The sequence below is a fragment of the Toxotes jaculatrix genome, chromosome 6, assembly GCF_017976425.1.
Source record: "Toxotes jaculatrix isolate fToxJac2 chromosome 6, fToxJac2.pri, whole genome shotgun sequence".
Taxonomy (NCBI): domain Eukaryota; kingdom Metazoa; phylum Chordata; class Actinopteri; family Toxotidae; genus Toxotes; species Toxotes jaculatrix.
This window is the reverse complement of record NC_054399.1, coordinates 20,657,114-20,729,202: the sequence shown is the minus strand read 5'-3', so window position 1 is coordinate 20,729,202 and position 72,089 is coordinate 20,657,114. Positions and strand designations below refer to the sequence as shown.

The 72,089-nt window shown below is 40.7% G+C and overlaps 1 protein-coding gene and 1 long non-coding RNA gene across 3 annotated transcripts; both read left to right on the top strand.

Moving 5' to 3' along the window:
• Positions 1–20,082: 20,082 nt before the first annotated feature.
• On the top strand, positions 20,083–67,286 carry LOC121183685. Of its 2 annotated transcripts, XR_005894220.1 has the most exons (4): positions 23,915–24,188; positions 26,484–26,573; positions 51,385–51,457; positions 63,268–67,286. It is a non-coding gene; the product is annotated as an uncharacterized LOC121183685 (long non-coding RNA). The 2 variants fall into 2 exon arrangements; XR_005894221.1 differs by lacking the exons at positions 23,915–24,188; positions 26,484–26,573 and adding an exon at positions 20,083–20,330.
• sox2 (SRY-box transcription factor 2) lies at positions 24,182–26,185 on the top strand. Its single transcript, XM_041040855.1, has one exon. It carries the CDS (start codon positions 24,302–24,304, stop codon positions 25,268–25,270), a length of 969 nt encoding a protein of 322 aa, XP_040896789.1. The 5' UTR covers positions 24,182–24,301; the 3' UTR covers positions 25,271–26,185.
• Positions 67,287–72,089: the final 4,803 nt, after the last annotated feature.

The window sequence follows — 72,089 nt, the reverse complement described above, 5'->3', positions numbered from 1 at the left end:
AGAGCAAAAGCAATAGATGCAAAAATCCCTTTGTACCTCCATGTATGCTGTCACATTCTTTGAGCGTCAAAGTTTATTCTTGACCTTGGAAATCAAAAATAAAAATCTTCCCAGCTTTTCTCAAAGCTCTCAGTCCATCTCACATTCTTCTGCATGGCACGGCACACATTATGCCCATGAAGGATTATTAAATAAAAACAATGCTGTTATTATATTATGTTACTACACATTTTCTTCCTGTATCTAGGTTTCTTTATGATAGTTGCTGGGGTTTTTTTTGTAATCATCGGTGTGATAATGTGGACTGACCACCAATAAATGATTTTATCATATTTATCTGTTATGATGATATATAAAGTGGCAGATGTTAATTATTGAATTTATTTTTTTAAAACTTTCTTGCTGCTGTATCCCTGTCAGCCATTGTGTGGCCTGTAAGGTTCAGATGCTGAGACTCAATAGAAACCTTGGACTAGAGAAACCTGCGGCTTCTCTAGGCTGCTGGGTGGTTAATGTTTAGATTAATGACTTTCCGACAGCGGAGTCTTCTACACTGACAGGGATGACAGCGCCGTCAGGCCACATCCCGTCACTTCCCGCATGTTAGATACCGAGGCTACCCCGCAGAAACGTTTCTCCTGTTGTTTACACTCTCTGATGATTCTCTTAATCCTTCAGATCCCTCTGTCTCTCTTCAGCTCCATGTATGTGCTGTCTGTTGTATGAAACCTTGGTGTCTCATCTGAGGGATTTCAGAAACAGAGTAATTAGTTAGCGATAGAGGAGCCGTTGGTGTGAAAATGTAGCTGCCACCGCCCTCCACCCCCACCCCAAGAGGGAGACAAATCAATCAATAACCTGCTGATTTATTTCACGTCCTTATCGTCTAATTTAATTGCTGGGTCTTTTGTATCTTTGGAGTCGTGGGGGAGGATGTGGTGGTGCTGAGGGGGAGATAAATAAGGCGAGGGTGGAGGGATGTTGCGGAGTTGAAGAAGGGAAGGAGCGGCAAGTTTTTGTGTTGTTTGTTTTGTGTTCGTGATGTTTTTTTCGTCCATGCGTGGCGGCGTTTTGCGGGGAGGCGTTTCGAGACAGAGCTCTGTTCGACAGCCTCTGCAGTGTGTTTGAGTGTGTTTACCGCTGCAACACTGCCTCCGTTGGTTCATAACTCCAGAAGAAGCAAACACACACACACACATACGAGGGGAGAGAGAGAGACACGGAGGGAAGAGCAATCCTTCCACAAATTATCAGAAAGAAAAAATTTAATTAGCAATATAAATGCCAGGCGGAGTACATTATGTGCAATTGTCTTGCTATCTTTCCAGAAATTAGTCTTTTAAAATGAATTTGCTGTATTAATCATCTCCTGAAATATTTTTTGATCACTGAATTAATAGTTTTGCGTTGGGGGGCTGTGTTTTTTTTTTAGGTATTCATTGACATAGGTGATTGCCTCTTAATTATGACAGCGTCCTCCTCCTATCCGCGCCTATTAATTCCTGTGTTGTGGCGTCGCTGCAGCCCGCTGCCGGGCCCTGTATCTACTAATTACTTCTCTAATTGAATTTGCTCTCTGTTGCCAGGCTGTTTTTTAAGTGGCTGTTTGTTGCCGGGCCTCATTGTGTCTTTGTGTGACAGCTAGCTGCTCGCTGCCACGCTGACGGGAACAGGATGCTCTCTCTCTCTCTCTCTCTCTCTCTCTCTCTCTCTCTCTCTCTCCCCCCTCTGTCTCTCGCTCTCTCTTTCTGTATTCATGTCTCTCCCTTTGTATCATTACCTATACCTCCCAGACCTATGTAGTGTTTCCAGTATAAATGAAGGAGGGAAATTAATTAATGAGAGCCGGTGAAACAATTACACGCCCCCCTCTCCTCACCCGCCGCTGCCCGCCATCCTGCTGTCATTGGTTCAAGCCTCTGTAGGATTGTTGTGACTAAGAGCCCACCACTCCTCAACCACCAATTCAAGATGGCAAGTCTTTGACAGGATGATAAATAGCATACAGGCGAGTTATTTAGCTCCTTTTCCATCAAAACACAGCTCCTCTGCGTGACTTAAAGTTGAATCTTCTGTCAGTCAGTTGGTTTTTGTACCATGATATTTTAGTCTGTTCTCTGCAACAGACTGATCTTAACAATTCAGAAATGTAGCCTAAAATCTTGCTTTTAGCAACACAAATGGAAAATCCTGCTCTACTGTATAGATAACTGACTCGATACAAACTCATTGTTGGAACTCAATTTCATTCGACCATTCAACTTTTTTAGAAAAGAAATAATATTTAAAATCTTGAATATGACTAGATTGGTTTTTGTTGTTGTTTATTTTGTGCTGTTGGTAAACTAAATAGTGTTCATTTTCCTCCTCGGTTGTGTCTTCAATTTCATGATCAGCCTTTACAATATCAGAAAGTGTTTGCTGTTGTCAAATAAATTGCATCTGTCTTTGCGCTGCCTGCCCCTGCACAGCCAGCATCCATGAACTCATATCAACTGAACTCAACTTTCAGCACTTTGCACACAACACAGCTGACCCCAAAAACTTTACCACACACAGAGAGAAACAGAATAAAAAGAAAGGAGACAAACATTAGAAAACAAAGCGTAAAACAGAGTAAAAATAATACACTTGAATCTGTGCTGATTTGACTGGAAAAAGATTTAATATTAAATGGTCTGGTTGGTGTTTTAAAGGCAGTTCTAACATGTCAAAATGCAAATTTGGGGAAGAAATGACATGTTGTACATACAGCTTTAATTAATGGTAACCCTAAAGTCACTAGAGTTGACAGTGAGATTAGTCTTGTCTTGTTTGGACTGTGAATTCACTGCTTGGGTGTTTGGGATGTAAACATGAATAGTAGACAATAACCAACTCTCACCGCTTCGGTCTTCTCCGAGTCTCAGGTACAGACAAAAAAACACTGTGTGTGTGCGTCCTTTGTAAGACAGTGAAGGCTGTTTTTTTCTGTACTGTCCTTGAAGGAGGTCTGGTGAGTTAATGGAGAGAGGAGTTTTGGTGTTTTTTTGTTTTTTTTTACAGAAATATCCGAGCCTGCTGTTTCACCACACACAGCTTAGATATGCCTCGCTTTGCTCACTGTGAACGTTTTGTTTGGTTTAGCATAAATTGTAAGGTTACTTCGGGTCAGGATTAGGCCGCCTGCATGGTTTAAAATTTAAAGAAATAATGCTATCTTGGATTTGTTAATTGAGAGAAACATTGCATCAGATATATGCATCAAAACAAATAACATCCATAAAAAATATTAACATTATTAAGAATTACCTCAGGAAAGTCAGACACATTCAAAAGTTGTAAGCTGCTGCACAGAGTAGCAACAGTCTCTCTGAGTGTTATTGATATTTATTTCTGCTTTAGCTAAATTTAATTAGAGCTTAAATTTATGTTTCATTTCTCCTATTTACAAACTCTCTACCTTCATCTTGATATTTTTGACTTGTCAGTGTCAAACATTACAATTACTGGTTTACCATTACACCCGCTGTAACACTGGTACTAGAGGCTCCCAGTGTTTGCTCCCAGTGTGAATGAAGCTTTGCACAGCTTGTAGCTGCCTTGCGGTACAGTGTGGTAGTTCTCTATTTTGTTGTTCATGTTACTGAATGAGTTGTGTGGTAGGAGAGCAGAGTGTCTGGTTGCCAATCCATCACGACGCCTCTCATACAGACTATTTAGCACCTTATAGACTGGTTAAGACCCACACATGATTTACTTCTAAGAAATGTGTCGTTTGTGTCTCTCATCAGTAAAAATACTCAGAATAACTTTTGGCTGCAGCAGGATGTATTGCAGCATCACTCTCACTATCGACCTGTTTCAATCCTTCATCTTACCTGCATCCCAACTCTCAGCATCCTCCCTCACATCCTCACCCTTTTGGTTGTCTTTGTGAAAACTTTCTTTCGTCCTGTCTCTCTTGATATTGATCCTGTCTCTCCCTCTTCATCCATCCGTTTCTCTCTCACCCCTCCTCTCTCGCTCTATTGATCCCTCCTTCCCTCCCTCCCTGCCTCTCTCTCTCTCAGCTTGCTGCTATCTGGCTCGGCCTTTGTCTTCTTATCGAGGTTTCAGGGTTTATTCTGGCTGCTGTTATTGACAGGCCTCTCGCTCCACGGCCAACTAATGCATCCCTAATCCCACCTTTGTTACTCTGGAATGTTCTGTCTCTCTCACATACACACACACGCACATCCATACATAGGTTATGCCACCATATGAATGTGTGTAAGTTAAAAAAGGGCCACGAGGATGTTGATCCGAGCATTTTGTTTGTTGGGAAAGCCATCTATCAATCAAAAAGGGCCTGCTGTCTGTGTGTTTTTGTATATATATATGTGTGTGTGAGTGTGCGTGTGTACATGCACAAATGTGCATGTGGGTCTTGAGTGACAGGCCGAATCGTGGCTGAGGACGTTTGATAAGCTTGTATTGTCGGTCGTTGGTACCCCCCCCCCCCCCCCCCCCCCCCCCCTCACTCCCCAGCTCCCTCCACACCTCCACCCCGATAAGAAATACATTCGACTAGAGCTGATAACGGTGTCAGGAGTAGCAAAGCCCCACTCTAAAGAAACACACACTCACACACACACACAGACACTACGCCATGGGAGAGGTGTCTTTCTTCAAACACCTTGGCTGTAAATGATACTCTCAACAAACAGGGACGACAACACCACTCAGGAAAAAAAGATTCAGATATCGTGTGCGTGCGTGTGTGTGTGTGTGTGTGTGTGTGTGTGTGTGTGTGTGTGTGTGTGTGTGTGTGTGAGAGAGAGAGAGAGAGAGAGACAGAGGGTGTGTTTATAGGGAGAATGATGTGTGATATGGCTGGAGGATATGCTAGGCTTATTGAATAAGGTCTTACTGATAGCGCCACTATGCGTGTGTGTCTGTTTGTGTGTGTGTGTGTGTTGTGAACAGCAGAGAAAGAATACAGTAATAGGCTTAGAGCAGCTGAGGCAGAGTATCAGACTTAACAAACAACACACTGCTTTCAAAGACTGACTGACAGCTGTCTGTGTGTTGTTGGGATGTATGTGTGAGCAGACACTTTCTGTGTATACATGAATGTTGAATCTTCAGATTCAGGTCCAAGTTGAACACGTGTGGTTTTATGTCTTTGTTCCAGTTTACAACAGCTTTTACAGTAAGATTTAGATCTTTCTAAACACTGTCACCACTGTTTGAAACGCTCCGTTCTAAGGTTAAAAAGGTCATCACCCAGCCTCAAATCTCCCTGCATGTTAAACTGCAAGCCAAAAAGTGTTTTAATAAAGTATAGAGCAATTACCTTAGACACATGACCGGGTAAAGGAATGGCCTCGCTCCGAGTAGAAATTTCATCACTCTGGTGAGAAACATCCTCGCCGAGGCTAGAAAGGTCATCGCTGCAAGCAGAGGCACCATCACTGACAAAAATGTCACCACCCTGACGGGAAACATCACCAACAGTGACAAAAAACGGGAACACACTGGCATGATCAGCAATGTTTGCTGTTCAGTGTAAATTGTAAATGCAACCTCTATTTTCAAAATTGAGCCTATGACTTGGTAAAAACCTGAAGATCTGATCTGAAGTCTGCTTTAACAACACTATTGTTTGAACTGCGTTCTAGTTTCAGTTCTCTGTACTTCTGACACGTCAAATGTACTGTACTACAACGATTACTGCAGTCAATAGAGAAAATTAATCGCTAACTACTTTGATAAACAATTAATCATTTCAAGCAAAAAAAAAAAAAAATCTGATTTCGCTGCTGTTCTTCATTTTACATTACAGCATTCAGCTAGATTTGGGGTTTTACACTGCTGGTTGAACAAAACCAGATATTTGATGAGATTGACCGAACACAGCTGAAGGGCTGTTTGTTTTTTCTTATCTTCTCTATATGTAGTAAATTCTGAGTTCTGACTTGTATCTAAATGCATGGTCAGTTTTATTGTTTCATGTTAGGTATACAGCTTTCATGCTTTTGATTACATAAACTTTGGTGATACCAGTGAATTATCAGGATAACTCTAACTGCTTCCAACCTGAGAAATGTAACCAGTCAATGTAACTCAGGACACCTGTGTGTCTGGCTCCATTACTTCCATGAGATGCATGTGTCAATTTAAACAGTGATGAGGACAACAACTGTAGCTTAACATTTTTCTGAATGATTCATAATTTTTGTGATTGCTAAGGAAAATGGCAAAACAAGACGGTTTTACAAACTGGCAGTTTGAGTAAAAACTTGTTCAGGCATTTGTTTAGTGATCTAACACTGCTACAAGTCAGTGCCAAACTATTACAAAATAAGTTCACATCATCAGCCATACAATGCTAGCTTCAAATTTTCGTGTTGACATAATGGTAAACCTTCACGGGGAGAGAAGAATGTGAACGTTATCAGATAAAATGCTTCAGATGATGAATTGAGATTAAGAAATCTAAGAAATAAAAACCCCTAATTATCATTTTATGCCAAAGCTTGATAAAATGTGATGGTATACAGTGAAAATAATCTTAAATAAAATATTACTTATATGAACAAACGTGTTGAGAAATGGGAGGTTGACCACATCAATATGTGGGATATGCACTTCAGAAGAAGAAAAGAGGTAGAGATGGGAAAGAAAACAGGTTGGGTGCACACACAACATTTGCACAGGTCGTCCATTACTGCAGTGAAAGAACAGTGACCTGTGAAGAGATTTCAGGAATAGGGCCGGTGCACGAAGCAAGGGGAGGACGAAGGAGATAAAGGAGGAAAGAGAGAGAAAGCGAAAAAGATAAAGAAAGAGTGAAATTACCAGAGGGCAGGAGAAAAGAGGGTTATTGTGCATGTGCATTAACAGGGTGTATGATGAAGTTAGTTTTTTTGTGTTGTGTGCAGTGACTAGGGGCTAAGGAGTCAGGAAGAGAGAGGGAGGAGGGGGAGAAATCAATGGCAAATTACACGCGCTCGGCTGGCCCATTGTACAGTATGGCTGCTATATTCAAAAGAAGGCACTTCCAAGATGATGCAGCCAAATGGTGGATGGACTCCAAGATCATTTTTATTGATTTTGAGGAGCCGTCAATAGAAGAGAAGGGAGGAGGAGGAGGAGGTGGACGCGAGCTTGTGTGTCGAGGCTGGGATGTGTGTCACAGGGTCAATACAATACCCATGGACCCCAGCTTTTTGTCCCTGTCCACGAATTAACAAGATACCCTGTCCCCACTGCTTTTCATATACATTAGCGCCTGGATGGGCGAGCGTAGGCCACAGACACACACACACACAGTTTTCCATTAAAGAATTGGTGTGGCAGCAGATGTGGGCATTGTTTGGGTTCGGGAGCCCAGAAATATTTGGTATTGGGTCTGATGATGTGAACATCAGTGAAGTCATCTAGTTTTCCACATCACAGCTAATAGGTGTAAAGCTGTTATGAAGATTGGATTTGTGGTTGTCTGTGTGTCTGTGTGAAAGAGGGAGAGCAGAATTATTTTTAGGTAATTTGAACTGATTGAAGTTTCCAGCCCCAGAACAGTCCAGGTGTGTCGACGTCTGAAACCCTTAAATTGACCAGAGTCAGAGTAAACAGATTCACTACAGTGATACAGAGATTTTGGCAAATGAGACTTTAAGTGTGCGCATCTGGACTCACACAAAAAACTTAAATAAGAAATTTGCATATGATGCCAAAAATAGATAAATTAGGAAGTGAACAACATATAGTTGGCAGTGGACAATATCTATAATTTTGTAAAAGTGCCATCGATATTCACTGATGTTTTTAATAGAATTAGAATATGTTAATTTCACATAGACTTTGACAGTCCTTTAATGTTTCATATTTGAATATTGTATGTTCATGATAGGTTTCAGTGGTTAAAAAAAAAAAAAAACAAACCCTAGCAACTGGTTGGTACAGTGGCTGACAGAATAATGAGCTTGTGTGTGTGTGTGTTACATGATAAACCGTGGCAGCGTGTGATCATTTAATTCTATTAGATGGTGTGTGTATCACAGAGCGACATGGCAGTGCTAAATGCAGCAGATGTTAACCGTAGGAGGCTAAAACATGACAGCTTGGAGTCTTTTGGTAGAGGGCAAACACACACACACACACACACTCTTTAACACCCATACTTGATGATAATCAGTGGAATGTAGTCATGGAATAATACAAGCAAACACAGACGTATAAACATATTCTGGTATTATAATACTGTATGTATCCACTGGTGAATCACACATACACGTACTGCACACACACACACACACACACACAAATACACACATTTACACAGCATAGAGAGACGTTGCCATCTGTTTCATGTACCAGAAAGTGTGTTTGTATCAGTGATTGAAGAAACACTCGAATCATTTGCATATATAATAGCAGCAGAAGCGCTAACAGAAAAATACTCCTTTATGAGTCAAAGTCGTTTCATTGATACTTATGTAAGAGGACAGTTAACTGCAAGATGCACTGAAGTATCAAAGTATAAGAACTTGGCCACTTTCAGAGTGATAAAATGCTGATGCACTAAACTGTAAACAGTGTTTGCATGTAGCTGGTTGTGGTGGTGAAAATTATACTTGCTTTTTTGTGCAGCTGGGAGAATTTGTGTGACATAAAAATGTCTGCGAGAGTTGTGCACCATCCACATCCCAGAATTTCTGATGGTGCACTTTACCTCTATGTTTGCTTGCATCCATTTTGCACTGTATCTTGTGCTTGAGTCTTAATCCTTGTATTCTAATGGATGTTTTAATTTACAGTAATGGATAATATTTTGATACTTAATGTTTTGTGTGCAAAGTTATGATGTGGAAAGCATTTTAGTAAGTATACTTAGTTTCTCTTAAACCTCTAGTTTTCACCCAAAAGTGATGCAGACTTTAAGCAAATTTCCAAATTGCTGGCAAAAGCCAATGGGTCAAATCGTGCAATTCAAAAATTCTCAACAGAGTGTCTAAAGGTAACAAAACAGAACTTTTTTCACAGCAGATATTTGTCATAGCAACTCAGCATAGCAAGCTCAGGTGTTACTAATACCATTAACAGTGGCTCCGTTCCGTTTATGTGTCTCAATTGGCCACGGAAGTGTGACAGTGAGCATGAAACTGAAGCAGTCAATTGGAATTCAACTGTCATTAATTTTATTATTTACACCAGTGATTTTCCTGCTGTGACATGTCAAAATGTCTCCTGTGGAAAAGTCCTACTAAGACATCACTTGTAACTAAGCAGAATCTTATTGCTATAATAAATTAAAATTTCATGTTTCTGAGCCGCCCTCGATTTTCTTTCATTTGTGTGTTAAATTGAGGGATGTAGTAACATGTGATGCTACTTCCACAGTAGCAGAAGTGAAAGCACAGGCTGCAGTGTCATTACTTGGCAGAAATGTATTCACCTTTAATCACATCTACTCTTTGTCTATAAACAACTTTTCCATCTCAGACAACCAATAAAAAATGTTTTTGTGATGTTTAGACATTTCTTCAAGAATTTCTGGCCTCTGTGTTTACACAGACTTTCTTCTTACTGACTGTGCTGTTTTAATGGCATCTCTTGCAAAAAGGCACATGAAATTTTCTAATGCAACCATGACATTATGTTTGGAATGAATACTCTTATGGGAGTTGAAACTCTCTTTACTTTTCACACAAACATACACACAAACACACAGAGTTAGGCAAACAGCCTTGATTTATTTTCTCGTGGATCTCAACGCATTTCTGCGTCCTTTATGAGCTGGTTGTGAAATTCAACAGGTGCTGTTTAAATAGGATGGAGACGGGAGTGTGTGTGTGGGTCTGTGTGTGCGTGTGTTGAAGGAGTGTTAAGTCACGACTTGCTCTGACCACAGTGTTTGAGTCCGTCCTGAAACACAGACACATTATCAGTGAGGTGCTAGGTTTCTCAGCCTGAAGATAAACACTGAACATTTATGACTTCTTCACTTTACAGCTTGTTGACTCTGTGATTCTGACTGTTAGACGTTCTGTCGGCCTGACCGAGACACTGTAGGATGAAATGACTGTGTGTGTGTGTGTGTGTGTGTGTGTGTGTGTGTGTGTGTGTGTGTGTGTGTGTGTGTGTGTGTGTGTGTGTGTGTGTGTGTGTGTGTGTGTGTGTGTGTGAGAGAGTAGTAGTAGGTGTTGCAAAAAAAGCAAATATGCCCTCTCAATCAGGAACTTTGTGTGTTGGAATTTTGCGTTTACATAAGTGTTTTGAGTCATTAAGGGAAAAGTTAGACCTTTTTTGTTTTTTTCTTAACAAGCTGGTGCTTAGTATCAATCATAACCTTATTATAAGAGACAGAAATGGGCTCTGATGGATCCAGTTTTAAAATGTAGTCGAGTTGGACTGAGGAAATACGAGCATGTGACAGTTCAAGTAGTGTCTGAACTTGCTTATCAAAAGCAGGTATTTGAAGGCCAGAATGTGGGTGAATTTTAGATGTTATTGTCCAAATAGCCCATTGTGACTGCTTGTCTTGTATCAGACTGAAAATAGGATCCTTTGACCTTCATCATATGATAAAATAGTGAAAGTAAAAGGATAAATAGGGAGAGACTTTTTTAAAAAATGGTTTCTAGATGAGCTAGTGCAGTTCAGAAGAACTGCTGTAGTGTTTTACATATTTAAAATTAATTTGGGGAGGAATATGTGTATTTTTCTCATCTTGCAGATATTCTGTCTGTGCAGTCATCAAAGTCTCCTGGTGTTTTCTTGGAGGAATTTCTTTCCCTGTTGAACATGTCTTGTAACCAGCTGCTAAATAGACAAGAAAAGGGAGGAACAGAGCAAACCTCAAATATTTACATGTATGTAAAGAACATTAGTTTCTCAGGCTGATGTCAGTGCAGTGAATATGACACCACACTGTGACAGTAAACAGACGACTAAGACCAACAGATGACTACTGGTGGCAAAGGTGAATTATGTTTAGTATAAGTCTCCAGATTATGTTTTTATTTTCCTTTTTGTTTTGTTGCCTGGTGTTTTTTTTTTCCTCTGTACAGATTGTACAAATTTCTTCTTTTTTTGTTGTGTGCAAAGTAGAGCTGCAATGATAGGTCAATTGATTATTCAGTTTATTGATAGAAAATTAATTGGCAACGGTTCTGATAATTGGTTAATGAATTGAATAGATTTGGGTTTTGGACTGTTGGTCGGACAAAACAAGACATTTTACATCCTTTGAGGCCCTAGGAATTTGTGATTGACATTTGTCACTGTTCAGTCAATTGAGAAAATAACCAGAAAGGTAACCAGTTATAAAGAACATTAGTTGCAGCCCTGGTGCAGATTACTCCTTCTTCTCAGGTGTATAATGTGAAGATTACAGCAGAAACGTTATTGTGACAGTAAAATGACATAAAAAGAGAGGAAATGTAATGAACAGAGAAATAATCAGTCAGCATCAGAGCACATCCTTAAAACTGAAATTTCTCTTTGTTACCCTTTGTCTTCCCTTGCATGTATTTACCTATGTATGTGTGTGTGTTTGTGTATCAGTGTATGTATGTAAATGCCAGGGGAATATCCTGGTATGTTACCAAAGCAGGGCCATTCCCTTGCTAACCATCCAAGTCCATCACAGAGGTCTGATCCTGCCATGATCATCTCCAGACCTGGATAAATATCAAAAACTCTTCTCCTCTCCTATCCTCTCCCTTCCTCTCCCCTCCTCTCCTCAGTCCTCAGTCCTCACTAATCAGACACCAGGCTCGGTCACTTTGTCAGAAGACAAGCCAACATACTCTCAGTGTGGACCACTGCTATCTGTGTGTGTTTCTGCCAAGCTTAAATCTTCCTGCTTCTCCTGTTGCCTCTGTGCCTCTTTACCCTGGTGACCACAGCTTATATTCTCCCCCACACACATACAAACTAAGTAAGTAAGAATGCTAACATGAATGTTAATTCATGTTAGCATTCTTACTGTGATACAGTAAGAATGCTAACATGAATGTTAATTCAAACATGAATGTTAATTCATGTTAGCATCATCCACTGTCACAGCAGAAATAGCCAAAGCTGGTGCCATCTTGAAGAAAAAGTTCATCTTTGTACTTTTAGAGTCACAGAGCTCATACATATCTCTCTTCTGAGTTGAGGATAGCCTACTCAGTTTACATCACAACAAACATAGGAACTTGCCTTGGTGAGATCATTGTGCAGACAACATTCAACAAAGCATACCAGTAAAATCATGACATAAATAGACTACAGTCAGGTTCCTGTTAGACATAAGGTTTTAACTTCTGCCATTTCACAGAAACGTTGACACGTCTATCATCATGAGTACAGCTTCAGTAATTTCGTTGGTGTAGTGTGTTCAAGTGTAGGCAAGAGCTCAATTTTCTAGACATATTCAGCGTGTCAGTCTGAATTACAGAGCAAAATGATGCGAAACAAATGAAATTTCCCATCTGAAGGAATGGTACAGCCATAAAAATTGGCATCTTGAATTTTTATTTTGTTCATAAACCCATGATAGTTTCAGTTAAGCTTTTAAACAAATCTATGATACAGACTATGAATGGGACATTGTCACGCTCGATGCACTTTTTCTAACTTTGAAGCTACTTAAGAGGAAATTTAAGGTCAAAACTTGAGTTCAAGTGGTTCACTGCGTAACAGTGAGGGATAAATAGTTCAGAAATAAATGTCATCAGTCGATGTCCTCACATGTATAGTAACACAAACGTGTGTATGTATCTGTGTGTGTGCAGGCGTGTGTGAAGGTATCATCCCGGCTCGGTAGCAGCTAGCTAGCGGCTAAATGACTCTCCACACTTCATTAGCGGCGACGAGGTGAGCTGCTCATCTCCTCATTGTTAGCTAGCGCTAAGCTGCAGTAATCCCAAACAAAGGGCCGGGGCCTCGCAGCAGCCTGCGCGGATTAGACCGCTTTCTAGAAACATCCGAGAGAGATTCATTCTCATTCAAATTGGCCTGTAAACAAAACCAGCGGTGGCCGGGAGAGAGATGAGAGAGGAGAGAGATGAGTGTATGATGGAGTGAGTGTGAAACATCTTATATGTATACACGTTGTAATATAGCTGCAGTTCGTGTATGTGTGTGTCTGTGTATGCCATTGAGAGTAGGTTTCCATACAGGGTAGACAACTCATAGTCAAAGAGTGTGTATGAGAGAGTCATAGAAATGGAAAGAGTTTAAATTTGAGCCTACAATATATTTATAATTATGAAAACGCATGTTTTCTCACAAACTTTTGGTTTCTAGCCATGCACACAGTTTTGTTTTTATTTGTTCAGGTTTTTCTGAGACTTCTGGCACCATCTCAATACAATGGAGGTCAATGGAATTTGAAGTTTGGTTCTCTTTGGTTCTCTTGTCTTATGCAGTCGCTTAGGAAAATAGTCATGTATTCTGCAGAGTTTGACACAGATGTTTTGTGTCATTTTTATGATGTTGTAATTGTCTTGTCTCTCATGATCTAGTACAAAGACATTGTCATCTGTTTTGTGAATTTGATACCAGGTGAAAGTCCTTGACTGAAATTTTGCAGCTCTAATAAAAGCTGTGCTGACAGTGCGCACTATCTCAACCTTTTCTTTCACAAAATTAGATTTTGAAAGTTTAGCAGCAACATTTCACTGCAACAGTGAGATGTGTGGATTATCCAGAGCAGCGGTTCCCTGACAATTTCAGTCATGCTTCCCTTTGGAAGCCGAAAAAAATTTCATGATTTATTCATTGAACATATTTTACTTTTTCAGATTTTTGACGTTACCAAATGAATTAGATTCAAAGACCTTTTTCACAGCAGGAAATTTGACCTGTCATAGCAGGAACAGCACAGCTGGAGCTCATAACATTAATGATAGCTCAGTTCCACTGCAGCATAAAGCAGCAATTAATAGTGATGTTACTTACACCTGTGTTAGGTGTCAAAGTGTCAAAGTGCCTGCTGTGTAAAAGGTCTAATGTACTCTAGCTTTACTCAGCATTTTACCTTTGGCCATGTTTGCCCCAGCCAGCCTCCTCCTCAGCCCCTCAGTTTGGAAACCATTGATTTAGAGTAGCCAGGGCATTGTTTCTGGAAATAGATGTTGCAGCTGATTTTTTCAAATGTAATTTATCGAAACTTTGACCTCCACAGATGAAATGAAATGTGCCTCCTTTGTACTAGGGTGTGTGCACATGTTTCAGAGACATACATCTGAAAACCTGGTGTGACAAAATGCACTTTTTTTTGACTTGGCTGAACCAGCTCCTGGAGCATTTATCCTTACCTGCACAAACTTGGGAGGTTACTGTGTTCTGTGTACTCTGAACCTGATTTAGTGTGTGTGTGTGCGTGTGCGCTTTAAGGCAAATGTCAGTCTGTCAAATGGTTTGGTTCTTCATGTGACAGATGGCTGTAAACCAGTTTCAGATGTTTTCATTTTCTTCTCTTTTCAGCGTGGCGGATGCAGACGCTGTAACAGGCTCTGCAGTACATTTCTAACAGTCACTCAAATGACGAGTCGTCTTTTCAGTCCTTCTGCTAATCTGACTTGATCATTAACAACCATCAATCAGCTCAGTGAATAAGTTATTTTAAAGTAGGCTCCTTCATCTGGCTGATCTGAGGATCTGATGTTTCAATTCATTTTTGGGGGGGTTTAATTTTGCTTTAAAATGCCACCAATTGCTCTGGCACATTAGCCATCAATCACATTTTCTGATGCTCATCAATCTTTAAAGTAATCGGTTGTTTTTGGTTTTGATCATTATTAGCTGTCAATCAAATAAACTGAGTTAGTTACTTGATAAATCATCATTTTAAATATGATGTCAAGTGAATATTTAGATGATCTGATAATCTGGCTCCATCAAGTATTTGTGATCGGTCCAAAGATGGTGATAATATGTTGGTTTATGAAGCCAGTCGTGTAGTTGGTCAAATAATCTGACTTGAGCACTAGTTTGATTGTCATGAACTATCCCTAACTACTAAATCCACTAAAATGACACCCTGCCTAATTTCACATGTAGTCTTAACTCTGACCTTTTCTCTAAATGTTTAAAATTGTGACAGTGGTGTTTAACTGCTTCTTTAAGTGGAGCTTTGGTTTTATTTCTGCAGTATATCTGAACTCTGTGTGTAGAAAACCCTACATAGATAGTGATAGACAGATATCTTCTTGTTAGTTCAAGCCGAGTGGTGTTTGTGTTCACGATGTATAGCACCTTTGTACTTTTTGATGAAATTTTCCTGTTGTGTGTAGCAGGTCGATGTAAGCCAGTACCTCCTCACACACCTGGGGATGCCCAAACATCAAAATTTTCACAATCATCCACTTTGATGACAGTAAAGAGTAAAGATGACAGTTTTGGTTACGATGGTGACACTGACACTGAGCATGATGAAAATGAGTAGCTCACTGGTTGCATTTATTAAATTATTCTAATATTATAATTGAATATTTTTCTGTTAAAGGCTATTTGAGAAACAAAACAGGATCAAGATGAACAAACAGTGGCAGGTTAGAGACGAGTTTAAGAGTCTACAGTGATGCTAGCTCTCCACAGAAATGACCTCCAATAGTTGTTGAGATATTTCAGTCGAGACCAAAGTGGTGGACCAAGCACCAGATTGACATTTCCATCCCTAGAGTCATCACAGGTGAAAAAAAATATAATTTTAGCATCAAATCTGTTTCTGTTTTGGCCAAATTTATTTACCTAACATTTAGCATACAACTCCAGGCTTATTAAACAGTCAACTGTTTCCATGACAGCACAGTGGCTTACAAGAGGCAACCGGCGGAAACTTCCCGTATCAGCTCAGTTTAAACTGTTTATGTTGCATTCTTCGTTAATGAGATGCCATTGAGGAGTGTTGTTCTGTAAATATCTGACAGCTGTGTCTGCGTGTCTTTCTTCCTGCCTGCTTCCTGAACAAACAGCTGCAGGACTGACCAGCCATCTCCCTTCTGGTGGTGGTCAGCATTTTAGCATCTTTAAAGCCCTAATCCTCAACTTTACAGTGTCTGTCCTGCACTTTCCAGAATCTGACCATGTCCGTACTACAGCAGATAAATTTGAAAATGCTGTTTACATATGGAAATTTATGTCCACACTAGCATTTTTCACGTCTTTACTGAAAAGTTTGTCCACACAGAAACTTGTAGAAGCTGTGCATTACATCATCTTGTGGAGTGGGACAGTCACATGCTGGTTAGTCTGCTGAGTGTGAGCGAGTGAAACCTTCACTCAGTCATCTACTGTTCTACATAGGGATTTGGTTGTAGTTTGTAAATGAAAGCTCCTAACCCAGATGAACAGCACAGTGATTCCTGTACCGCTGCACTAAGGAAATTTCTCCTTTTATACAGTTAAGCTCTCTGATGTCGTAAATAACAGCCGCGCTGGCCTCTATTTTGTCACTTCCTGTCTACCTTGTCTGTGCAGGTATATGTGACCTTTTATCCTGTTTACGATAAAATATGAGACCATCTTTTTGATTTATACATTCTGCATAGTATGTTATTGATGAGAAAAATATTGACTTAGTTTAAAGAGGAGAAGATGTTGTTTTGCATCAGACTCAGTGCTTTTACAAAGACATCTGAATTCACTATGGGGATTTATTTTTACAGTTGTGCAACATCATTACAGCAACCAGACATAATGAGAAGAAACACACACAATGCTCCTAAACACTTTAATTCACCAAACCTAGATACTGAGTATCTGCTAATACGTTGCTTGTTGATCAGTTTGGAATGTCCCCTCAGCCAAACACATCCTGACAGACCTTTAAGGCAAGTTTAGCAGTGTTAATGAATGAATGAATATTTTGTGTGTGTGTGTGTGTGTGCGTGTGAGTGCGTGTATGTGCGTGCATGTGGGGTAATGTTTGTGAGTTTGAGATGATTGACAGTTGTCTGGCCATGTCTCCTTCAACAGGGCCCCTCTTTTCACTGATTACTGTGTCAGTGTGTCTGTATCACACTAACATGCACACACACACATTCACACACTCACAGACACACAATGCTGTGCAGATACACAAAGGGAGAAAAGCCCACTGTGAATCTCCCATCAGGCTGAGCTGTGAGAAAACACACAAGACAGATGCAGAAAGTGTGTCCACTCTCATGCATATGGAAACGCTAACATGTGTGTATAATATTAATGTGTGTGTGGAAGTTTGCTATGTGTGTGTATATGTGTGTGTGTGTGTATGTGTGTCAGTCAGTGGAAAGCTTCAATGTAAAATGCATTAGCATTCAGTGATGATGCTGGTCTTTCTAAAGCCTCTCATGGTGCCACTGGACTCGCTCTCTCGCTCTCTCTCTCCCCCCACAGATTTTCAACATGCTATTATCACATTCTCCGGCCTCTGTGGATGGGTTTATAATTAAAAGTGCTCCAGCTCTCTAATATGAGTGGTATGACTGTGGTTTAGACTATATGGCACAGATTGATCAGATAAAGAGCCAAAGTCGTATTTCTTTACTGCTAAGCCTATTCACTGAGAGCAGTGATCCCTCTCTCTCTCTCTCTCTCTCTCTCTCTCTCTCTCTCTCTCTCTCTCTCTCTCTCTCTCTGCCCGTCTCCCTGTCATCCTCCCCCTCGTGCTTCTCTGTTTGTCTCTGGGTCTTAAAATCTTCCTCAAGCTCTTATATTCTGCTGCTTTTCTTTCCTCTTTTCCACTCTCACTGACTCTAACTGGTCCTGCGTGGTCATTGCTGTGTCTCTGTACTACACTTCCAGAAATCACCAGCAACTCTGTTTCTCTGGATGGTTTAAATGTAGTTTCCTTATAAGCTCAGTGATGGGTAGGCTGCGGGTATGGTGTACAGCACATGTATACGTAGTGATAAGGGCCATCTTCCTGATGGATTTTCTGTTGTTGTTTCTGTAGGTGGTGCTCTTTTGGTTTTCCGTTCAGCCGTCATGGTGCTGCTCAAAAACACTGCTTGGCAATGAGTGATTTACAGCAAATGAGAAACACTGAAGAAAGAACTGATGGCAATTTGGCAAAACATTTGTATAGGAAAATAATGTAGATTATTTGTTTTAAAGTTCTGTTTTAAAATCATGTTGTTGGTTTGTCAAGAACCTCAGTAACTGTTATAACTATTTTTGCTGTAGTTATGTTGTATTTTATCATTTCAAGGACATGGAGAGAAACTGATTTAGCTGTGAATGTGAAAGTGCTTTTGCCCTTGAGTCCAGGCTTAAGAAGTGGTGGTTGTAGCACACTGCCCCTTATGACAGGAAAAAAAACCAAAACCTGTACGCCGACAAAAAGTTGTGCTCATGATTAAGCCAAAACCGAAACTTTTCAGTCACATCTCTTCTGCATTTTGTCAACTTTTGCAAATGTAACAACAAAGTGTTTAATTGTTTGCATCAGAAGAATCTCATGTTGTCTTTTGTAGTAGGTGTTCGGACGTTTTTCTTTTGAAATGAACTGATTCAGTTCACAATCCTGTCAAATATCTGTGACTGATTTTTTTTTTACACTTCCTGTATGATGAAAGCTGTTGTGCGATGTGAGGCCTTGTTTTTAGTCCTGTGTATAATATGTGTGTGCTAATGTGCTGCACACACGTGTTTGGTATAAGGCTGAAGCTGAGGGATAATGGTTTCAGAGGGAAACTCATTGTGTGTGTGTGCAGCTCTATGAACTATGCCAGACGACTTGAAATAGGATTCTTTGCTCTCTTCCCCTCATCTTTCATGTCCTCCATTATTACTCCTCTTTGCCCTGCTCTCCTTCCCTCCTTTCATTTCTCTCTTCTCCTCACCCATCATCCCTTCATCTACTGCCCCTGTCTTCTACTGCTGCACACCCCCCACCCACCCCTGTGATAGACAGGGTGTCCTCACCTTGTAACGATCACTGACATCCAATATGTTTGGCTTGGGATCATCCCCTGTGTGTCCATTGTGCTTTTTGTTAAACGCTTTATTGATTAGCCATGAGTTAATTACAAATTACATCAACCGTGAGCAGACTAAGGTGGCCAGCACATGGCTGCAGGATCCACCCTGGAGGAGCTAAAACATGTTGACTGCACACACCTGCGGGCATGCATCTCGACCTTAGCAGGTTACATTAGCCTACCTGATTTCCCCCCCTATTAACATCCATGCATTTATGACATTTCACACTGCCTTATCAACGCTTTAGGGGGCATGCAATATTTTACTGGGCGATTGTAGTGAAAGCGGTAGAATTAGAAGCAGGAGGTTTCTGCAAGACACCAAGGATATGCCCTGAATACTTAATTTTATCAAGCACAACTTGACTCACCCTATGCAAAATTATGAGACTGTGCCAAATCCACAGCAGACCTTTGGAGGCTAATGTATTCTGGATTTAAGCTCCATTGTAAAACCCATAACACGCCTGCACCTGACCTGCTCTGCTGCAGCCCCAAAAACAACCTCTCACCTCTGACTTTTGCACAAAGTTATGATATGTAAATACTAGTCTAATAATAATAATAATAATAATAATAATAATAATAATAATAATAATAATAATAGTTGCACCTTGCAACAGAAAGCACTTTTTCGACACTTCCTTTTCATACCGTGTCAGTTTCTCTTTGACATTGCCATGTACTTTGTGCAAAAGGAAAAAGGAGCGAAAAAAAATCTTTATCAAATCCCCATTCTGAGGCTTTCAATAAGGCAGGCCATTACCTCACTGGCGCTTTTGTTCGGCCTATACAAGAGAGAACAAAATGGTTATTCAGGAGGACGCTTTAGATTTTTATTGTGGGCTCGCTATTCACAAAGAGCACCGTTATTGTATTAAAAAGAACCATCTGTGGCAGAAACAATGGCTTCAAATTATCTGTGAATACCCAGTGAACAAAATATAAAGCTTTTTCCTGCTCATTATGTGGGCTAAGCTAGGGGGTGGAAGATAGGAGAGGAGAGGCATAGACTTTGCTATAACTGACTTTTGTTGTTCTTGCTTGCATTCTTCTCCTTTTTAAATCGGCCCCCTTTTCACATTGTGTGTCGCCATAAACGGCTTTTCTTGTTGCAGGGCTAGCGGAGAGAAGACAGCGGAGCTCCAGACAGACAGCGGGGCACCGCGGGGCTGCACTCCGGCCAAAGCGCGCCGGCTGCCGGATCGAAACCGCGCGGACTACGGGGGGAGAACATGCGGAGGATGCCGCTTGGACTCTTTCGCGGCCAGCGCATGGAGCTCTGGCCCGGACAGGCTTGTGGCTGCTTCACCGGGGGAAGCGAGAGGAAGATGTGGAGGAGGTTGAGCGAAACGGCATCTTGTTTTATTTCAACACGAGAGGAAGACAACTCCCAAACTGGCAGTAAGTTGGAGTGCGGTGTGGAGAGAAGCCCTGGGTGTGTTTGTGTGTGTGTGTGTGTCAGTGTGTATGTTAGTGTGTGTTTGAGTCAGTGTGTGTGCGTGTGTGTGTGTGTGTGTGCGTGTGTGTGCGTAAAACCTGCAGTGTTGTGGAATGACACCGCATGGCATCATGAGCTTGACTGACTGCCCGAGTTGTTGCTGACCGGTTTGGTTTTCTACCAGACTTACAGAGGCTTCACCTGCACTGTATACCAGCATCACATTTGACATTTATTTTCTTGATTTAATTAAATTCTGTTTATTTTATTTATTTTTTTCCTCTTCCAGTAAATAGTTTTCAAAAACATTAAATTTGGCCTAAATAACGTTTGAATCACAAATAAAACAAAGCGCCCGGAATTATTTCAAATTGTATTGATGCGCTTTAATTGGACTATTAGAAAAAAAATATGTAATTTATAGAGTCCACTGAATTTCAGGTTTTAAATTCCATTCTCAGTTTATATTTTTCCATTGTTACGGTTTATTTTAATTCATTATAGCCTAATATGTCGTATGCGGCTTACTGGCAAGTTTACAGCCTGATAGACGCCGATCGCTATATGATATAATTGAATGTATTTTAGTTTATCATTGCACTAAACCTAATAAACGTGGTTCAGATCTATTTTGGCAAGAAAAAAAACGTAGTCACATCTTAACAAACCATAAGTTAAGCGTCTGTCTTAACCTTACTGATGTCTTCAAAACTAACAACAATTTTATTCCTTCATTTAGCAATCAATCAGTCAATCAACCAATAAATAAATAAATAAATAAATAAATAAATACATCCTTAAATATGTTTTGCACAATTATTTTCATGCGGGACTTATTCATGATTTGATAAAGTATTTTCTTGGCTGCGGCTCCAGCCCCTGGTACGGCCCCTAGTGGCAAGAACAGACAAGTTAAAAATCCATTTCACCTGAAATCTGTTTCTCTCATTACCATTTATAATTGTTGTTTTTGCGTCGCTTTGACAGGATTAGTCCTTTTATAAATTTAAATAACGTATACATTTAAATTTAGTCTGAATTAACGTGTACCAATATCATCGCAGTCAACACAGAAATTTTTATTTTTGGTAGTTTTATTGTATTTTTTTTATGAGAGTTCAAAGAGCAGATCTTACCTGCGCGGCTTTTGTTAGAATAATATCACAGTTTTATTGTCCCTTCTTTTTTTTTTTTTTTTTTTTTTTTTTTTTTGTTGCTTGTTTTTACAAAGATCCTATCACCTAAAATTGCTCAACCACAAAACAGTATTTTGATTTCACAGCGTGCTGCACGCCATATTTGCTGTATCCGTCCCAACCAGGTGTAGCAGGGGGCTTACAAGTGGTCCGAGGGAGCCGCCCCGCTAGTTTCTCCTGGTTTTTGTCAAACAACGGCTTTAATTCAAGATGATTGTGGATGCAGGGCCATTCCCGGCTGGCTGGGGCCTGCTTTCAGAGAGCTGCAGGGCCCCGCTGTTCCTTTATTATCATAAGCAGATTAGAGGTAGCGGGGAACACACTCAGATGCAGATAACAGCCGAGCGGCCCATTTTAACCTTGCATTATAATGGACCGGGCTGCATGTGTCGCCTCTCGCTGCCTATTACGCACAAGATGAATCTTATGTAAGGTTGCCGGGGCCGGCATAATGAGAGCACGGGGGCTCTGCTCCTCCATTTATTATCAAATGACTAAAACAAAATAATAAGGCTTGATCTATTCACTTTCAATTATGATTTAATCTAGAGACACGCATTTAAATTAAATTATTTCAGGTGTATGTACTTGATCTGTCTTTAATTATTGGGATTGTCTGTCTCTCAGATCCAGACAGGCAGATCTGTGGCTGTGTTGTGACTGAATACCTCCGCCTTTTTTTTTCAGTTCTTTTAAGCTTACTTACAGTTTTAGGGTAATAAATGTCTTTCAGGTAATATTTTTGGCATTTCTTATATCTTTGACTGAACTTCTAAAAACAGCCATCCTCTGCTCCAGCTCTCTACTTTGCGAACACCCCTGTCTAAGGCTTAGGAGCTGCTCGTAGTGCTGCCTCTGTCCAGTAGGCGGCACTGGTGTCACGCAGCAGGACGCCCTGTCCTCAGATGGAGATACAGCTGAGGGCGGGGGGGGGGGGGGGCAAAACAAGTGGCACCAACACTCCCAACCTCAAAAAAAAAAAAAAAAAAAAACACTTTTGAGCCATTTTGAACATTAAAACCATATGAGTGAATTATTTGGCTTTAAAGTGTGTGATGCTGGTTTCATATCATAATAATCGAAGTCTGGTCGGTTTGATCCATAATAAAGTGAAGCAGGTGGAGGCCGCTTTTCATTCACACTAATTGGCTGACACGCTTGTTCAGGCTTATATGAATGAGATGTGTGCCTTTTGTGCACACACACTCTATCTTAAAATATTCCTCACCTTTATTTCTCCTCCCCTCGTGTCCCCGGTAGGCCGTGCCCCCCCCCCCCCCCCCCCCCCCCCCCCCCAACACACACACACACACTCACACACTGCAAAGCCCTAACAACAACAGCAGCACTGTGGCGGTGGAAGTGGAGTGGAGTTGGGTCTTTGTCCGGACAGATGTAGCGACAACATCCCAAACAAAAACCGCTTATTTGTGCTGAGATGAGCCCGTCTGCCTTCTGTGTGTTGGCATTCAACTTCACTAAACAAAAGGACTAGAGGAAACATCTTGGATTACCTTTCCTCTTTTCAACGCTAAAAACCAGCCGTGGCTTCCCCCCACTCACACACACATTTCACACACACCACCGCCATTCACTGCTTTGAGTTAACTAACAAAGTTTATCTAAGTGTTGTCATGTTATTGGGGCCGTAAGAGTGGGAATTAGTGACTTTTTGATTGAGAACAGCAGAAGCGTCGTGGGCCGTGACTTAATGTCACCTTCAAGATAAGATGGTACTGACACCATTAGTGTCAGCATTTGAGTATTCATATATATATATATATATATATATATATTTAACGTAATATTTACACGTTATTTTAAACGTGTAAACATTTTTTTAGATTTTAGGCTTCACAGTTTAAGAAAAAAAAAGAATGACCAAAAAATTAATGAACGGAGTGACGTATTAGAAATTCTTAGGTATATATATATATATATATATATATATATATATATATATAATGTTTTACATTTATCGGGAAACTTTTTTTGTCCTGTTTTAGGCATAAAGTTTGCAAGACAACACAAACTAATTTAGCTGAAACAGCCAGCAAGCTTTTGCAGCTCCTTCTGTTCAATGTTAGAAAATATCCATAAAGTGTCACCATCTATACTTTCCCAGAGCAATGTCTCCGTAAGCCTGGAAATAGTAAATATGTACTTTGTATTGGCTCATATGGGCAGCTTGTGCGTGTATGCGTGTGTGTCTCGGGGCAGGGCAGGCCCCGCCCATTTATGCTAATTAAGGCCTCCCATTGGTGTGTCAGGGGAGCAGGCCTGCTCTGATTGGCCAGGTCGAAGCCATTTATTCGCTGACAGCCCCGTCACATGAATGGTTGTCTATTAACTTGTTCAAAAACTATCTGGAGTTGTCAAGGCTCAGACGGACAGAGGCGAAAAAGTACAGTTTGTTAATGCTTTTTCGGCGAAGCGACGGGGAGAAGTTTTGTGGACACAACATAGCAGGGACCTATTGGGAGAAGGCTCTCTGTCTCACACACACACACACACTCTGACACACACTCACTGAGAGGGAGAGAGAGAGAGTGAGAGTGTGTGGAGACGCGGCTTGGTGCTTGTTGTTTTTGTCCAGAGAGAAAAGTTGCAGAGAAAAATCGTCAGGTAACTTTCAGCAGCAGCCCTGCGCTCCTCACTGTCCTGCCTCTGGCTTGTGGAGTTTGTCTCTGTGTTTTTTTTTTCCTCTGCTCGGGAGCTTCAACTAAAAGTTGTTCCTGATGTATAACATGATGGAGACTGAACTGAAGCCCCCAGCTCCCCAGACCAACACGGGGGGCACGGGCAACACCAACACGTCCGGCACAGGTGCCAACCAGAAAAACAGTCCGGAGCGGGTTAAGAGACCCATGAACGCGTTCATGGTGTGGTCCCGAGGCCAGAGGAGGAAGATGGCCCAAGAAAATCCCAAAATGCACAACTCGGAGATAAGCAAGAGGCTGGGCGCGGAGTGGAAACTTCTGTCGGAGAGCGAGAAGAGACCTTTCATCGATGAAGCCAAGAGGCTGCGGGCCCTGCACATGAAGGAGCATCCGGATTACAAATACCGGCCCCGGCGGAAAACCAAGACCCTCATGAAGAAGGACAAGTACACCTTGCCCGGCGGGCTGCTGGCTCCGGGAGGAAACGGGATGGGAACTGGGGTCGGTGTTGGGGTGGGCGCCGGGCTGGGCGGTGGGGTGAACCAGCGGATGGACAGCTATGCGGCGCACATGAACGGCTGGACCAACGGGGGCTACGGCATGATGCAGGACCAGCTGAGCTACCAGCACCCTGGGCTGAACGCGCACAACCCGAGCCAGATGCAGTCCATGCACCGCTACGACATGAGCGCCCTGCAGTACAACACCATGACCAGTTCCCAGAGTTACATGAACGGCTCCCCGACATACTCCATGTCCTATTCCCAGCAAACCACGCCGGGGATGACCGCTCTGGGCTCCATGGGGCCCTCCTCGGTGGTGAAGTCCGAGTCCAGCAGCTCCAGCCCGCCCGTCGTCACCTCGTCGTCCCACCGGGCTGCCCCGGGCTGCCAAAGCGGAGACCTGAGGGACATGATCAGCATGTACCTGCCCGGGGCGGAGGTCAGCGAGCAGTCCGCCCAGACCAGGCTACACATGTCCGGGCACTACCAGAGCACCGTGCCCGGGACGACGATCAACGGCACGCTGCCGTTAACACACATGTAAGAGACACAAAGCAGAGAGAGAGAGAAAGAGAAAAAAAAAAGAACTTTTATAAGAGAAACTGTGGACTACTTAACGTTGGACTATTTTTGTACAGAAAAATTTCGGGGTGGGAAAAGTTGTATAGAAGTCTCATGGAAAAGGACACACGGCTCTTTTTTTCTTTCATTTTATTCTAAGGAAGCTCTAGAGGAAACGGTAGGAGATCCCCTCTTCACTGGTGGATGAAGTTTGGAAGACTAGAAAGTGGGAGTCGCAATCAAATGTTTTATTATTGCAATCACCTTTTGTACAGTATTTATCAAAGAAACATTACAATCAGATGAAATTGTTTGTTAAACTGCAAGAGGTTGCATTTTTCTTTTCTTTTTTTTTTTTATATATAAAGCAACACCAGTTCTGCAGAAAATATTAAACGTGAAAAATGACAGAACTGGAATTATATGGGAGCGATCAGTTATGCTCCTTTATTACTGCATTGGAAAGAAAAGGGACATAAAACGAAGCAGGTAATACTGTGTTTTGTTTTGTTTTTTTCATTTAAGGTCAATGTTACTAAACATTTTAATTTCTTAAAAAAAATAAGACACTTTTTTTCCTCTCATACAGCTTAAAATATAGGTTGTTAATTTATATTTCCGTCTCCCACTTTTCATCTGTTAGAGATATGACGCTTGTGCTCTTTATTTTCTAATTGATTTGTACAATTTCTGTATATTTACTGTGATATTTTAAGTTTTTATTTCAAAATTCATTCCCGTAGTTGTATTTTAAAAATTGTGGCCTGTACGCAGAAGCCAACCACTCCATGTATATATATACCGGAACTAATACCATCCTTATAACAGTTACAGTTTCAGCTGAGTATATTTTTTTTTCAATATGCAGTTTGAAATGAATAAATTTTGGAAATTTGGATACTTGAAATTGTATGAGTTTTGATTTTATTTCTGTCAGTCATTTTCTGTGTGCAGGCAGTCATCACATGTTGAGTTGTCATCTGTCTGTGGACCTTTTCTGTCTTTCTGTAGTTGTGTTAATTCTTTATTATATTGTAAATTCAGTAGTGACTCTTTACATTTTTTATGAATAGCCTACAAAGTAGTAGACTTTAAGCTTACAGAAATGATAGTTTTGGGGGAATTAGTCCCTTTAAACTTAACTGATCAAACAGTTCAGCTTGTTCGTCGTGGTTAACCACGTTTCTATTTTCTAGTGCCTGCGGATGGCCCCATCAAGCCAAAGTTTGTTGCCTGTTTCCTAAAAAGGGGGAAGATTTTTCCATCAAAATGCCCAACATCCCCAGGTATAGACTGTCATTTCTCCTCTTCTATAATCAATAAAATCTTCTAAACAGCATTGCTGTGGAGGCCCAGTTTACATTCAAAGATATTTAACTTCTTTTTTCTTATTAAACTGCATTTTATAGTATTAGTAGAATTAGTATTAAACTTAATAGTATTTTGGGCCTGATTTTGAATGGGATAGGGGAACAGGGAGGAATAATCAAACAACGCAAATACTGATATCTTGTCTATGAACAGACATAAATCAGATTTATTACTCTCATTCACACTTATTTTAGACGTGTGTAAACTGGCAGAAGAATTTATGGCATTGGTGGATTTTTTTATTCTCTAATGACACCTTACTGACAGCAGTATATCTGGATATTTATGAGTATTTACAGCAGCGTAATATTTTGGGCTCAGGCCTATTTTCATGCTGTAGCGTTTCTTCTTGTTGTTTGGATTTATCTAATAAGATGTGCCCCCCCTGTTCTGTGTTATCTTTTTCTACAAATCACAGAGCTGGCTTATCAGACTAAATGTTCAATTAGGTCTAAATTGAAGGTGAGCCCTCTTGAGAGGAGCCAGGCGTGCGGGACCAGGCGGGATGCTTTTTTATTTTTCCTCCCACGTTGTAATAACTCCATATAGAGTCTCGAGTCTGGCCATTTTAATTTAATGTTTAATCAAACGGACCCCGCTGTTTTCCGTTAACCCCGCTTCTCACGGTTCAAGCTCCGCGGTGACTCTCGGTTCACACTCTCCTGCCTTTAAAAAAAAAAAAAAAAAACAGCACACACAACCAGTTCCTAAAAGTGTTCCCATGCACCTCTCTGCCTGCCAGGCTGCTTTTCTCCTCCTACAATAATAATAATAATCCTTATGATGAGCTAACAGCTCGCTCTGAATTTAACTAACGGTTTCAAATCTGGGGGGAGTGTATGTGTGTGTGAGTGTGTGTGTGAGTGTGTGTGTGTGTACAGAGAGATAGATTAGGGCCGTTGTGTCTTGCAGGCTGGGTCCCGGGGGAGCGGAGCTCACATTAACCGGCGGATGAATATTTGAAGAGGCCCCTCGGTATTTATCCGTCCACTCTCTCCCCCTCCTCCCCCCTCCCTCTCTCTATGTCTCTCTCTCTCTTTCTGGGCCTTCAAGAGGTCAAGGGATCGTTGGTTGCCCCATTAATTATTGATCCGAGCAGCTGAATTGGTTGTAATAGCCGAGAACACCGATGATAAACAAATTGTTTTTAAAAGGTCGGACGAGTATAGACGCGTTAAAGTCTCCTTTTTATTTCCATGAACACCGGGCCCCTGCAGGCCCGGAGGCCCCGCGAAATTATTATTTTTTTCCCGGCTGAGCGCTGCAGCTTTGATGTGGTGGGGCAGGTTTGTGAGTGGATGCAGCGAACACTTGATGTGTTTAAACATCAACTTACATGTTTTTTTATAGAGACTCATATAAAGCTGAGGCTCATTGGTAACGCCTGTAAAGATGGATGATGACACGATAAGCAGACTCGTCTTAAGGCCCAAACTGCTTTTAAAAACAAATGTAAAGTATTTCACTACTTTTATCTGGTGCATTCGGTACTGATGCTCTTTCTCATCAAATCAGATTTAGATTTTTAATTGGAAAGAAGGATTTGGCCGACTAAAATCACAGTCACACACGTTCATGCTCCACATTTTTACCCTTCGTTTGTATTTTCTCTCCAGAAACTGTCTTCATTTTAAAAATCTGTCCCTTCCCATGTGAGTGAGGCCAAGCAGTCACAAACTAGGGCACGGTAAATGTTCACTCTGAAAACACTGATATCGCGCTATCTCAGTAGAAAAATATTAGCCCGCGTTTAGCCCCTGTGCTTTCCAAAATGTGATTTAATCTCAGAGGCGCTTTAAGCTCACTGGCGCTCCTGTTCAAACATTAAATAAAGGCGCTGCACAGCAGAGCCAGCGCTGCCGGTGATACAGGGAATCAAGTGTCTAAAATGTTACACCTCATACGGTGATAATGCGTGGACGGGGACTGAATCCACCATGATACATTCTGTAAACCCTATTGGTTTAAAAAAAAAAAAAAAGAGGCACAGTAAGGGGAACAGCTAAATGTTTCTGATTGTTATATCAACCTAGAAGTTAAAATATGCTGCTGGAAGCAGAGGAGGTTCTGTAAATGTTCCTGTACAGCGCGGACGACCAGGTGTGTTTTCTGTGATATAGGTAGAAGCTGGGAGGCCCGGTGAAGGTGTTCCCCTCCATCCTTTCATCTATCCACCCACCATCCACCTACCCATCCGTGCGTCCGTTCATCCATCCATCCACCCATCTCCCCTTCTGTTGCTCGCGTGCAGAGTCTGGCTGTCGCAGCTCGAGGATATTTGGACTGCAACAGGTGGTAAGCGCGCGCCTCTGCTTTTTGTTTTGCCCCCGGTTAAAAAAAAAAAGAAAAGAAAGAAAAGCTCCCAGATGTTATCTATGGTAACCTGGCGTGGGTGTGTGTGTGTGTGTGTGTGTGTGTGTGTTTATGTGTGTGTGCGCGCGAGTGTGTGTATCTAGAGTTCAGGCCTGTGTAGCTGTCAAGTCGCCTTTATCACAATATTGAATATTGTTTCATTACATAGGTTTAAAAATGACTGAAATTGTAGGTGACAAAAAGTTTTTATTCCACACGTTATAACAGTAAAATATCATTTATTATAGCTGCGATTTGAGTCGGTCACAGCGAGTCGCGCACCATTTAAAACACGAAACACGGCTGTGGAGTCTAACAGGCCTCAGACAAAAAGTAAACAAAGTAAACAAATTAAACAACATCTATGATTTAAATTTAAAAAATGAGAATTGGCTACTATTAGTCCACAGTGTGAGACCATGGCGCGGTGTGTCGGCCCACAGCTTGGACTGGCTTCTTTCCAAATCCTATGTTTGTTGTTGTTATATGATTTTTTTAAAATTAGGTCAAATGACCCCCCTCACCCGCAAACACACACACAGACGCGCGCGCCCGCTAACAAAACGAGCTTAGTGGCCCTGTAATCCTACGAGAGCCACTTTCCTTTTTCACCACGGTGCGGATAATAAGGAGGAGGGGGCATGACGTCACCCACAGATGAAGCGGTCCGCTGTCCTTATATGTCTTTCCGCTGGAGACTTTTTCAGTGTATATTGTTTTTTGTTTGTTTTTGTTTTTAATTGATATATATTTCAATAAAGTCAAATTTTGAACATAAGGTCCACCGGTGTCTTATAGGCCTGTCAGAGCGGAACGGAATGGCTAACGTGGGTATATACTACTATATACCACCAATATCATATAATCACTATATAAAACTATTATATTAAAAAAAAAGTTTAATTTATTTATTGACATTAAAGACAACGCTTGTTTCAAATCACCCCCGCCAAAAAAAGTAAAACACAGGACTGTGTCATGTTATTGCCTGATGGGCCTTTCAGCAGAAAGACTAATTCTAGACAATAACAAATAAATAATTTAATAGTTTTTTTCAGAGGCAGTCTACAGTTTATTTATATTTTCACCTGTGGGCACCAGATTAAATCAGTTCACACAGTTTTCCCCCGTTATGTGAATATGGGCCTTTAAATTAGCCAGCATGACACATGTTACTATAATGTGCCTAATGGATGGATTGGACGGCCTTCAAATTAAATGGAAGAACAAAGTAAAGTAAAGTGGATCTTCCTGTAGGAGTGGTGCTGAGTAAATAAAATGTGAAAACTTCTAAAAATAATCACCGTCCCAGTCTTGATGTTCTTCTCTTCCTCTTGTGTCATTATTATTCTGCAACCCAGAAGGCTCCCCGACATCTTTGCCTTCATCACAGAGAAAGACTGCAAGAATGGTTGAATAGCAAAACTGTCAGAGCAGAGAGCTGTCGTGTGTTTCGGCTGCGTGTGTGTGTGCGTTTTACTGTGTGTATGTGTGTGTTTCAATGTGTGTGTGGAGCGTAGAGGGACTGAATGGCAGCCAGTAGCCTGCTGATCTAGCGCAGGTGCAGAGAAGGGAAGCGGGCGGTGTGTGTGTGTGGAGGGGGTTTCTCTCTCTCCCTCTCTCTCCCTCTCTCTCCCTCTCTCTCTCTCTCTCTCTCTCTCTCTCTCTCTCTCTCTCTCTTACACACACACACACACACACACACTCACTTCCATTGAATAGGACCACACACTGACACAGACCAGCATGCCATCAGCCTCGCGCTGCTCTTTGCTTGCATTCTCAGAGGCTCGAGGCCTCTGCGACACCCCCACCACCATCACCACTACACCCCCCCCCCCAAACACGTCACCAGCGGCTCAGTTTATCATTTCTGCTCATTGATGCTGACAGCTTTATAGAGCGCCATCATTAAAGGAATGCACCAGATCACGACTCTTAAGAAAAAAAAAAAACTAATAATTTTGTTACTCGTTGTTTTTAAAGTAACTGTAGCTGATGGACAGAGGGGGAGTATAACAAAGTACATGGAGCCCACTCAAATACTGTGGGCTCCAAGTTTGTTTGTTTGTTTTTTTTAACTTCTCCTTCATATCAGAGCATTTGGTGCTCAGAGTTACCATGATATATAATCAGCTAATGGTTAGGCCTGTAGGTTTGGTAGACTCAGCACCACCTGCACCAACTACAACATTTTAGCCTGTATTTAACTACTTTAATAGGTTTGTTAAACTTTTTTCCCCCTTTGGATCAGGTATCACTACTGACTCTGTGTCATGTCTGATAACTGCGGTTCTTGGCTTTGACTGACTGTTATTAAATCCGCCAGAAAGTCACGTTTCGTTTAGCTTGTTTACTGTTCTGGTCCGTACCAGACAATTACTGATTAAAATGAAAACTAGTTATTGAGAATGTGCATATTAGTCAACACTGTAGTTTAATAAAGGCAGACCTGGGCTAAGTGGCGTGATTAGCGATGCTTCTTAGGTGCAGTAAAAGATGATTGTCTTGGCCTGGGATGAGTGAGATAAGTGCCAATAGAAGGTATTGATGAAGGCTGAGTTTCCACTCCTCGGATAACAGACATCTATGTCTCATTTGCTTCTAGAAGAGATTAGCACTGGCCAGGAGAAAGTGCAGGGGAGGGGAGACAGACTGGGGGGCGGGGGGTGTTCTCTGAGAAGAGCCGACAAACAACAAAATAAGGCCTTTTGTACTGCAGCCTGCCAGGGAAATCCTTCCACTCTGCACTAAAACTGATCTGAACTCTGCCATAAAAAGAACAGGATCGCTCATAAATCAGTGGAGCTCATTACTCAAAAAGACGCTCTGAGGCTTCTCCCTAATTTTATATATGATAATATCATTACTCCTATAGACCGCTCAGTTTGATTCTTATTGAATTATTAGCTCCATAACTTCACTTGTATTTTATCCTTTTGGATAATCAATTGCAATCTGATATTCAGATATGATCATAAATCAAATATGATAGTAAAGCACCCCATTTCACACCGTTTTTCTTTAATCCAAAATATGTATTATACGCTGTTTATTTAGTTGTTTTGTTGCTGATTTTGTTTTTATCAAATCTTTATCTATTACAATCACCGTTACAACCGCGTGGCATTATTTCAACCTACAGACTAATTTTGCCTATGGTCAAAAAATAAAAAATATGCGAGTGTCAATATGCACATTGTCTTATTACTAATTCGAGTTAATACAGCCATAATGACAGTATAACGACACGCTAATTGGCCTTTTTTCCTTCACAACAATGCTACCAGATCAGCATCTCTTTATTATTTAATAACGTCAAACGCTTGGCTGGCTGTGCTGGCTGCTGAGCCTGCTGGCTGGTGATGGGAAGAGGACAGAGCAGCTCCAGTTCAGGAGATTCACTCATAAACTATATAAACTATATGGTCAGGAAATAAAAAAAAATTAAAAAATACATAACTAAGAGGACCCAGGCTTTTAAGCAGCAGTCCGAAATGTGAAGAGATTGAGTGTGAAAAGGCACCGAGGGGCTTTGTAAGTTCAAATGAACCGTGTTTAAATTAAATCAAAACAAAGGGGATTTTCAACAACTCTAGCATCTCACTTTTTTCTATTTCGTTATCTTGTTACCTTTAGGATATTTTCAGTTATTTAGCTCAGTCAGGCAGCTTGAAGCAACAGGTGACTGTGTGGGACCGGCCCATCGTGCAGCTACAAGTGAAAGTGCTGCCTGGTCTGCTGGTCTTTTGTTGTCCGGAAATTTGGAGACTGTGTTTACTGATGTACCTCCTCGGGCCCGTGGAGGGTGAGGGGGAGTGGGGAGTTGGGAGGGGGTAAGGGCAAACGCGGGGGCATAATCTGCAGATCCAGTGTGAGCAAAAAGAAAAAGATCAAATCCAACACATTCCTGATTTCGTTTTTCTGGAAAAGTCAGTGAAAAGTTCAGGAAAAAAAAAACAAAGCTTGAAAATAGCAGAATGTTTAAACAAAGCAAATTTAACACTGTGATGACATAGAAAAGAAAAAAAGTATTTTAAAAAGCATTATTTTTGGTGGAAATCCCAGAGGACATATACATTTTTACGCATTTATTTTCTTGTATGATTTAACAATTTCCCTGCCTCCATGCAGCACGTCGCTCGTCTGGAACAATATCAGCGGGTTTCCCGGCTGACTGCCACCCATGGCCGGCTCAAGGAGCCTGGCAGACCCGGAAGGGGAAGGGAGGGGGAGGTGAGGGCAGGGAGGGGAGAGGAGCACGGGTGGGATGCCTGGTAGGGACACAGAAAGAGGCGACCATTGCTGGACTGTTTAAAACGTTGCAGTGACTGAGTTTTTTTTTTTTTCACACTAACACACACATGGTTTACACATTTCGATCCAGTTGGCTGAGGTTTTGAAGCTGTCTTACCCACAGCTTTGGTTTTCGGCTCCATCCCTTGTTGAATAAGGGTGATTTTAAACCCGATGTCTCGATTTCTTTGCTTGTGGAATCAGCGTTTAGATAAATACAACAGTTTTTTTCCGTGACACAACACAGTTTGGCAACGAAATTGTGGACAGATATCCTCCACTCAAAAGCTATAAGCCTTTAACACTTGTCTATCATGTCTAAAGAAATAGAGAAAATGTTTTTTTGTTCCCTCGTTGTAAACTTTCTACAATGTTTGACGCAGAAGAATGGGTGTAAGTCTTTTATGAACTGTTGGGGGGGGGGGGGGGGGGGGGGGAGTCTGATTTTACAGGAATTTGATAACAGAGGAAATCTGGTGTATCTTTTTTTCATCCATTAGTTTTAATTTCTGCACACATACGTGGTACATTTAAGCCACCAGTGTGTAAAATGCGTTTTATAATTCTAATCTGTTACAAATATGTAATTGAATGTATTTTTTTGTGATGGCACGGCTGAGCTGGAGGCAGTTTGTAGGCATTCAGAGATTCCTTGATAGGGAAGGCTGTTGAGCTGATGGGACTGAATCATCATTAACAAGCCAACAGACACAGGAACCCCCCACCCCTACCCCCCCTCCTCTGGTCTCATTTCCCAGCATAGACACTAACCTCTTTCACTCTGTCATCAGCCCGACTCTCTCTCCCTCTCTCTCTCTCCCTCCACCGACTCCAGCATACAACAGCACAGTCCATTGTTCCCGGCCCTCCCTCCCTCTGCCTGGCCCCCCGACCCAACTGTTGACCAACAACTCCACTCGCACATTAAACGGGGAGGGGGACGGCGGGGGGTTGTCCTATTTTAGAATATGACACATCCAGAAATGCATGTTGAGAAAAAGTTGGTCTGAACTGGCTGAAAAGGTGTGGCTTTCAGCATTTCACCCGACTGGAGACTAGTGTTTGAGGGCAAATAACGCAAACCGCAGTTTTCTGATCTAAAAGAGACTTAAAATGAAGTAAGGAAAAGAAATATCTCGGAAGAAAATATTAAATACGCCAATTTAAAAATAGAATACACCACATCCAATATGTAGAAGGAATAAATGTTTTCAGTTTTAGTAAATTAAAAATGTACTTATTATTTCAGCATATTTCAACAGGCCCATGTTGTGCAAACAGCTACAGTCACGCACTGGCCAGGGCTTGCTCGCCTGTGCTGCGTGTGTTGCTTTTCAGAATAAAAGCTTTAGAATGGTGTGCAGCAGTGAAAAAAGGTGAAGAGGCGGGGGGTCCATAGCCTGCGTGCCTTTCTAGCCCTGGGGGACATGCGCGAGCCTTCTGAACGGATGCTGGAGAAACTGAATGTGTGTTTGTGAGTGTCTTTGTGTTAGTATCTATCTATCTATCTATCTATCTATCTTAATCTAAAATGAAAGTAAATATATATCTCATATAGTGTAATACTTATCAATAATATAGGCTGTGACACTGCTACACATGAGATTGTGGAATGTGGATGAGTTAGATTAAACAGTAGGGAGGAGGTTTACCTTTGTGCTTGTATTTGTATAATAATGTTAATAGTAATAAGGATAATAACAATAATTATAATTGCAACATTAACCTTCATCAAATATTTTTTCTTTTCTTCTGACTTTGTGAAAATCCAAACTCTTGCTTTTGTCACAAGCTGAGCGGCTGAAGTTTTGATGAAGGTGACAAAGTATGGAACTTAACAGAGAACATTTATGGGTGATTTGCATAAAATTAGGAAAAGTCATGAAATGTAACATAACAATGTAACAACATAAAACAGTGTTACGTATGTTGTTTGAGCTGTTAAAGGGTCAGGGAGCCTCCAGGACCCCAAACAGATCATTAGGATTAAGTGTTTGGGTTTGACAAAGACTACAGTGTACTTTAAAGTATAGTGCATAGAACCTGGACAACATCTAAATGTTTTTATAGAGTTGGTCTCTTTACAGAAAAATGGTACGAAAATTGAAATACTTTAGCAATACTTAAAGATTTTAATCTACATTGATGTGTTTTGATAGAAAGGTACTGTACACTAAGAAAACTACAAACTTTTAAACATCTTTTAAGAATGTGCCTAATCTTTTAACAGGGTATGTAGACTATGATTATCAATGTTGTGTTTTACTCTGTACAGCCTTTAAAACCAGCCAGCACTGATAATATGATGAATAAACAATTAAGACCATTTTAAATTGCTGAAAATTATAAGCATCAGTGTTTTAGAGGAGATTACATTTCCACATGTCACTGATTGACACAGATAATGTGTGTGTGTGTTTGTGTGTGTGTGTGTGTGTGTGTGTGTGTGTGTGTGTGTGTGTGTGTGTGTGTGTGTGTGTGTGTGTGTGTGTGTGTGTGTGTGTGTGTTTAAGCAGATCTCTTGGACAAGGTGTTAATGTGTTTTAAGAGTAGGCTTACATTACAAGGTAGGCTTACGGAGATAGTGTAGTTGCTCAAAGGCTTTGTCACTGACATCAACATGACAGCACTTTCAGCTTCACACACACACACACACAGGCCATAAATATACAGTATGTAGGCCAAGCTCATCTTTCAAACACTCCCCACTTGTGTTTTCTCCACTTATTTTCTCCTCTCTTCAAGAATCAGCACATCAGATAAATGCATCCTGTGCTCAGTGGATGAAAGCATCCTCTAAATGTCATTTGGCAAATGTTTTTGTGTCACAGGCCTCGGTAACAGACACAGGCTGATGAATTTAGACCCTTCAGTACAGAGATACTGGGCTGTTATAACAAGTCTTGTTGACACACAGAACGTCACCCCAGATTACACTTCTCCATGTGGAAGTGCCATATCTCTTTCAGTGGTGAATTATTCATCTGGCCTGTGAACCTTTGCTGGTTTACTTGCATTGTATTCTACTTGTTGGCTAAAAAGATTTCTAACTTTCTCTATTTTTAACAGTATGGATCTTAGACTTCTTCACATGTGTTTGATATGCGCTTGATATTCATTTAAAAAGAAAAAAAGGAGAATCTACAGCTGTGCAGCCGTCAGACTGAACTCTGTGTTTTCGCCTCTGTAATCCAAAGCAAAATAAATGAAACTTAATGTGAGTGAACCCTATTCATAAAATATCTACAGCTGATATTAATGATAGCAGTGCCCACCAGGAATTATTATCCTGCAAGGAATTCCTACTTAATTATTAACCATTTAACATCACAGCTCCTACAAACTGTTACATGTTAGGTTAACTGGCACCATTAATCTTTAAGATCATAATAGTGTCATAATAATATCATAATTAACACTGCAAGGGAATCAGGCAGCTTGTCATCCTACAGATTATACCGTATCTCACATGTGTAATCTAACACTGAGCTCATTTAGACACTAAATACCTTCACATGAGTTTGTTTTGACTGATTCAGACTGCTGTGGTTAAGCTATATATGTGATGTAATCGTGTTGTTAATATATAATCTGCTCCTCATCCACTGCTGCTTTCCTGAGATGCAGCTGCAGTGTGTCCATAGCTGAGCTGTGTTTGGTTTAAACATTGTCTGTATTTTTGCTAACAGTGGTAACATGGTGTGGACCCTTCCGTCTTAACATATCTGCATTTGTTCAGCTCCTGCTGTACGAAGAGCAATTTTCTTTTATTATGCCTAAAACCTTGTTCCCAGTCGATCCTGTTGACTGTAGTGTAGATTTCGATTGATTGCATCAGTCACTATCAGGCTATTCTGGAGCTGGTGACTCTGAGGTCTCCCTCTCTCTCCCTCTCTAGTCTCTCTGACAGAAGCTGTTGTTGAATGGAAGAGTGGCCTCTTTCAGTGTGGGTGTCCCCTCGGGGCCAACTGGGAGAGATAATCAGACAGGACAGTTACAGACAGACAGACAGGCAGGCAGATGCAAGTTGTTTCTCCCTGACTCAGACCGAGACACATTTGGAAGAATTTTAAATGGGCATTCGTGATTGTCTGCCAGATATTTCTGTAAAATAAGGACATTTAATTTTTAATTTTTTAACAGTCTATTATTTTCTCCACTTATTTAGCCCCCCCCTTCTGCAGTTTAATCTGTGCAGCACAGTTAGTCTTTGCAAAATCTTCACTGTCATCTTAATATTACACAAACCATTAAAACACCTTTTAAATTAGATTAGATTAGATTAGAAGTCGAACGAGGCTGTTAGTTCTGTCATGTCCACATGGATTTTATAAGGCACCGCCATCGCAGTGGTGAAACGTGTCTGACCTGAACACAACTTCTTACATTAAATTGCAAACAAAGAACTTTGTCTCTTTCTGCAATCCCCTCAAATAAAATCTGCCACAAAAAGGTCTCCCTTCATAAAACACATCTATAGCTTATCATAATCATCCACGACAACTCATCAGAAATGAAGGCCATTTTAATAAAGATAAAAGTGCAGCCCTTAAATAATCATGAAATGAACAATTAAGAGCGAATTGAATTCATTTTCAGTCTCACCTCAGTCACATATCAAACCCAGTCTTTTTTTCTTTTCAGGGCAAACCATCAAAGATGTCCGTTGCTGTTGTAGCTAATGGTGATGTACCTGAGTGTGTCTGTTCACACAGAGATTATTGACTTGATGTTAAAATGTGTTCCACTCGAGGCTCCACACTGTAGCTGTTTTTCATAAGAACAATATGTACATGGAGTAATCTCTCAGACCCTTTAAAAAAATTGCTAAATATCTCTTGTTGTCACTGTAACTAATCACTTTTTCCTCCGTTTACTCCAAACAAACAGTTTTACTTCTGCTTGAGTCATAAAGCATTGCTTCCTTTCTAACAGAGGATATGTCCCAGGAAAGACTTACCTGATAATACAACACAAAGGCTTTGATAAAGTGGCGATAGATTGAATTATTATCATGTGATATCAAAAGTTGATAATGAGGCGCAAAACAGGGATTTTATAACGTGTTTAAGTCTTGTATTTCAAGAGATTGCGTGATCATAACGAGCTTCATCTCTGGAAGTTTCCATCACATGGGTGTGTGTGTGAAGGAGGGAGAGAGACAGACATGGCAATATAATATATAGGGCAGAAAGAGAGAGAGCGAGGGAGAGAAGGAGACAGGTCTGTCCTAGGTTGGGTTGGGCAGGTCAGTGCAGCAGCATTTGATTGTAAATAAGAGAGGAGTCAGTTCACACGCCGATCAAGTGACTGCCTGGAACAAGCGAGCCATTTGAATCAGGTGGCTATCTCCCTATCTGAGAGATCAGAGCCCTGTCACCCCCCCCACCTGCCTCCTCCCTCTGCTCTCGTCATTGTGTGTTGCACAGTAAGGGACACACACACACAAGTGAAATGACATGTCCCTCCCTGCTGGCTATAAGGCCAGGCAGAGTGGCTGGATGAGATTTCCGTGTCTCACGTTCGGAGAGGAGAGGAAAGTAAGGAAAGGAGAGGAGAGGAGGAAAGAGGAGAGGAAAGGCCCCCGCAGTGCTCTAACGTCCTGAAACCTGCCCTGTCATCGACTGCCAGAATCAATGCAACACAAGAATACAGAATACACAGATGCTTTGAATAATATTTGCTTTGGGATAAAGTAAAATAAATCCAGTGTCTTCATTCACTTTAAGAGAAAGATATGGACAGTTCACTGCCATGTAATCCTGTTTTATTCTTCACTGTTCTCAAGGTTAAACAATTGTGCACAGCTCTATTTAAGTTAACTGCCAAAACTCAAGCGCTAATTTATCTTAAAGCTTTAGTCTTACCTTTTATAGCAGGGCAAACTATCTGCTCTTTCATTTTCACGATTGATTAATCTCTCAATTTTAATCTATAAATTTATGGTTTAGTGTGTAAAATATCAGAAATATGTGTAAAATGAACATCACAATTCCCACAGTCCAAGGAACTAACAGTATTAACCTCAAATATATTCATATACCCTTTGCTTCATAAGTGACTTAAATTATCAACAATTAATCAACAACTCACTTTATCAGTTAATGAAATAAGTTCATCTTTTAATACATAATGAATTAATTCAATATGTAAGTGGTTTACATAACTAAGACCCCCTTCTACTTTTACCATAACACTATGAGAAACCAGAGCCTGCTCTGTAACAGCCTGGCTGTGACAATAAAGGCCAATGAAAAATGGATCAAATAAAACACGAATGGAAACACACACACCCACTCACATTTTTTTTAATGTTGCCTCTTGACAATGGCCCCCAGGGGAGACTATGATGTGTGACAGCTGCTGCCTGTTCATATTGATTAAATGACAGCCAGGATCACTTACCGATTTACCAACTGACGGAGCTCAAACATGCGACGCAGCCCTGAGGGAGGTTTTTTGGGGCCTTTTGCCTGGGCAGCCTGCAGTTTACGTTCATAGCCGCTGCTTTAATGTGAACATCATCTCTATCCCACTGTGACCCCACAGGACGCACATCAGATTACTCTGTTCATTTTTGATGTGAGGACAATCAATACAGTAACTTAAAAGCCAACCGCAGATTAACTCATCATGATACGTGGTCCAGTAGTAATAATAATACAAATGTTAGGAATAAAAATTGGAATTAAATGAGGATTAGAACCCATGCTTGTGTACCTAATAAGTAAGAAATTAAACACTACGCTATTTTTATCTCAGATTTTAGTCATTATCTTGAGTAAAACTGTATTACAATGGAACAACCAAATAAGGTTGTCAAAACAGCTTTTTCCTTGAAATTATATTACAATAGAAACAGTAAACTTCTCAAAAAAACAAGTTTATAGCCCACACAGAGGCTTTGGGAGGCTACCAGTAGAAGAGCAGAAATGAAAGTCTGTGTTTAACAAAACATCAACATACCACAGTGGAGAATAGGACAGAGCAGAACACAACAGAAACAATACACCAGAAAAGTTCAGAATAGAGCAAAATAACACCAAAACCGAATGAAATATTTCAAAATGTGTCTGAACAGAAAAAAACAAACAAACGTATCAGGACATTAAAAAACATCAAAATATAAGAAAGCAGGGAAGGTCAGTGCGGGACATAAAATGGACTGAAAATAGCAGTGAAAATATGCACCAACAAGAGCCAGAGGTCAGTGATTCCTACACACATAAAGGATTTTATTCAGCAAATTCACTTCACAGAAAACTGTGTTGATAATGTCTTTATAAGAATATGCTGATTACTTCGTGTACATGCTGTAAGGATGTGAAGCTCCGCACATTAAAAGCTGCACTCGTCAACTTTTTGACTTATTTAAATGAGGTGACGGAAAGGTACATTTCAAAAAAGCAAACTGGGAAATTTGATTTGGAGTTCTTTAGCCCAGCGTTGCAGCCTGTTGGGTCTCGTACAATTTTTATTCTATCGAAAGTAAGTTGGTTTTGTATATTGTCAGTGTCAGTATGATAGATCGAGACAGGACGTAGAGCACAGTGCGAAAAGGACAGCACAAGACAAAATAAGACACCACTGTATTGGGCAGGACAGGAAAGGACATGAGTGGAAAAGAACAAGGAGGATGAGACTGGACATTTCAGGAAAGGACAGGGCTGGAGATGAAAGATAAAGAAAAGACAGGATTAGATATGATAAAGAAAATGTGGGACAGGACAGTATATATTAAGATAAGATGTTATAGATAAGACAGAACAGGGCACTTCAAGATAGGACAAAATGGGAATATAGGACAGGGCTAGACTTAAAAAAACAAGACATTATTTGACAGGAGATGAAAGATGAGACAAGAAAGGACAGTCCAGGCCTGCAGAAGTCAGCGCAGAGGAGGACAGGACATGCTGCATTACATGCCTATGTGTGTGGTGAATCAATAGCACTGGCAGTACGGGGACAGGCGGGACATTTGGCAACATCAACTGCTGCCAACTGTCCCAGTACTGAGAGTTTTGGCTCTTTCTGTGTGCGCAGAGTGTCTGGCCTTGGGAACAAGCCAGGTGAAGCTGTTGAGCACAGATTAAAGCAGAGACTGATCAATGACTTCAGTCTTCGGGGCTGGTGAGTGACAGCCAGCCTGGGGACACAAACATGGAGACTATTGATTCTGAGTCATCTTCTATCAGATCTCTCTGAATTGCTCTTCTGAAGTCAACATTGTCAAACATTCACAACTGCATATACGCACACAGTGGCGTTGGACCTTGTTTCTTCAACTCTGTCTGTCTTTCTCTCCGTCACTCTGTCCCTGTCTAATGCACACTGTCTTAGTCTACTTGACAGGACTCTTGCTGTGTGTGAATCTCTGTTAGCAGGAATGACCCTCTGGCCATGTTTTCTAATGGGTCTACAGGATATTTAGCATCAGGGAGGGAGGTTTCTGTGACACTTTAAGGAAGCTGTTAACCATAAAGTGTCATATACTAAGTGGTTTACAGCTTGTGAAAAAGAGCGGCCTGAGAAAGGTTGGTACGAAAACAAGAAATCATGACAGAGCTGCAACTGATCTTATAAACAACACTTCTAAAAATGGAAAAAGCTGAAATGTGCATTCAAGGAAAATGTAACATAAAGCTCAAACTGATATTGTGGAGGAAATTTTTTCTACAGATTCTTATTTCAAAGTTTCCTTCTAATGATATTCATAGCGTTCCTCCACCATGCCAGATGCCTCCGGATAATAACATTGCAAAAGAGTTTCTGAGAAAATGTTTGTCAGTTTGTTTTGGCGGATAGCACTAAATTCTACAGCACCCATTAGACTAGGATGCTATCAGTGACTGTACTTGAAGGTGGACAACATGACAGCTCCCCAAAAGTGAAGCCAAAACATCTGAATTGCCCCCTGGTGTCTGGCTGCCCCCTCCACCTTAGTGAATGGGACATAGGCCAGACTTAAAAATGACGAATAAGTTTTCCCAAAGACAGTTTCACGCTGATGAATGTTCGAGTCTTCATTTTTCCGATAAGTTTGCTTTAAATTAGCTATTTGATGCTATAAAAAGCTGGTGTGACGGCTAGGCGGGTGTATGGGCAGGAGCAGCATTTTTGTACAATATCCTCTTGAAGTGACTACAGCATCATTAAACTTTTTCATGGTTATTTTTGTAGATTCTCACAGCATTGGGTTAAGATTAGGGAAAAAATCGTGGACTGGTTTAAAACAGAAAAATCTGATGGTGACGACACTTTGATTGATATTTAACCAAAACCTTCTAACCACAGATAGGACTCTGGATGTGAACCTATGTCTCTGGAGTGACCAGGCATGTGATTTGTACACTTTCCATCCACTCTGCTGCCATGAATAAATGTAGCACTTCATTCAATCAAAATACATTGCCCCTGAACCACTACAATACAATTGGGAGAACAGTGTTGCAGAGTGTAATTTCTAGGACACAAGGTTGGTTGTTAGTCACAGTGAAAGGTGAAGTCTTTTAACCACAAGCACAATCTCTCTCTCAACCTTAACCAAGTAGTTATTGTTTTGACCATGAGAACAAAAGTCAGATCAGGAGATGTTACTACTGTATATTGCCCTGGAGGACATTTACAAGCAATGTATTGTGTCGTTTAACTGGAGGACCTGTTGTCCAAAATTGATCCAGAATCTGAAAGTAAACTGATTTAAATTGTAAGTGTAACATGGTCTGTGCAGAAAATGAACAAGGCTTCTACTTCTGTGTCCCTGGAAGCCCAAAATACATTTTCCCACTTTGCAACTCATTGCAAACAAACAGCAAAACCGACACAATGCACATTGACTAAAAGTTCGATGTATACAGTATAAATAGCGTAAAATGTAAAATATATAATCTGCAAACAAACAAACAAACAAACACACAAACACACACACACAAAAAGCCTCAGTGTGGCCGTGGATGGTGGGAGGGGAAGTCTGTATTGGGAGCAGTGGCCTAATAAGGCTAAATACCAGACTGTGAATAATCTCCCAGTAAACTGTCTACTCATGAAAAACACAGAGATGCAACAGCAGCAACTCTCGCTTTCTGCCTGGCTGCCAACTCCTCCCCACCTCCACCCTCCACTGGTCTCTCTCTCTCTCTCTCTCTCTCTCTCTCTCTCTCTCTCTCTCTCTCTCTCTCTCTCTCTCTCTCTTTCTCTCTCTCTCTCTCTCCTCTCTCTCTCTGTCCACACCGTTCTCTCTCTCTCTCTTCTTTACTTTCTCGCTCCTGCTCTCGTCCTCCTCCTCGCCCTCCTCCTCTCTCCTCGTCTCATCTCAGTAAGTAGGATAAGGCTTGGAGAGCTCTGTCGTCGTGGTAACTGCCAGAAGTATTCAGTTTGAAGTTTGAGGAGGTCAGTTTGCGGGTCAGAGTACCCCCCACACACACCCCAACACACACACACACACACACACACCGTGTGTCCTAGGAGAAAGTAGGGGTGTTGAGGGGACCCCCATATGGGCCTGGGCCCTTATACATGAGGGGATGAGGAGGGGGAATAGATGTTTTTGGAGGGGCAAGGGCCACTGCAAAGCCCTGCATCTAAAACAGTTGTGGTACCAGAACGTTTTCAATTTCTGGGATTGAAATTAAGCTGATTATGAGCGATATCTGACTTGGATTTACTCTTTGTTATAATTGGATTTTTTTTTCAGTTCAGTTGCTCTGGTGTTCATTTTCATTCATTTAGCATGATGATCGGCAAACTTAAAGCTCAGAGGGATGCTTTTATTCTTGTGTTTCAAAGCATCCATTCCATCTTTGGAAAGTGAAAGAAAATTACAGCTTCCCTAATACTAGAAGTGTAAATACACTATTTCAAGTTTTCAAGTAAGTCAGATTTATTTTCATTAAAGCTTCTTTACTTTTCAATAGATTTTACTTTCCTAGAGAGTACTGTACAGTTAATTTACTTTACTAAAAGTATTTCGATTTTTTATACAAATAAAAGTAGCAACAACCCACTGTCACAGTACTTAAAAGTCTTGCATTTAAAGTTTTACTCATGAAAAACTACAGTAATATTAACCAAAGTATTGTGGGGAAGGTAAAGGTACTTGTGAAGTTAATTTAAAGTACTTTGCACACTGTTCGTTAGTTTTCTCATGGTTTTTCAAGCTGATTCTATGTTTTATGTATAAAACCAAATCTGGAAAGTAACTAGTAACTGTGCAGTAGCTATCAAATAGATATTGTGTGGTAAAAAGGTATGACATTTGCCTCTGAAATGTTGTGGAATACAAGTGTACAAGAATGGCACAACATTAAATAAAACTATATGAACACAAATAAACGCTTAAGTTGGAGAAGGAACCCAAATCCTTCTGTCTGTGAACTGAGAGTTCAAACCAAGCAAAGTGAGTACAGTTCTGTCTTCCAGTAAACGACACAGGAGCTGGTACGGGACTGGAGCTGTACAGACACCCCAAAAAATAAAATCATTAATTCTGGCCCAGCTAAGGTCCAACGGCCACCAAACCTTTTGTATTGTTTTCATTGAAGCTTTGACTGTGGGCCAAATGCTCCCTCTAAACAGCTCCAGCTGTGTGAAGACTCACACTGACACCTTGACCAGCACTCCCAACTTTGTAAAGTAGTTGCAGCTCATCAGTCCCCAGACAACTGCTGCACCACAAGCAAACACAGAGGTCCTCCACTGCCACCACACTGCCACTGCAGGTGCAGCCCCCAGTACCCCACATGTTGTAAAACACAACTCAGTAAGCAGGTTGTAAAACTGAACTTACGTCTGTGAATCAGCAGGCTACTGGAACTTTACTCTGTGCTACAAAAAAAGCAGCAAAATAAAGATTTCTAGCATCTTTTGTGTAATTCTGTGGGCAATTGGACATTAATGAAATTTCTGTTCTTCTTGCACCACTATTGAACACGAATTGTTTGTGTTTAAAGACCAGTAAGGCTGCATTACGTTCCTAGGCAACAGGAAAAGGACATCAGGTTATCTGAGCAGTTTACAGCAGTGATGATTCGGACGTTTCCAATATTTTGTGCAAACTTTCTCTCATTTCTTAACTTCCTCTCTCTCATAGTTTCTCCCTCTCTCACTCTGTCTATCCTGGGTGTTTTCTGATGTAAATGTTTTCAGTCAGTTGGCGGCTGAGTCTCAGCAGGTGGTCCACCAAATCCACCGTAACCCCCGGCAACCCCTGTCCAGCCAATCCAAACGCTGCCCTGCCCGCCACTCCGCTTAGTTAGACCTGACAGGACCCTCTGTGTGTGTGTGTGTATGCGTGTGTGTGAGTAGCAGAGAGAGAGCGAGAGAGAGAGAGAGAGTGTAAAGCATTTGAGAAGCAGTACTCAGAGGACAAGGCGTGTTCTTGGAGTGGTCATTAAAAGTTTATTAAAAACATTTCAACCGTTGGGAAAATGGGTTTGAGTATCAGTGAGCATGGAAGCCATTGTGTATAATGTGTGTGTCTGTGTGTATGTGTCTGTGTGTGTGTTAGCTTATGACTACTTCCTTACCTCAGAAACATAATCAGTTTCTCACCTCCGTATTTTTGGAAAAAAACTGACTCTCTTAATGTAAACATGTTTTCATTAATGGCCTATTACTGTTATTTTTTCTAGAGGATAGATTCAAACATTTCAGGCCCATTGTTGAAGAGCATTTTCAGAAATGTAGTAAGTCAGTCCCTGAGGTCATAGATGATGTGCTTTTAGGGAAAGCAGGTGCATAATAAAAGTCATTTTTGCTTTATTATAAGCACCTAAACAATTATATGATAATATAATGATAACCGTTATTATAACAATAAATAATGATCATGATAAATCTATAATTAGGATTATTTATATGTAGACATTTTGCACTCACCCTTTTTTCTTTTTCTTTACAACCCTTTGGGCCTCATCCTGAAAGTTTTTAAATTTTGACAGGTTTTGTTATATGTGGGGTCCTAAAAGTTTCCTCAAACATCCATTAAAAAAAAAAAAAACTAATCAGAAAATGTATTGAGATATCATGCTTTTGTTTACGATTGTTCATTTAAATAAACTTGTGCCTTTTTGTGCCAGTTTACTGCATGGAATCGACAACATACCTTACATATACCTCCCTAGAAATGTATCTATTCATTGTAGTGACACAGACCATAATAACTGTGATTGGTCTGTTAGGTAGCGACTCTCAGTGGCCGAAGAAGCACAGAAAATTATTTATTGTAAATTATTCTCTTTCCTCCATCAGTATGTAAAATATGAGCGCACACAAATAGCATGTTCAAATCTTTACAGAGCTCAGTGTGACATCCTCTCCATTTTTCGTCCACCCTTTTCTGTCTACATCCGTTCCTTCTTTTTTGTTTTTTTTCTTTGTGTGAGTGATATGGTAATGATAATGGCAATCACCTGAGGACATTTTTTAAAATGTTTGTGTGCATGTGAGTGTGACAGCAACAGAGGGAGAGATGCAGTGGATGGATGGTGTAAATGTCTGAGCTATCATCAGCTTTGATTGGCTTTGAGTGGGTCTGAGTGCTGGGTCCATCCCATCAGCTTCCCTGGGTCCTTAGGAGCAGGGTTTTGTGTGTGCGCATGTCGCCCATGTCTTTTGTGTACCTCCAGTGCTGCTTTGTGTGTTTCTCAGGATTTCTGTGTGCAGATATGTGTCTGTATCACCACATTAACTCCCTGTTTGCCCTACAAACTACAAAACCAAAGCAGGGCATCGGGGAGGCTAAGTGGCCTTAGAAACTGGAATTCAGACAAGAAAATGCAGGTTGAAACGATGTCTACAAGCAACTACCCAACTCAAGCCTCCTTGAGCAACACACTGAATCCCTGTCCCCCAAAAAGGAAAAAGATATTTTCCACTCAGGTGTCACTTAGATAGCATAAATCCAATTCACTGTAGAGCTAATACTGGATTTGTACAAGAAAAACACTAGACTATAAACAGTAGATGCACTATGTTTCTTCCTTTCAAAGATGTCAAAAATAACATGCTATAGCTGCTGAATACTGAGAGTATGCTTTTGAGTGCCCTCATCTCAAAACCTTTTTCCTAGAAGCACTGACAACAGTCCAATAGTTCATCGGTGAAAAAGGATGACCAAGACCTTGTTTCTGTGTACACAACAAACAAATGCAACCAATAAACAATCCAATGATGAGGGAAAAAAATGACTGCCCATTTCCTCCAGGCTTGAGAGGAAGTGTCGTCAACCCGATTACCCGACTCCTCCCGCCCTTCTCTGAGCTCCATGCATACCAAACACAGCACTGGAGGGAAGAGAAAGGCTCTTAGTTAATGTTTAACCAGGCTATGTAAAGACAGAGTCAGATAGTGGAGCTTATTAGCAAATAGTCTTATGTGAGTGGGACAACATTAAGTTTAATGGCTGACATGAAGGGAAATGCTCCAGCTCTGAGGAGGCAGTGAAACCAATATGTACAAAATCACATTTAAATATCATGTGAGTTAAGACCCCTGTTGAAGAAGGGGGGGGTTATGATGCCATAAATGTACTTTTGAAGTCTCAGTCTGTCTATTTAATAAGCAGTCACACACACATACACACATAAATATATATTCTGTATATACATGAACAAATAGACGGATCTTTAAGAATTGCCTAAAGAAGCTCAACTAATCTCTAAACTATGATCAAAATATAATTAATGATTAATTGAACTTCTAGTTGCTGATGTTGGTAAGACAAGGCGTCATTGGTTCATAAAACTTTATCAACAGGTGGAAGACGATGTCAAATGTGTTTTTGAAAAAGTACATTTGTCAAATAAATTTCCTGCAGGAGGCTAAATATAGCTGCAAATATGATGACCATGCTTCAGCGCCTCATCCCTTGTTAGGTGTGTGTACGTGTGCGTGTGTGTGTGCATACATGCAAACATGGAGGTCTGCATGTGTGTTAAAAAGAGAAAGCGCTTTTTTTGGCCAAGTTGGCATAACTTGTAGTGTGTGTGTGTGTATGTGTGTGTATGTGTGGTTTAGGTCCTGTGTGCATATGTCTGTTGGTGTTTTGTATAGAAAGTGCTGTGTGCAGTAGAACGGGGGATTTGGTGCCATCAGCACAGTGATGTCAGCACACAGAGACAAACAAAGCCAGAATCCAAACCCTCTCCCAACTACCCACAATCCCCTGGGGCACTGTAGGGGGCCCTGCATGGGGGCCCTCTGCTATTAGCACGCACACACATAAGCATCCATGTTAACGCAAGCGCTCTCTCTCACAGACCCACACAGAAATTAATACACATGCACTTGCGTGAACAGTTGGTAAACACACATACAACACATACATACAGTACATGCTACATATATAAAGTGCAGGTAGTGTACACTGACACCCAAATGTATAATAGTATCAGTACATTCATGTATTGTATTTCTACCCCTCTAGCCACCATGTGCATATGCATAAATCCCTCCTCATGTCCATTTACACTGGATTAAACCAGGATTATTTGGTTTATACACATGCTACAACTTGGAAAGTAAAATCAGAATGTAATGTAAAGTGCTTTTTAGGGAAGTCAAATAAGCTATTAACTACTTTTAGGAAACTAAAATAACTGTTAATTAGACTGAGGAAAGTAAACCCAACTGTAAAGTTCAGTTTGTAACCAAACATTTGAAAACTTAAACCAACTCTAAAGGGAAGTGCTTTTTAGGAAGGTTAAAAAAAAATAAAGAAAGAAAGAAAACAAACTACAAAGTGCTTTTTTAGACTTAATTTCTTAAACTTAATTTCAACTGTAAAATAAGAGCAAACAAAACAAAAGTGTGAAGGCAAAGTACCGTTAAGTAAAGTAAAACCAAACACTCAGAAAAGCAAAACTGAAACAAACTTTGGAATAAGTCACCAAGACATTCATTCAGTTCCTACAGTGTTAAAAACTATAACCTTTTGTTTGACGCTGCTCTGTGTGCAAGTGAGCAGTCAAATCAGAAACACACCTCTGTTTGCTTTGACCTGGCCCTCTGCCACGCTGCACCAGCCTCAGCCACTTGCCTTGCAAATGGGGAATGACATTACTGTTACTGTATTCAGGGTGGAGTTAATATGAATAGACTGTAACTGTACTGAGACCAGTGTTAGCATAGATATGATAATGTGTTTAGACATAACATAACATATAACTGTTATCTTGAGGGCCCGGGAAGGCAGGCCAGGCTGATGACCCCCTACTCAGAGATGTTGAAAACGACAACAAAATATTAGCAACTATACACACACACACACACACACACACACACACAAAATAAGTAATTATAATGTAATGTATAATGTAAAAATGTTGGTTGCTAACATAGAAAAATGCCATAATAGTTTTACGTAGTCAAGGCTTTAGCAGTCAGTGTCAACACTCTGTTTGGTGAGTTGGTTTAACAATAAACATGGATCCAATTTTAACATCAGGCATTTGTCAAAGCCAAAGTCTTGATTGCTATGAAATGAATATTGTGATAGAACAAATTATGAAGGATTGTCAGTGTAGTTGAATGATGGAGAAAGTTAAGTAACTAAGTGACTTTTTTTGAGTGTACACGATGTGTGATGTGTAAAGTTAATTAAAAAAAAATCTACATAACCTGGTAACTTTTCATATCAAGCCCAGAATTCTGTCCTTCTGTAAATGTTGAGAGGGTAGAGTTAGTTTCTCAGGAGAAAAACAAAACAGAAGAATTATAGTAGATGGTCTACAAAAGAAATGTGAAAATGGAAAATGGAGGTCTTAGCACTAATGTGTATTATCTAAACAGCTTAGATTAAATCAGTGTGTTGTCATAAATTAGAGCTAAATCACACCATGTCAGCTGGATGGTGTGACTTTCTCAAATAAGGCTATCTCCTTGTTCAACTGTTGCACAACAATTAGCAACTGTTGCTGTTTTTCTCTGCTCTTTAAATGCCCTTCTGTCCAAAACAGTAAGAGCCAGACTAGAGCTGGTAGTGTGTGTGTGTTCATGTTTGTTTGTGTTGCTTTTTTTGGGCAGTGAGATCGGGGTAACTGGGCATACTGTACCCAAACAGGTCCTCATTGTGCTGGAGAAGGAAGAGCTGGGTCGTACTGCACCCTATTCAGCCAAGTGTAGACTGAGAGTGGGGGGGGGGGGGGGGGGGGGGGCAGTATGTGTGTTTGTTTGTATGCATGCTTTTGTATGCATGCGTGTGTGTGTGTGTGTGTGTGTGTAGGCTATGTGTAGTATTCAGTGACTGCTGGGAGGTTTGGATGGGTACATCCACTATGCTTGTTTAGGGGGATGGATTTTATCTGAGTTCTACCCTCATCCCTCTTCCAAATTCTCTGTTTGTGCGTGTGTGTGTCAGAAGTGGGGGTGGGGGAGTGGGTCGGGGGGGCAACAATAGCTTCCTTTGACCCATATAATGAGGGAGTTCTTCATATTCAGATGGCTGCGAGTAGATTTGCTGCTGCACTAGTTTTTGCCAAACCTCACATCAGTTTAACACAACACCAGAGACTCAGCTTTAACTTTCAGCCACTAAACTTTATTGCAGTTTATTAAGGGACAAAAGTAGTTACTAGCCGGAACTGTGGCTACGTGTTGCCTGGGAACACAACTTTGCATGTAGCAGCATTGGGAACCGTTGTGGGTGTAAAAGGATTCACTGCGAACTATGGCCGTTTAGTCTCAGCAGCTTTTCACCAACCCTGTGTTTTATTAATTCTCTTCTTATGAATTCAACCACACCAGTGTGCTAAAAATACATAGAACAGATAATGTTGTGGTTATTTCTGTAGTGTGATCACCCATCAAGGAAGTCTGAGCTTCTATGGGTGGCAATCTTCCTTTTCTGTTTTGCAGTCACTGCACATGCTGCTTCCAACCAACTCTTCACCTAAATGCTGCAAACAAATCAGAATGAAGAAAAGCACTATTCCAGTTGGGAATCAGGACTTCCCTAGTGAAACCCTACAACACTCTGATGTTTAATAATCAGTAGCAGATCACTACAAAATCAGCTGCCTTGTACAAAAGATGTCAGTAATTATTAGGGTGAAGTTAATTTTATTTTATTTTTTTCCTCAGTGACATAACAGAAGAGTGAAGATGCAATCAAGAGACCAGGACATTGCATAAACCGGATGGCAAATGGGGACTGGTAGGTTTAGGGAACACACACGCACGCACGCACGCACGCACGCACACACACACACACACACACACACACACACACACACACACACACACACAGTGAGTCCCATAGAGAGACACAGCAATGCCCTGGAGGGTGCCAGTCATGCCCAGCTTCCGCTGCGCTCCAAATTGAGCGTGGCACAGAGTGTATGAAGTCAGCTGTCTGGAAGAGAGCCAAGCATTGTTCCTCCAAGCAGCTGGATGGTAATTACTAGAAAGAAAGAGAGAGAGCGAGAAAGAAAGAGAGAGAGAGAGAGGGGGTCTCTGCCACCTCACTACTGTTGCTTCTCTCATGGTGCATGTATCATATAGGAAACTAGGAAACTGATTTATATGGTTATAAAAAAGGAGCTGGGAGTCAGACAACAGTGGAACATCAAAAGGACATGAAACTATAGCTCCAGTTAAAAGTCATAGCATAGGATGTTGAGTTTTTCTTTTCTCAAGATAAAGCCACGCAAAGAACATAAACATGAAAACATATCATGGAATGTTGTGCAGGGAGAGTGGATAGAAGCCCATGGCAGGATTATTTATTAGCTCCACCTCAATAATATAAAGCAAGGATCAGTTTATTAGCTTTTTATGAGATTTCAGCTGAAGAGTGTTTTGCTCATCTGATGGAGTTTGCACAGTTGTCATAAAAACACACTGAACATGTGTAGCTCATATCTCATCACATGACCTAAGTATGTATGTTGTCTAAATTTAGTACCCAACTCTGCTGTAGTTGAAAGATCCGGAAAAAGCCTTTTTCTTTGTTAAAGTATTGTTTCCAGTTCCAGTTTAAATTACAAACACAACAAAGCTAATGCAGTGTGCAGAAGAAAAGAAATGTTTTCATTTTGCTTTTAATGCTAATTTAGAAGCATCTTTAATACAACCTAGGAAGTTATTTCAGCAGCTTCGCCAACTTTTGATTTAACCCTTGAGCCAGTGCAGAGAGCGGGTACAATGTTATCAGTTTAGGTTTTTCTTGTCAGACCTCCTGCAGTGGCATTTTGAATTTGCTGAAGTGGAGCTACAGTCTGTTTTTGTTCATCAGTGAGGTGGGGATTGCCATGACCTAAATGACAAGAGACCACCACAATTTCAAAAAAAGATAATATATATATATAAATTATGTGAAATAACATGAAATCTGTAGCTGACACTTGCATGTTTTCCCATCCAAAAACATGTGTCAGCTACAGATAGACTAAATTCTATTATATTTTAAAAGAATATATAGTATATTTTACTTACAGAGCATAATATTTACTGTGAACATAACTACACCAACTGAACTTTCAGTGGGTTTAATCCTGCCCTTCATCTCTGCATACATACCTTGGTGTGTTTTGAAATGCTGAGCATGTGTGTTGTGTACATTTATCTGATCTCGAAAAGAGTGATAGACATAAAATGGGACATATGATACTGAAAAGCGATAGAAGAGAAAGAGAGGTGGAGGTGGAGAGAGCATTGCAACTACCCAGGCCTGAGGAATGTGTCAACTTGCTGTCAGCTATGTGCTGTTTTGTCATGAGACCGCAGAGCACTGTAAAACGCATAAAGTTGCCTTTTTCACACCTTCGACTCCTCCCGCTCTCCTTCCTCCACCTCCCCCCTCTTCTACACACACACACACACACACACACACACACACAGTGGCAGCAGTAGCCAGGCCAGTGCTACTGCAGCTGTGACCAGAACAATAGCATTCCTCAGGTTTTAAACGCCTGGCACTTAGATTCCTAACAGCCAAATTCCTGACGGGGAGAAGCTGGGGGTTGCTATAGGACGCTGAGAGCTGTAAGACGCTGTGTAAGGAGACATACAGCTGTAAAGCGCTGTGTGATTTGGGTTTTTTACGAGGGGGATGGATTGGTTCATGGGGACGGGGCGAAGCTCTCTTGTTCCACCTCACGTCCTATTTCCTCAGATGTGACATTTTCAACACTCCAATTTTAGCAGTTTAGGTCGAGAGGCATCCTGCTGCTTTGTTGGGCATCATGTGTTGATGGAGGCACCTGTTAAGTCAACATGTGTGTCTTGTAATTCGCTTCTGGCACATGTGGTGCCGAAAACTACACAGATGTGTTGAAAGTGACATATTAGTTTTAAGAGTGTTAAATTAGGTGTTAACAAAGGAAACAAACAAAGATATGGTGTGTATGTACGACAGTCTGCTTTTACATATTATCTCTTCTAAAAACATGATGCAGAAAATATAAAAATCTTTCAACCAGGTTTGAAGATAAATGAAAATGGTCACACTGAAACCCTTAAGGATCTCTCCTTTTCCCAATTTTATTTGTTTGTTTCACACAGAAAAGATTTCAGATGTCTATATTCAAACAGGTCTGATAAAAACATCTGTCCCCCTATTTGTTGACAATTAATCCATTTCCATTTGGAATGCCTTTATTTTGAAATTTGGTCAATAGGCGATTTTAAATGTAAGTCAGAGAAAAAAAAGAAAAGCCCAGATACTATGCACCTCACATCATGTGTGTCTCCTCTGGTGGCTTCAGTTCACACAGCACTGAGCTGCTCAACTATCAGCCCATCTGAAATAACCCCAAAAATAACGATTCTCTCATTAACCACGCCTGTTTCACAATTTAAATATAAATGAATCTAATTTAGAAAACCTCGGCCACGATGAAGGAGACTCATTTAGAGCCAATCTAAAATTAATGAGGGCATCTGGAGAGAGAGAGAGTGGAGAGGGGCCCTGCGTGGCTTAACAGATACGGGAGTTAACAAGCTACTGTACTTTAAACACTGGAAAATCCCTATTAATTTTAAAGTTAACGCACTACTGTACTCTGAATGGTGGAAAAGAGCTTTAATGTTAGTTCAAACACATTGGAGCGACATCTTCAGACTGACTCTTGGCCTCTCTCTGTCAAACCCCCTTTATGTTGTCAAATGCCAACATTTATCAGACTCTGCCTGGTCATGCAGAATTATAATTTTCTGGACATTTTTTAAATACAATTGCGTACGAATATGTTCGTGCATGTGTGCAGGATTCAACCCTGAGACCTAAATACTGTCAGATTTACCGTAACAGTTAAAAATCAATGTCCTGTATAGAATGACTTACAGAGACAGCTACAGTAGAAGAAACAGAGTCTCCTCATGAAACATTTTACTTCAGGAAAACCTCCAAAGCATGTAGCCTTACAACTGCACTGCAGCCGGCGTGCGTATAAAAACGTCTCCTGGGTAATTGCTAGCACTGCAGCTCTATGTGGGGATTGGATTTTGGTTCTCTTTAAAAAAAAAAAAAAAAAAACACATTTTTACTGACATGCTGTCTGTAACGTTCACTTGAGTGGCTCCAGCAGATGCCAACCAGCTCCCACAGTGACTGTTTGGTTTTGCAGGTTTAATTCCCGATGGGTTTGGGTCCAGAGTGATTAGGCTGTGCCCTAAAGGCCAGTCGGCTTGTCAGGTGTCTCCACACATTAACGTTGTTCTGCTCACACCCTGAGCCGACAGCACAGCGAGGCAGAGGGGGAAAGAGAAATGCTGATCTGACATGGTGGGAGGCACAGGAGGATGAAGAGAAACTTCATGTTTAATTGTATTGATCGTAAACCAAATAAGCTTTGAAAATAGGTTTTGTTTTAATTTTTATTAAGACTGAGGGGACTGATCTGAAGGAGGGCGATGCTGAAAAGGTTTAATGACTTTTTTGACAGTGTTTTATCTTCTTTCTTTTTTCTCACTTACGCAAGAAAGCTGCATTTTGATCATATCTTGCCTCCATAATTTAAAGTCACTCATGTTGAAAAAGGCTTTAGTTTAGGCATCAGGATTCAAATGTTGTTGTTTTTTTTCTGGAGAGGGAAACTGGATTTTTTGTGTTGTACCGTTTTTTTAAGTTGTGACAGTTGCTGGTTTTAAAAATCTGTGATGGTGGTGGTGTTGAAAATAAAAATATGATATGAAATAAGAATAAGAAAACATTTTAACCTTATTCTCAGGAGCATGTGTATGATAAAATGGGTGGTAGTTATGATATGTACTTGTCTATGACTGTGGTACAAGACCCGTTTCCTTTCTAATGACTTTCTTGCGGTCTCCTGCTAGTAAAAGCCACATGCTCATGGATGCTATCTCAACATTTTCTTTAGCCTTTAACCCTAAAACCAGCCGAGAGATAACACAGCTGACTTTTCCCTGCTGGATTCAAATAAACTGCATTGTGTCTGCGCACAAACAACTTCCTGAATGCAGACATGCCGCTTGTTAAGGGGCCCCCCCCCCCCCCCCCCCCTAAAAAAAAAAAAAAAAAACCTAAAACTCTTCCTGCTTTTGACCTCCAACCCCATTCTACCCCACCCACACCCACCACAGCATGGTGCAGCTATAGGGGGGAGGTAGCGGTAAGGAGAGGGCATTAGGCATTATTGTGTATGTGTATGTAGGCAGAGGAGGTGATGTTAGGTTTTTAGAGTAGGGGGGAACCAGTGTCCTGTTCTGAAGGAGTGAAGGAATAAAGTGAAGGAGGTGGAGGGAGGAGGGGAGATGAGGAGACCTGCTGAGAGGGCAGCCTATATACACTCCTCCTCCTTCCTGCTATACTTCTCCCTCCATCCCTCGCCTCTTTTCACCCTCCTCCTCCTCCACCCCTTCTGTCTCCAGCCGTGGGGGTAAAGTACATTACATGCTTGCTAATCAAACCTCCATTACAAGTTTGGAGGGAATGAAGCAAGAGTCTTCTTCTTCTCTCCTCTTTCTACTCACTTCAGTGTGTCTCCTCTGCCTTCCTCCTGCTCCTCCATCTTCTCCAAAAGTCTTAAACTGTTAAACTTTTGAACAGTTTGTAAAATATGCTGGAAGTGTTTCAGTGACATGGTAACATTCAATGACAAAGATATGCAAGATATTTTGGCTTGAGGGCTCAAAGTAGGAAGAGTTTATCCTCTGGGGAGCGTGAATGCTATCAGTAAATAATAGCTAGAACTAAGGTGAAACGTTGGTGTCACGGTGGCACTGGAGGAAAGGTTAGGTGGTCAACAAAATCATTAAGGCACATCTTCTGGGGATCGTGAATAACTCTTCCTCTGTCTTGCTTGTAATTTCCAACTCGAGAACAAGAATATATCAACTAAGTTTAGGCACAGATTCATTACAGTTGAACATGAATAGTGAGTGATTTCCTTTGATTCTACTCTTGTCTGGTTTCAGACTGGATCTTTGGTTACAAGCCACTGTAAGCTAAACTAACAGAGGCTCACATGGAATAGTGCACACTGATTTGAATAAGCTGCAAAAGCCCCTTCAGAGCTCTGTGGTCTGCAAACCATACAGGGGATCAGAGGATGAGGTCTGCACAATACCACAGTGACACATACTGGATCTACTGTACACAATATCTGGACTTACATATTGAAACCGATACACATAGGAATACAAAAGACAGAGCAGAGGCAGTCTTGCAGGGGTAATTAGCCATGCACTCAACCAAAGCTCAATTACCATTTCTAAGAGCACAAGCACTCCAGAGATAAATAGACAGCTTTTGAAATATAATGTCTTGTTTTTTGTTGTGTTCTGTAAACACAGAGACGCTGTCATATTCCCATATGACAGCATCTCTATGTTTACAGCAAGTCCACCATATTATGATTTATTCTTATGCATAAACTACATGTTTGTAGGGATATTGACCTTATTCTGCAAGACATCTAAAAAGCACTTGTTTATGTGAAAGACAGTGTACATTCCAGGTCTGATTGAAGTGTGGATGTCCTGCTAATATTTTCTTTTCACTGTTTTCTTTTGTTGATGGAAAATGCCATTTCCACAGCGCTCTCTGTCAGAGGTAGGCAGTGACAGACAATTGAATTATTTACCAGCCGAAAAAGGAAAGAGAAGAGGTTGAACTGTTTGATACTTATAATAATGATTTAGCACTCCTTTCTTTTCTTTTCTGTTGGTAATTGGATTTAGTGAACACCTGTATGAGTGTAGATTGTTCAGGGGATTATGGTCAGGGAAGCCTTGAGTCACCACTAATTATCGTCTATTTCTCTCCCTCTCTCTCTTGTTCACACACACACACACACACACACACACACACACACACACACACACACACACACACACACACACACACACACACACACACACACAGAGAGAGAGAGAGAGAGAGAGAGAGAGAGAGAGAGTTCCCATATTTTCCCCTGCACCAAACTCAAGAGATTTAATTGATATTTTAAGGTCGTAGTGGCTTTGTCAGCTTTAGCCAGTGGAAATCCTGCAGAGGTTTACAGGGCAGGTAGTTATAATTTTATCACTTTCTCTTTGCTCCATGTTTCCAGTGCAGATATTCACATTAAAGCTATTTGTGTTTTCAAACATTTGGCTTACGATGGTTTTTGCTTCGAGGAGCTTAAATTTGGCCCCCGGTTGTTTCAGCAGTTTTTGGTAATTACACTGTTTTGTCTCCTCGGTAAAGCTTATGTAAGGGTGCTGTATTTGGAAAACTAGACCGATCAAGGCAAATTAGACCAGTGAAGTTTAAAAAAAATGATGATGATGGTGTTTGAGACACGTTTTTCTCAATTGTAAATGAGGTGGTATGCAAGTTATAGTGAAGTCTGTGTGTTTGATCAGTGAATGTTAAGTCATAAAAACTCCACCCTGATAGTTTGTGAACCACTGACCCCAGAGCAGCCTTGAACTGCGGTAGAGGAACTAAATTTAGTTCCTAGTTCTTCTGGTTGAGATACAGTCAATATTCCTGAGTTCCTCAAAAGGTTATTGGTCTCTTGGGAAACTCCCTGTGGTGAAAATGCCCTAATGGTCTACATTTGCTTTGGGGCCTTAAAGAAAGCCTATGATCATGCCCCTTGGAGTGTCTTCTCAAAGATATGGGAATAGGGGGCAGGGCTGCTGCTCTTAGCCATTCAGACCTTTCATAGGCAGTAAGTAAAATATGTTCTCGGTGGGTATTGAGCTTTACCAAGGCTAAAGGTTGATTCTGTTGCAGCTCTGCTTTCTTGCACATGATGTTTATCTGGTGGCTTCATCGTGTGTGGTGCAGTTGGGATGAGAGTCAGCACCTTCAAGTCTGAGCCCACAGTTCTCTGCTGGAAAAATGATGGCCATCCCGCTTCAGGTTTAGAAGCAAGTTGCTCGCAAGCAAAGGAGTTCAATGATCTCTGGGTCTTGCTTGTGACTGAGGGACAGATGGAGCTTGAGATGGACAGATGGATTAATGGGATATGTGGAGTCACACAGAGGTTGTACAGATCTGTTATGGTAAAGAAGAAGCTGAGCGTGAACATAAACATTGACTTACCACTTGATCTACGATCTTACTTAAGGATGGTTGCTCATGGCTTCTGCTGCGCCACTTGGACAGACTGACCCCTTGCATTTTACTAATTAATCTACTGATTTCAACTGAATTTGCCATAATTTGCCAGAAAGTGATACTCTCTCTCTCTCAAGCATCACTCTCTCTCTCTCTCTCTCTCTCTCTCTCTCTCTCTTTTCTGTCTACTTTGAAGTGGAAACAGTAATAAAAATAAGTAACAGCTCACTGTTTGCTGAGACATGAATATGGGCCTCTAAGTTGACCATACTTGATGACCTGAAGCCAAATTGTTGAACAGGAGACAGAGACCCAAGACAGGTAAACTGTGATAATTCAGGTAAGGGAAGAAATGAGCTGTAAAGGAAGAGAGGAAGGAGTGAGAGGGAGAAAAAGAGAGATGTTCTAGGTCCCACACTGAAATTTGAGACAGCAGTTTAGCCGTTGACTGGAGGGAGAGAGAGAGAGAGTGTGTGTGAGTGTATGTGTGTGTGTGTGTGTGTGTGTGTGTGTGTGTGTGTGTGTGTGTGTGTGTCTTGGTGCCTAGTGGGGTTTTAGCCACTGGAGCTCTTTGACTTGAGGACAAGCGTTGTCTGTTCATCGCTCATCTAAACACACACACACACACACACACACACACACACACACACACACACACACACACACACACACACACACACATATACACACAGACAGGTGATACATCATGGATGTGAGAAGGAGGAGGGGAGACTGGAGGGAGTAAGAGAGAAAAGAAGGGATGGACAGATGAGAGGGAGGTGAAGTGGAGGAGGAGTGGGAGGGAACAGGAGGGTGAGGGGGCACCCAGCGGGTGACAGAGGGGAGCAATAAAGAGCAACAGACAGTTCAGTTACTCCAGTTTATTCATGTATGTAAGTAACAGTGTAATTGATTAGATTATTAAAGAGCTAATCTGTCAGTTTTTCTTCACTCTCCATTATTAAATTCTCATTACTGTTGAGTTTCTTTATCAGTCACCTGCCAAACAAACAGTGTGTCTGTCATGTACAGTGAAGATGTTTCCATCAAATCTCAAATTTTCAAATCAACTTTATTGATACCAAGAGAGAATATGTCTTGCAGACAGGTGAAACACAGATGCACAGCAAAGGTGTTTGAACATAAAAACATAATAAAATACGTAAATATACAGTAAAAATATGTAGAAATTCCTCTTAAATCTGTCACATTGGCTCACTTAAAATCAGCGACAGCCTAACAACATTACCATCCACTATCGACCAATTATTTTTGGAAGACTACTCATCATTATTTGACTCATCCTAAGCATGTAAAAGCTTAATGGCATGAGAGACAAAGTAGTTTTTAACTAGTTAGATGTGGCCTTTGCTACTCTGAGTTTCTATCTTGATGGGAGAAACTCAAACTCTCCATACCAAGGATGAATGCGCTAAAATTCATCCTAAAATTATTATTCACCTACTTAAATTACTAATCCTTTCCCTCAGTATATGAATTTAGTTCCCTACTTGCTTGACTTCTGTAACTGGCTGCACTGTTTAGCAGAGAGATTAAAAGATTTTTTTTAATGTGTATTTTCACTTTACTGTTTATTGAAGTTTTTTCTTATGTGTAGGCTAAAATTATTTTGCTGTGTACTTTTACTTGCTGTATACAGTATATACAGTGCATAGAAACCTGAATTGAAAGATAATTCAGATATGCAGTACTTGATTTTTTGCACTCAGTGAAATTTTTGTGTTATGCCCAGTTTACTTCAGAACCTCAGTTGGTAGATGATAACAACTGCTCCTGAATCACAGTGAAGGAAGAAGTGAAAACGACCTACCAAGGTGAAAAAAATCTGAAACCACAGAAGTAACTTTTACTTTTGAGAATTTCAATACCAAGAAATCCTGTAAAGTCATTACCTTTGTGTTGTGTTTTGGGCTGGAGGAGTCCAAACTTTCTTTAGACAGAATTCTCTTTAAGTAACTTTTAGATTTACATCCATCCATCCATTTTCTATACCGCTTTATCCGTCAGGGTCGCGGGGGAGCTGGAGCCTACCCCAGCGGACCACGGGCGCGACTCAGGGTACACCCTGGACTGGTCGCCAGTCAATCCAGGGCCGACACACAAAGACAGACAACCACACACTCACACCTAGGGGCAATGTAGGGCAATGTTGTGAATTTCCCATAGGAAATGAATAAACATGCAAACTCCACACAGAAGAGCCCAGACCGGGGTTCAAATGTAGAACCCTCTTGCTGTGAGGCGACAGTGCTAACCACTGCACCACAGCGCCGCCCCTTTAGAATTACACTTACAATCAATTCACATAAGAAAAACACAGAAGTGCAAGCCAGCAACAATGCCAGCACCAAACTAATAAAAAAAAAATTTTGACTATAAAAGGAAGGATGTCCTGTTGCAGCATGACTCTTTGATTTAGATTAAAATGGGTCTTATTTAAAAATCATGGCCAGTGTAGCTCTAAGTCTTGGGATGGTGAGATGAGAGGGAGTGATGGACAGCTAGAGGGAGGGAAAGAGAGAAGGGGGATGGAGGGATGGAGGGAGGTGTATAGTGCAGCAGAAACTTCCCATGCTGGCCTCCCAGTGTGGCTACGTAATGAGGGCAAGGGACACAGACACACACACACTCACGCACACACAGACACACACTCGGGGCTGAGCATGGCCCCACGGCTGATTAGCGGCACACAAAGGCCCCAAACAGAAGTAGCAGAGGACACACAATGGGAGCAGGGCCTCAAGGCGTGGTTTACTTCTGCCCTGAGGGAGGGGGCGAGAGAGGTAGAGAGACAGTGAGAGACAGGGAGCGAGAGAGAGGGTCCCACTGAGCTGGACGGGCAACCGAGGGGGAGGCTGGGAGGGGGCGTGGGAGGGGAGAGGAGGGGGTTTGCTGGGGTTAGAAAAGTGACAGAAGCAGAGAAGAGTTTTGTTTTTGTCCTGATAAAGACATGCTGGGTTTCTTCTGAGTTCTATTTGCAGTGACTGCAGCGTCAGGAAACCAGATGAATGGCTCAGCATCACGGCTGCTTGTTCTCTATCTCTATCCCATACAGTGTCCAATCCACCTGTTCTCAGTTCTCAGGCACATTTTGAACTTAGAAACACTAGACACTAAACAAAAAATGTCCTCAGCCAAATTTGGTGAACCAACTCAGAGAAGATGCAGTTAAGGCAGATGGATGCAGGTAATTTGGAGAAAAGATACTGAGGTAGCTGCTTTGACTTCTTCTTTTGTCTGACAGCACAGGGAAGGATTCAACATGTTGCTCCCAGCTATTATTACCATGCCTGCACTTCACCACAAAACCCCCCAAATAAAAAAAAAAAGGAAAAAACAGGGCAGCAGACACAAGCACCACACGGTGTGAAGGTGCAAATTAAATCCATGAAAATAACATGAAATGCCAGAGGCAGCAATGAAACACCAACATTTACCAGTTACCTGTGCTCCTTTAATTATGTAATCTTGTTTTGCATACTCATTCTCTTAAAATCTGCACAATATTTAGATAGAAACATACCTTATGATTCATGCTGTATCAGTTTATTCATTTAAGTTCTGGCCCAATGTACTTTATGAGGTTATATATACATAGTGACTCATCACATCGCCAGTGTTCAGTGACAATAGTAGTAATTTTTATTCCACAATCTTTCCTCTGTGGTATACAGACACAATAGAATATCACCGAATTGCAGAGAGAAGAATTTAATAGAATAGTTTGGCAAGACATTGACATGTAATACTTCATGTGTTCTGCACTCACAGCAAACTTGTGTGATTTTGCTGTGCACTTTTCCCTGTCCTCAGCGCCTTCACAGTTTCCTCCTCCTGTTTTGAGATGTTTTTAATATATAGAAGTACCAGCACTGTGGCCATATCTGATGTATTGATTTGCTGCATTTTTGAAAACATGAGAGCACGATGACACATGTTGATAACATGAAATGATGACATGTCCTTGCTTTGCACATACTGTTCTTTATTTCTAGGCTGTACAACATTAAGCTACAGTTCACAAGGCATTCATGTCATTGATTGACATGTCTTAAAATCACACAGCGTGTCAGAGTGTGACCGAGATTTTATTAAACCCATCTCACACTTTGTGACAGATTCAAGTTTTAAATGTCTTCTGAGCACAAGTGACGGGTCTGTTCATAAATGCCTGATTCCTTCTATTTTCAAGTAGCATGATAGCTACCCTGGGACAGATTAAAGTGAGATATGAATTTCACACAAATTCTTCTTCAGGTTTAGAAGAGTTGGTTTAAGCATTTCAAATGTTGACAATGAAATAATTTAGCATCAAAGAATAAACGAGAGCTTTAACATTATCCCAGTGGCTCTTTGCATAGATTACTATCTACATATTTCTCAGAATTAATATTATATGGCAAAGACTAATGAACATGGCCTTCTTTTCACAGAGGACCAGCGGCTGCTGTAATCTCCACTGTTCAATTAGCTGCACTGACCGGGACGCCACCTACACTTCATTAACAGGGTGGGGAAGGTATGGATTTTCTCTCTCTCTCTCTTTCTCTCTGTTTCTTTCCTTTTCTCTGTTTCTCTCAATCGTCTCTTTCCGCTTTCAGGGAGAAACATCTTAGCAGCAACAAAATGAAACTTTCCCTGTATTAGTTAAAACAGTTTTCTTCTTATTCTTCTTACTTGTTCTTATTTTACCTTTAAAATTGAAGCTTTTGGAATATTCACCAAGAGGCAACAGAGGAAACGAGCAAGAGGAAGAAAAAATCGAGGGGTGGGGGGAGTATAAATCCACAAAGACAATTTAGCTTTTCCTGCCTCTTTTCTTGTTTTTCCAATTACTTAATGCTATTTAAGTACACCAGGGCTGACACACACACACACGTTAATGGTCCTCAGCCATGGAGAAGCTCCTGAAATAAGTCACGCAGTAATTGTATTTGATAAATCATAAAGGGAGCCCATCAGAGGAAAGCTAGCTGTAATAAAATGATAAAATAGACAATTATGAAAAAAATCCCTGGCCTTTAATTTCCTAAACGCACTCTGGAGAGAGGCCGTTTAAGCCGGAGCGATTTGACGAGATGCTCAACACGTTATTTCTCTCCTCTTTGACACTTTGAATTACACCACAGGCCACTGAAATGGTTGTAACATTAGCAGAACGCCACGCATCTCCGCTCTCTGCTTGTTCATATCTCTTCAGTCTTGTTTCATATGTGTGTCCAACAGTGAACTTTCAATGTATTAATAATACAGTGTTTTTGGTAGATTGGCCAGTTGATTAGATATGCAGTATAGGATGTAGACAAAATATTATGTGAAATATTGATGTTTCAGGTTCAAATCCTGTTTTTGCAAGGACTGCAACAAAGGTGGGTCATATTACATTGTGCGCCACTTAGCAGAACTTGTTAACCCCTTTTCTCCACACTGTGGATGTGCTTCAAAAGCCTGTTGATGTAGCCTGTAGCTGCTGACCACAGTTTCTCTTTGTCAGTGAAAATACAGAAGGCAGAAGAGCCCTTTCATCCAGGATAATTTTAAACATGTTTAACTTTTAATAGTGGAACTGGGACTGTAGACATTATGGGTTTCAAAATAAAGAAAAACCAGACTGAAACTGGCGAGCAGCACCCTGATCCAGGACTGTCACTTTAGGTACATCGATGGTCCTGATTTTAGGGCTCTGTACTGTGTTTTCAGTGAGTAAAAATTATTCTGTAATCCACTTTGAGCTCAAGTTCACACCACTCTGATTAAGTTCACGCTCCTTCTCTTTGCAGAGTTAACATTTTACATTTTTCTGTTCACTGTCACATCTAAATTTTGCGTTTTTTATACAAACTGTTCTGATGAATGTTTATGTCTGTTTTACAGTTGTGTGTGAGATTTTTTTCTCCTTGCAAGATTTTGAAGACTGCAGCCTGTTTCCCACTGAGTGGTCATCTGCCTTCTGTCTGTATACAACTCATTTGCAACAGCTAATACGTTTTGAAAGAAATGCAGTTATTACCAGATAATGTTTTCTGTTAACATAATGAGGATATGTTTTTTATGTTTTTTATCTTGATACCGAAGGTATCAGTAAAATATTGATTTACAACATATTTGTTTTCTGCCAAAATATCTGATCTTGCAGTCCAGTATCCACTTTTAGTAACTACAGATTTATTTAACTGTTTTATGGTGATGCTTAGACTCTGGTTTCATACAGAAAAGTTAACAGTGACTTGAGACACAAGACCAAAACCAGCATCTTTCCCTAAACTCAACCAAAGTGCTTATGGTGACTAAGCCACAGACTCTGGGACTCTGGATGTGAACCCGGCTCTCTGGTGTAACGGTTGTGTCCTTTTTCTACGCCCTCCATTCTCCTCAACCACCACCTGCTCGCCTTTGCTGCCGTTAATAAATGCAAATAAATTTGTTTAAAGAAAAAAGTTGCCTCTGAACATGATCCAGCCAGCGATTATGCTGCCACCACAACGCAATTGCTCATAAAGTTCATCTCCACGTAAAAGATTGCTGGTTTTTCATTGGGACTGTACAATGGGGAGATTAATAATTAATAATTTTATGTAACAATTACAATAAATTATCACAGTAACACTCACTGTATTATTCAGCCTGATGTATCACTCATTGTAACATACAGGTAATTGCCAAATGATCATTCAGAAGTGGGTATTAAAACCTGCACTTGGAGTCAGACATATTCATGTGTAGGCCACTGTTGCCATGATAAAATCACCACTGCTGAAGATATAAACCAAACCCTCTATTGTCACAAAATCACATTGGTTCTTTGAGGCATGGATGTAATTTTTTTTTCACCGTTGTACGAAAATCACCCCGACTCCTCTGCTTTGAGACAGGCATGACGGCGACAGAGATCTTCACCATGGAGTTAAAAAAAATCTGATCTTTTGGTCCCTTGTGTAAATGCAGCCACTCTCTCTCTCTCTCTCTCTCTCTCTCTCTCTCTCTCTCTCTCTCTCTCTCTCTGCATGTGTGTGTGTATACTGTGGTTGCTGCTGTGTAAAATAACATGGAAAAGGTGATTTTCCACTATAGTGAGGTTTCCACAGTGTGTTTCCCCCAGGCAGGAGCAGAGACATGATTGAATTTTCATGTGTGCGTGTGTGTGTGTGTGCGATGACACTGGTTTGACTAAGACGCCTCATCCCTCTGCTGCACGTCCACCGGTCTGTATTGTTCTCTTTCACTGGCTCAGTTAAGTTCTCATTAGTTTCCTGTAAGCAAAAGATGAACACAAGCTAATAAAGACGGCTTCATATTTTTACAAAAGCAAGTTTGTTTTACAGAAGCATTTAAAGTAACACCTCTTTTTTTTCCCTTGTTATTCCTCAAAAGCAGGACATCCGGGCAGTGTGTGGTTTTCATATCACAGCAGTCTGATTATACTAAGAGAGTGAGAGAGAAGAAGAAAGAGTCATTACATGTACACACACCTGAGTCTTGTCTGTCGCTCTTGTCTCTCTTTCCACATACAATAACCCTGCTTTTCTCTCTCCCTGTAGGTGATGCTGATGGTGTACCATCCAACCAGTAGGAGTTCAGGAGATGCAGAAGATGCTGACACACACGCTTGCACACGCACACAGCAAATGTAAATGAAAGCTTGCTGTCAGTAGTGTGAGCCATTTCCAGGTGAAGCAAACTGAATTAAACTGAATCAAGCTGAACTGATCTGAGCTGGAATGACCTGAACTGAACTGAAAAGAAGGATTCAGATGGACGGGACACGCAGCTCTCTGAGGTTTGGGGAATTTTTTTTTGAAGTCAGAGAAATACCTTTCAAATAATACAGATGAAAACCTGCTGTCATTTACACCTGGTGTTTTTGTGGGTTCCCTTGCTAGACTTCCTATGCTTTGTTCTCTGTATATGGTGTTTTCTCACATTTATAGTTGGTGCTATAATATGAATTAAACCTAAATTTTCAACCACAGACTTTGACACTGTACAATGTCAGCTTTCCCTTGTGTGTGTATCATCTTTGTTTTTTTTTTTTGTTTGTTTTTTTTACAGAGCTTATTTTCTTAATTGATGAGCACTAAACAAACTTGTTTTCAAAATCTGTTGTGCACGGTTTGTTTTTCTTTCTTCTTTGCTTTTTTTCTGTGTAACTGTCTCCATATATCTCAATGGGGGATTATCACTGAATAAAAATGTTATCAGGACTCTTTGCTATATGTTAGCATGAGAAACTAGCACTGAAGTAAAACACATGCATCTTCAGCTTTGGTATTTTTCTTTCACCTGTCCAGACCCATTAGATAATCTGAAAAAATGCATTTCTAGACAACGTTTGGTTATCACTGGTCATGACAAGCTGACATTTTGAGATATTGTGATATTAATATTTGAGCACATTTGGAATATTGTGCCCAAATGTGCTTAAATATCATCCTGAAAAAGTGAAGCATCCAACAACAACCTGAAAAACTGAAGCGTATGTCTGAGGTGTTATGTCCATTTTCAAAGCTGAAAAAAAAATCACCTTGTTATTCTATATACATGTAATAAAGATTAAATTTATTCAGACAGAGCTTTGTAGGATCTATAAAATAATGTCTTTATGTCTGTATATCTGAAATTTAAAAAAAATGCATAAAACTTTGTGTGTAGGTTCGTCTTCACAGATGCGTTTCAGACACCAATACACTAAAGCAAGTGTGTAATCCAGGCACACACACACACACACTCACACCCACATACACTGAGAGAACTATAGCCCCTGGCTTTCTGCAGCAGTGGGTGTAAATGATCGCATAGCTGTGGTCATAACTCACAGCCATACAGGCTACTGATGGAAGCTGACACCAAATGTCTGTGTGCGTGTGTGTGTCTGTGTGTGTCTGTGTCATTTTAGACTCTTCATGTCACTTCCCTTCCCTTCTGTCTCTTCTCGACGTTCTCCTCCACCTCGGTGCCTCGGGTGATGAAACTGACTCTGTTACATCAGACCAACCCCCCCCCCCCCCCCCACCCACTCCCCCACCCACTCCCCCCTGGCTTTTTCACACACACGCATACACGCTTGTTTGCCCACACTCTACAACCACATTAGTGTGTTTAACCTTATTGATTAGGTCCTGTCTATTGATACAAATCAGAGAGATCCATCACTGATATCTCTGTTTACAGGGCGGAGATGAATTGATAGTGATGGATGACAGATTAATCAGTAAACATGGTGAAGTGAAGAGCATTGAGACACACTCACACACACACAGTGACAACAGCTTTATTTTCAATGTGGGTTACCGATACATATTAAAAGAAAAAAAATTGAAACGTTTTATACACAGTTACAATTTTCTTCCAAATTTCAGATGTTTAATGCTTTAACTGTTCAAGACAGTGCAGTTTTGCTGAGTAATGCTCTTCTTTAATGTAACACAACCAAAGAATTATGTGGATTACCTGTGTCATTTCAACAGACACGCACTTTCAAACAATGAACAACAAGGAAAAATTCAAAACAGGCATATTTACATTTGATTAACAGAGAACTAATGCAGAAATTATTACACTCAATTCATTAAACTAAAAAAACATTTTCACTGTCACATTGTCTTTTAAAATCCTTTCAAAAATGGGGGTTTCTCCAGCAGAAATTTGTGGCATTCGTGTGTGTTTCTGAGATGGCAGCACAGGATGAATATCTGAGTTTTTCTGTACTTAAGTATTTTCATTTCAGTCACTGGTCAGTGGAATCGTTGGACGAGCTGAGGTATGGTGACATGGTGTGTGTTTGAGAGCACGTCTACTGGCATCCAGAGCATCCTTTGTGTTGCTAGAATTAACCATGACTTGCCACATGCAAACGGCTGCTAACCTCCAACCCCATTCAGGAACCATCCCCTGTGTGCAGGCACGTGTGTGTGTGTCAGTGTATGTGTGTGTGACAGAGAGAGAGGTCAAGCTGTAACAAACACAAGCAAAGCATTGTTCCTGATGGACAAAAACACAAATGCATCTTTACCAGTGCAAACATGCAACGCTCATAGTAAAATTAGCATGGCTCACTCTGGATCCCATCTACTGGTTTTGATGGTTGACTCTGACAAACCTGCATAATTCAAATACAAATGAAAACAGAAATTTCATTTACATCAGTGATAACATAACAGCTTAAACAAGAAGAGTAGTGGTTAGACTGGAAGCTGTGGGACTCTACTGTGCTTCATGAATGTATAGAGATAAGCAGCAAAAAAAGTGTATGGTCCAAAAAAAAAAAAAAAAAGATTTTGATTTTGTCTGGTTTGGTAAAGTTTGTGTATCGATAAAAGCAAAACGTGACAAAGTGCAATTGAAGTGAGCATCATGACTGATTTACTGAATGAGTAAATGCTTTTTTTGCGAATTCAGTAAAGTTTGATCACTGATGGGATACTATGGGTAAAGTTGGCAGTTCATTAGCTAAAACTAATCAATTCCTGCAACAAATCCTACTTTCATGAAGCTTATGATCAGTTTTTGTGGACACTATTAATTCAGCTGTGTGCTCATTCTGGAGGATGTAGTTTGTGGTCTGTTGAACTGTGTTTTTGTTATAGTGATGCCTCATATAAATGGGGACAACAAAATAATACAAAAACAGCAGCACAAACTACAAAAATGATTATAAAGCTGAGTCAACACTTCTCTAAAACAGTGTCATCAAAAACTGAACATTGTAATCTTCATGAAGGGAGGATCTGTTGTAGGACTGTTGTATTAGACTTCATTTGTTTTGGCTCATGTTCCTAATAAAGTGGCATCTGGGTGCAAACACTGTATATATGTCAGAACTGTGGCATTCACCACATGAAGAGAAAAAACACAGAGTTTTAATACACACTACACAGGCTAAATGTATGTGAAGCCTTGTGTTGCAGTGTGTTTCTTTGACACATGATGGTGTATGAAGAGAAAAGGCCTGTATCCTTCCACACTGTACGCACATTAAGTGGGTTTTGCCAGAGGAATCTTTTCACCACAGGTTGATTATTTCAGAGCAAACTACAAAACTGAATCCATCTGTATATTGCGTTGTGTACATATGAAACACAGCTGTAGAACTGTTCCGTACCATCCATTCCATTCAGAATGATGGAACGACAGAATAGAATCATGTCACAGAAGGGAGAACTAAGCCAAGACCAAGATCGGAAGTCACTTCAACCTTGTCTGTTGGCACATCGACTTGAAGACAATTTTGATCCATTTTGACAAGCAACACTGTTATCATCCTTCGCTGTTCAACACAGAGCGACACTAACATTGCGTGACCTGGATTGACCCTTTGGTAAGTTGATTACATTTTCCTCAAGACACTTGTTTAAGCTGAGAAAAATCACAAGTCAAACTTTCAACAACATTTGGTTGCAATGTAAATGTGAAATCACATTTTGTGAACCCAGCATTTAATTCCACTTGGTTCACAACTAATGTAGCTCACACTGGCAGATTGTTTATGGATGTAACGGTGAAAACAGATGTTTGTGCAGTAGACAAGCAGATACCCTGAGAAATTACTTGAATCCCATCTCTCTCTAGTTACATTTTTATGCTGAAATATTACTGCAAAACTTTTGTCTGCCAAAACTGAAATATTATATGAGATACAAATAATATTCAGATATGTTGGTGTACTCAGAGGGCAGTGTAAGGCATAGTTTCCTATGAGATAGTAGTAGTTTTTTCATGTGCTTTGACTGTATTTACTTATGTGTGGATACATTTTTGATCAATGATTAAACATGTATATATATTTACAGAGTAACTGTAGTAGTAGTATCATTTGGTTTAAACTTTAGTTTTTGTATTTTTGTTGGATTTCTAATTTGCCTGTAAACTTTTTTGTGATATACATGGGTACTGGCTGTCAGTGCTTTGTGAGGTGAAACACATGATTTGTGTGTCTTAATTTCTCTTTTTCTACTCTCCCCTTACAAAGACAGATTTCATCCCTCAACATGCATAAAAACCAGGTCTTTGGGATCCGGGTAGGAGACATGATCCCCTCCACCACTACTAACTACGAGGTGCAGTGTTTCTTAGGGTCTGGCACGTTTGGTGTCGTCACCCAGTGTATGAATCTTAGCACCCGTGAACTCATGGCTTTGAAGATTACCAAAGATGAGAGCCACAGTGAAAATCCACAACAAGAGGTACAGCACAAATTTCTGTGTATCAACATTTGACTTGTATAATAATGAAAAAACACATTACATTCACATGAAATCGCTCTTTAACATCTCCTATGATCTCAGGCGATAATCCTTAGTCTGATGAAGGAGTCTGGCTCAGACTGGAGCAACATCATCCGCTGGGACGGCTCCTTCATGTACAAGGGGCATTACTGCCTGGAATTTGAAAAACTGGACATCAGTTTGGATGAATTCCTGCGGAAAAGCCAAGATCGATCTCTTCCGCTGATGCAGATCCGCCCCATTGTGCAACAGGTTTGTTTCTTTAATACTAAAGTTGCTACACAAATTGCATTGTTGCGCGTCTTATTGCAGTGTAGTGCACTGTTCATAAGTTTGGAATATTTGGCAAAAACTGTCATACATTTTGTTGTAGCAGCACAAAAGTACATATTTGTTATCACTGTGTTCTCTTTTTGTAAAAATATCCATCAACAAATGTGTTGTCATACGTTTTGTTGATAAAATTAACACTGCAGTACAGCTGATTTTAACTGTTCATGATTTCATGATTTCAGCTGGCTACAGGATTGAACTTTCTAAAGAGCCTGGGCATCGTCCACGCAGACTTAAAACCCGCAAATATTATGATGGTTGACCATGTACAGCAGCCACTGAGGGTTAAGATAATAGACTTTGGCTTAGCCTTCAACAACTGTGAGGAATGGAGGGGGGCAACTCTTCAGACCCTATGGTACAGGTAAGTAACCAGCAGCACACCTGTGTATCTGTGACAGCAGAGTCAGAAAGGATATCAAATTAAAGAAGTCCTGTACACTGAAATCTTTAAACTTATCAACATCATTGTGTATGTAAGAAATTGACAGTAAAATGTTGACAGTAAGCAGGAAGTTACTTCTTAGTTTGTCTTTACAATCTCAGTAACATGTTGGTGTTTCTCTTCTGCTTCTTCTAAGATCTCCAGAGATCCTGCTGGGCACTCCATTCAGCGGAGCTATCGATATGTGGTCTCTTGGCTGTATTGCTGCTGAAATGTTGATGGGCGAGACACTTTTCCCAGGCTTTGATGAATATGA

What these genes read in the sequence shown, in the direction of transcription:
- sox2 (XM_041040855.1), top strand. Translation starts at nt 24,302, where the DNA reads ATGTATAACATGATGGAGACTGAACTGAAGCCCCCAGCTCCCCAGACC.